Source organism: Neolamprologus brichardi, chromosome 22 (assembly GCF_056152115.1).
Source record: "Neolamprologus brichardi isolate AB-2024 chromosome 22, ASM5615211v1, whole genome shotgun sequence".
NCBI lineage: Eukaryota > Metazoa > Chordata > Actinopteri > Cichliformes > Cichlidae > Neolamprologus > Neolamprologus brichardi.
In genome coordinates this window covers 8,093,711-8,163,794 of record NC_142124.1, presented here as the reverse complement: position 1 = coordinate 8,163,794, position 70,084 = coordinate 8,093,711, and the positions used below count along the sequence as shown (strand labels likewise).

Genomic DNA, 70,084 nt, shown 5'->3' with positions numbered 1-70,084 from the left:
CAGTATAAGTAGTAAGTGTATATTTTTGTTATGCGCTTTGTATACAGGAAGTAAAAGCACAGAGGGAGAAGAACGCTGAATCATCCAGACCTAAACCAAAGCATGAGGATGCTGCTATCCGCCCTGCTCAGGTCTTTACACTTAACCTTTCATGACGTTTACAGGTCACCCGCTTCATTGATTTAAAATAATTAAATCTCATATCTTATTTTCACAAAATGGAGCAAAGAAAAAAGTCTGTTTCAGGTATAGCTCATTTTCTGGTTCTGAGAATGAGCATTTTAATGCATGTAATGAATTTCAGCTTAATTTGGAGTTTGTGGCTTAGAAAGCATCTCTGAAATTAGTTTTAATAGTAGATAAATCCTGACATTCAGGGGCCCAATAACATAAATGAAGAAGATGAATGAAAATATATAAGATGAGATTAGATGTACTTTATTATTGCCAAACTTGGGAAACTCCTTTATTACATTAGTTAAATGGAGCAAACTAACACATAGCCTCTCTAATAACTTCAGTAGATCTTAACTCTGCACTAATAATGCACAAAGCACAAAATGATCATGAAGTCAGCTTAAATACGCAGGGGGTAAGAACAAATGGTGGTGAGGAATTGGTGTAGTTATTATGCAAACTTTTAATATTTTAAGGTGATAACCAAATATAAATCTGAAGTTTTGGTGAAATGTGATGCCCTTTAGAATATGCTCTGTTAAGAGTTGTTAGTTGTTAGTTTCTTTATCTTTAATTCAGTTCTTTTCCTGTTGTTTGTGAACAATGATCAAAATTTTAAAAATTGAGGAGCAACTCGCTGTAGTCTTGACGTTCTGTTTCGGTGTGTTTCAGCATTTCATCGGACACGTCGTTGGAGTGGAGAGCACGGACGCTCAGGGTCCGGCAGGAGTGAAGGTGACGCTGGTCAGAACGCCGGTCAGAGCCCCAAGTGAGGACAAAGGAGAACCAACAACACCAAACCCAAACTACTTCAGCACGGCGTCTTCTGCAGACTGACGTTACCAAAGTCACTCTTAATACAAGGCACACATTCTTCATGTAACAGCATTTATTGTGCTGTACTCTCATAAAATTAAACTGCATTAATGTAAAGACTGCATTAAGGTGTTTTACAGGAATTGTCAAGATACATGAGTAGAGCAGAGGGGTCAGAAAGTTCATTACAACTTAAAGTGAACTTTAATGGTAAATGGCCTGTATTTGTATAGCGCTTTACTAGTCCCTAAGGACCCCAAAGTGCTTTACACATCCAGTCATCCACCCATTCACACACACATTCACACACTGGTGATGGCAAGCTACATTGTAGCCACAGCCACCCTGGGGCGCACTGACAGAGGCGAGGCTGCCGGACACTGGCGCCACCGGGCCCTCTGACCACCACCAGTAGGCAACGGGTGAAGTGTCTTGCCCAAGGACACAACGACCGAGACTGTCCAAGCCGGGGCTCGAACCGGCAACCTTCCGATTACAAGGCGAACTCCCAACTCTTGAGCCACGATCGCGAGTTAAACGATAGTTTAAAGCAGTCCAAAATAACTGAGTCCAATCGGCAAGAAGATACATACGTTTTGTTTTGTTTTTAAAACGGGGGGAAAAAGGGCAGTGAAGGAGTGACTCAGTGCAAACAACCCACACTAAAAAAAATATATTATTATACCCAAAAATGCAGACTTTAAGTAAGTTAATTATGCAAGGTTTTTGTAATTTTGTTACCAAAGTGAAATGTTAAACATTAAACTTAATGGTTAAATGAAATTTACTTAATTGGTGTGCATTCAGTTTATACCAAGCATGTTTACCTTATTGATTAATAATTTGAATAATTTGCATTTTACGCACAGTTATTGCTTCATATTTATGAGGACAAGTACCATTGCTTTGAGTGCAAGGTGTAATTCTAGACAGAGTGACGATTAGGGATTAGACACAGGTGGAGACTCATACAGGACAAAACTCCAGAGCAAAACAGAAAGGAAAATGAGGAGAAAACAACCTAAAGGTATTAGAGGTGGGAATCACCATACATCCCACGATACGATATTATCACAATACTTAACGCACGATACGATATTATTGCAATTTTTAAAAATATTTTGCGATATTCAGATTCTGTACATAAAGGTAAACTATTATCAATATTCATTTTATCTAATGTCAAAGTCTCGCACTCAGTCTTTCTCTCATTTCAGTTTTATTGTTGACAAACTGAACAGTTTGTATTACAGTCTAGTCCAACTTAACTGAATGCAACCATCTGGTACAATTATAGCTATTCTAAACTATGAAATTTGTGAAAACTATGCAGCCCATTCAGCAACTGAAGAATTTGAAAGTAAATTAAAACAAAATATAATTTTACATTATATAAAAATGTTTTAAACTTAATTAAAATAAAACATGTCTTAAATTTAGTTTATTGCTGCCAAAAAAAAAGTTAAACACATTTGGACAGTGAAGGAATGTCAGGATTCTTGCTCAGAAAAAGGATCAAGATGCTCTGAAGTCAGAGCATGTTCCAGTCCACAAAAACCTTTTTTGTAACAAAATATCGATTTCTGCTGTCCCTGTATCGATACATTATTAGCAAACAAAATATCACGATACTACTCAGTATCGATTTTTCCCCCCACCCCTAAAAGGTATGGAAGTTTGTATCCACCATCTAAAAAACACAATTTGGGGTTGTTAACTCAAAAAGAAAATAGCTTAAAATTTTACCTTTGCTCTGCCTGGCAAATTTTTTTTCTTTTTCTGTGGCAGAAACAAGCTTGCATAAAAAAGACACGTACTAAACACAGAGACAAGAAAACTCACATTAAACATGAACCCAACAGCATTAACACAGAGATGAGAACAGATTGGGACAATCTAAACTCAAAATAGGAACCGAAGCAAAATACAGACCAAGATCTAAAAACTAAGGCTAGAACAAGAAAACCAACTTATCAGGAAGAGAAAACAAGAAAGATAAAAGAAGAATAATTCAAGAAAGCCGCTTATAGTGTTTATATTTCTGGTTCCTGTGGCTCTAGAGGGATGCAGCAGATGCAGACGTGAGGTCACTCCATGTGTACAATCAACACCTTGTAGTCTAGCCCACCACCCCAGCCCTTTATACAGGCACACACACACAGTCTCTGTCCTTTCAGACAACGTTACACTGGCTTACTTTAATTTCCTGAAGACTTATCTGAGCCATAACCAGACTATTATATTTTTATTTATTTACATATTTTTCAAGTCCTCTCAGCGTGGCTGTCAGAAGCAGTAACTTGGCTTTCCTCTGGAGCTAACATGACTTATTTCAGTGCACAGAGCATTCATGTACAATCTGTTTTAAATTCAAATTGTTTTGTTTTCAAATAATTATGGTTTTTGCATCAAAACCAATAAAGTAAATAGATTTAACAATAATCTTTAAATCGTTAAAAATAAAATTCTAATGTTTTCATCCTGCATTTATGTAACCACTCCTGCACCACGAACAAAGAGAGCCTGAACAATCAATGTGGCCTCATAGACTCGGCTGCATTATGTAACATCACTGTACCTTCAAACATAATAAGCCCACAGTGTAATTACATCCACTCGAGGTTAACGCTCTCGTTAAATGCTGCAGCTTGCAGTTTTTTTGGCTGTAAAAATTAAACTTTTTACTGCCGGGTTGTTAAAAAGTATTTTCTCTTTTATGGGTTACATAAGTGACTGCAGTGCATTAACACACATGTTCCTTCAAGCGTGCAACATGCTGCACAGAGCGACCTCTTCTTCTTCTCCTCCTCTCTCCGCTCTCACCCGTCTCACTGGCTGGATGGCCAAATCACCCCTGACAGGCCGGAGCTTTTCATGCGGCGCTGCGAGTGTTTGTGTGGCACACTGTACAAAAGAGCAGGGACACACAGGACCCTCTTCAGCACGTCAGGCTGCCCGCTGTTTGGACTGCCGAGGGGCTTCACGGGGCCGGAGGTCCGTCTGCCGTCGATGAAGGCACGTCTGGATCCCAACTGGATGCTCATCAACTCCACGAGGACCTCCTAACTTCAAACTGTGAGGCTGATATGTTTTACCTGAAGGCTGATGACGCTGTGGAGACACCAACAATAAATGGTTTATAACACATTATAATGAAGCTCTTAAAGTGATAAAGTAAAAGTTTATATAATTACAGCTTTTAAAGTCATCAGTTAGCTTCTGCTTAAGGCAAATACGTCCAAAAACATTTTAAAATGTGTTATAAACTGTTTATTAAAGGGTCACACAGTGTAAGCCTTAGAAATACTAAACAAGAAGACTTAAAATAAGGTATTGATATTAATAAAACTTAATATCCTCAAACATTTCCTTACTTTAGTGGCTTTGAAACTGAGATTTATGTGACAAAACATATGTAAGGCTGTGATATCAGTTTGAATTACCTCAATAAGACTAAACTAGTTGGGTTAAAGACAGTTTTATGTTGTCTGCGACGTATTAGGTTTGTTACAATGAATAGCTCAAAATAAAATTAAAAAGTGTTCATTTCTCCACAGAGATTTACTTCTCTTGAGTATGGTTTAAATATGTATCTATTAAAAACATCCTCAAATAAACCAGGCAGTTCAAAGTGAGGCAGAAATCTGTTTTTAAAGTCGATTTCCATCAAGAAGATTAAGTTCTCCTTGAGATAAATCAGAGGGTGTCACAGCAGGATAAATGAGATGTGGAAGAACAAATGTGTCTTTTTCCTTTATTTTTTCTGTAAAATGCATCTAATTATATCTTTTTGGGCTTTTCCCGTCAAACAGTGAAGGCATCCAAAGCAACCATAATATATTCAGCCAGTTTGACAGACACTGAGTGAGCCTAGTCCTAAATTAAAAGAAAATTTCACTGAAGATCTCCTCTGAAAATTGTTTTAAATCTAAGTCCATGTCTGGGAAACTGAGCCATACTGTCTGCATGAATCTCATCTAACAATGCTCACTTAATGAAAACAGTAAGAGGGATGGGAGTTTTCCTCTCCTGCAGGAAGCTCCTCTCCCGTCTGAGAAACGGAGGCAGCAGGAATGATGATCAGACTGGGAAGACTGACACCGGGATACTTCCGCCTCCTCCAGGTTTGTGACTCTTAATTCCTGATTACATCCATGTTTCATCATTAAGGGGTTCTTCATCAGTAAACGTGTGTGCACAGAAAAATCTTCTAGCTGTCGTTATCATAAAGCAAATCTGAGTCTGAATGAATATTTTATGGTTTCTATACATTTTTAATAGCGATACTTTAGACTATGACAAACAGCAGCAGTGGGCAGGATGTTCAGAAAGCTCCATCTCAGGAGGGTTTATGTTATATAAGCTGTTCAGACTCCAGCAACAGAAAAATAACGGATGCTGTCGTCCTGCTCAGTTCTCAAAAGTACCAAAAATGGTGGTGAGGTAGGTGAGTAGATTTAATGTTTACCTTCATAAAAAATGAGTGACTTCTTCTTTAGCCTTTACTTTATATCAATTTGATCTTTAATCGCTCACAGATCAAAGACACATCAGTGGTTTTAGAACTTTTTCCTTCCATTGGCCCATTGGGCGATTAAATCACACTTTTTGTGTCTAATTTAATTCCTTCATATACTGTTAATTTAAGCTATATTAAAGTAGTTGAAAAAAAACTGCAGTGAAGCAGGTTGTGTCTGGTGGTAAGGAGGTAGGTCTGTCACGCCTAAAGGGTGGAGTTATGCGGACTCCTGGGCGTGTCCAACAGATGCACAGATGACAGGTTATGATGTTTGCTACTGTAGTGGAAGTTGGAAAGGGTTTAAAACTTGTTACTTTATTAATCCACTCTGAAAATAAGCAGCAGTGAAAAACAAGAAGTAGGTGCAGACAATCAGCACAATCACAGGGGAGGACGTAAAACTGATTACGAGTCACGGAAGATGACTTATAAAGTAGAACAGGAAGTAAGCAACCATAACCAAATATTGAACACAAACGTAAACTTAACATGGGGAAAAAATCTGAGCAAACTAATAAACTCTGATATATACAGTAACTCGAACAAAGACCTCAAGACTGAAAAGACTAAAGAAATACAGAATGACAATGTAAAGAAACAAACTAAGACCCAGTTAGAGGGTATTTATTAATAATAAACGAGAAATAGTGCTGGTCCACGGGGAGATGGAGTCAGTTATGGAGGGTGTGTGAGGACTGATTTGATATCACGATTTGGTCATTTGTGTTGGTTATTTTTACATTAGTGAAATGTTACCAGGAAAATAAAGGGATCAGGATTCCTTTGTGTTCTTTATGCCCACACATTTTTATTACTGTTATTAGTGCTGTTTTGTCAAAGCAAGCATTTGTGCCCTGACACACATAGATGAGACGAATCTGTCGCTTCCAACTCATCATCATCATCAGTGGTAAAAGGGTTAATTTTACCCCAAACCACGACCCTTCCTAAACCCAACCAGAGAAGTTATATATGATGTAAGCATCACATATTTTGTCCCAGTTATCAGTCTCATTTAAGGTGTGGAAATTAAAGCACCTTCTGGGGCCTTTTCCTTTGTTTTATTGAATTTAACTTTATTGGACAGCGTGAACATTTAAAGCTGCCATCAGCCAGATGAATTATTACCCAAGTGGAGCATTCACTGAAACGTCATTAGTGTCTCACTATAGCAGCCCCTAGGTGACTGAAAGGAAAACACTCAGTGAGGAGTAAGAATATTTTAACAGCCTTTCTTCACCTGTGTGTCCACCTCGTCCACAGAGGCAGATGTCGGGTGAGGTCCAGATTCAGCCGCAGAGCAGCCTCATCGATCCTATCGCCATGACGATGGCCGCGGTTGGGATGGGAGTGTCTCTGTACAGCGCCAGGCGGATGTCAGAGAGAGTCCAGCTGAAGCGGCCAAACGCCTGAGAGATCTCACCTGTTCACCGGTTCAGTTTCTGCTGCGCGGGCGGTTCATGCGATGTGTGTTTGTGAACGTCAGAGAAAGTCAGCGGAGGAGTGTGTTCATGTGTGTGGGTGTGTCTGTGTGGTGCTAGAAGGAAAGTCTAAGTGTCCCCGAAGGAAAATGTGAGTCGGTCATCAGCATGTCACATGTGTGAAGCTGTAGTTTGATAACCCTACGTGTTGTGTGCAGAATGTCAGAGATTTGTACTTTAATTCAGTTAATCATCAATTAACAAACAGCATTAGAGTTTAGTTTTAATTTAAAAATGTGTATAATACAGATGTAATTCAGTTCAATTTTATTTATATAGAACCAAATCACAACAAGTCGCCTCAAGGTGCTTTTTATTGTCAGCTAAAAATCCTACAATAATACAAGGAAAACAGAAAAAAGCCCAACAATGATTAGACCCCCTATGAACAAGTGCTTTGATGACAGTGGGAAGGAAAAACTCCTTTTTAACAGGAAGAAACATCCAGCAGAACTAATGTAAGTTGAAAATCTTACAAAGTTATTTTATTCATTAATATTAGTCACAAACGCACCTTTCCAGGCATTTCTGGTAGTTTTTATATAAATTATCTGAGTATTTCTTCACTAATCACACTAAGCATCTTCGAACGACTTACTGAAGAAAATGTCTGTAAATGTAAGATGCTAACTCAGAGATATCTACACTGCTTTGTGCGTCTAATAAAAATGTTCACATTTTCTGAGCTCTGTGTGCAGACTATTGTTTTCAAACAGCAGACTGCAGTCCATTCGGGTGCTTCTCGGCTCAAGGACAACAAGCCTTTAAAGCACAACAGGATCACACCAGTCTGTCCTGTAAAAGCAGACAGGACGGACACATCAGTCAGAATGTTTTCAAAGCGCTCTCTGGTTCTCAGGCTTCATCCATGTGGAAACGGTCTGAGGGGAAACGGATGCTGTCAGGCGACTGCACAGTCTGTATGGGGTGATTAATGTGACTGAAGCTCCAGCAGAGGAAGTGATTTTACTGCAAGGCGTGAATCGTGACATGAGTTTATTTTCAAATCGACCGATTCTTCGGTCTCACGTGAGTTTGTCAAATGGTCCGGGATGTTGGGATGAACAGACTCCCTTTTCTGGTTCTCGCTTTGGGTCATGCTTTGAATCGGTTCTTTCCAATCAGGCCTGGGAGTGACTCAGAGCTGTAAAGGATGATACCCAGTAATAAATAGGGGACTTACAATATCACTGCTGATCTAGATGACCGAGCCCTCCTGTGGGTCATTTCATGGGACTTGTTTCTGTATCATATCAGCACATCTGCCTCCAGATGGACACCGAATAACACCCTGTCCTTTTCTGTGTCTCATTCCTGAACATGAAGGCATACAAAACCATAAAATTGATGCGTCTAATAAAGATCGAGATTATATTGAAAGAGCTTCTAGGAAATTTAGTTAGTGCCTGTTAACTACATGGTGATCATGTTCATCTTAGAATTAACATTTCAACATCTCTGGTGTTCATAATGTTATTGTTTGACTGTCATTTGTGAGCACAGAGTGTAAATAAAAGTCGATCTTTAGCCACCGAGGCTGTTTGTTTGTGAGGAAGAGAAAACACAACTCTCGTGGTGTAAATCACAGAGCAGCTGTGCCCTGTTGTTTCCTTCTGATTGACTCTAATGGGACCACAAATTACAGAATGAACCACATGCTGTACTCAATAAGATAACTGAAGAGCAAACTGAGACCATGATCTCTTTATATTAACTGTGGTCATAAATCTTATGTTTGTTTGTGAGCAGGGCAAACGTCTGAGTCTGCAGACCCGCAGAATCTGAAATAATTAGGATGATATGTTTAGCCTTCACTCAGATTATAAGATTCCTGTTTATTTACCTGTTCCCTCACTGACTTTACCTCGCTCTTGTCCTCCTTTACTCATCGTTGATTCTCTCATCTTCTTATTTTGAGTTAGTTTAACTTTATTTAATTTAACTTTATTGATCCTAAAATAAGTGGGAAATGTAATCACTTATATTAATAGTCATAATTAATAATCCAGGTCCTGAAAGGTGTACGTAAGATGTGCATACTAACAACTCTACTGTCTGTAAGGTTCTGGGATTTCCCTGTGCTACATCTCTCTGAAACTACTCGCCTTGCAGTGCCAGTGCAAGTCTCTGGGTGTTGCCACTGCTTAATTGCCAATTGTTTACACCTGTTGTGGTGTGGAAAAAGGCATGCCTGAGGTCGGCCACCCTACCTGGATTGTTGGGAATGCATGATGATATTTTGCCTCAACTGTGTAAGAACTGCCTAAAACTGATACGTGAGTATGAGCAAATGTCACTGGACATGGCAGACTACAGGAACTACCCGAGTTTCAGCTTCAGATGCAGACAAACAAACGCAATCGATGTGTAAAATAAGGTCCAGGTGGTGGCTGCAGGAAAAGGGTGACACGATCTGAAGCAGATGGAGCAGGACGCCACTACTGACTGGACCTCATGCAACAGATTATACCCAGGGAAACTACAGCTATGGCTTACCACAAAGCCACAAACTAGGGGTGACTTTAAGGCCCATTGTCAACATGATCAACACACAACTTCAGTTTCTGGTTTCAGTGGTCAGCTTGCTGTTACTCCAAACACGTTCAAAACACTTTAGATTTTGTGGAAGGTAAGATGAAACAATGGTCTGATATTTCATTTACTGAAACAGTGGAGGTCGTTTGTAAGAAATTACAGGATGACCCTACTGCTAGCCTTCCCAACAACACAACCCTTCACCAACTAGATCTGCTCTTGGCACCAGTAGCGGTTTTTGATACGGGCGAAACGGGCGGTTACCCGGGGCGGCATCGTGGTGGGGGGCGGCATCACGGACATCGACAAAAAAAACCAAACAAATATAAAATGCTCGTACTCGCGCTGCCCCGACGTCATGCCAGCGCATAGTGGGAGTGGGAATGGCATAGGCACCGATCGGTTTTCTATCGCCCATTTGCTGGGAGTAAGGGAGCCCTCCGTTTGCGAGGTGCGCCTGCTGCTTGTGGGAGAAACGTTTCGTCACTCATCCAAGTGACTTGTAAAGTCTTTGCACCGATGTTTTTTCGAAATCCTATACGCGAAAAGTGAGCGCGAGAGCCCTCGGTGCGCCTGCTCGCTGAAGTCAAAGTAAACTTTCTTGTCATCTCCGCTACATACAGTAGATATAAGAAGAGTAAGAAAATAAACATACACTTTTGGACTCGGGGTAAAGGAATCAATAACAATTGAAAATTTATAATTTACAGTTTGATGATTTAAAGTCTCACACACAACCGTCGAAATGGGAGGGGGCCGGCTGCTTCCAAATCGAGCACATTTCATTCATAATGTTGTTAATCCAAACCCATTATGTATTCATGATTTGAATCCCGGGTTGTGTGAAATCCCAGAAATAAACCCTAAACAAAGTAAATCCGTGAACTAAGCGTATAGGTCTAATAGGTTGAGTTGGCGGATGGGTGTTCATACTGGAGTGCAAAATTAAAACCAAGATGGACAAGAAAAGTTCAAAGCCATCAGGTCCTCAGTTTAGAAAAAAAAAGATCGAAAGATACATGTAAGCAGATGTGTGATTGGATAAAGGCAGGTCATCCTGAAACAATCAGAATACTTTATTAATCTCTAAGGAAATGATGTGGGTTACAGTTGCTCCAAGAAGAAATGGTAAAAATAGTAACAGTAACAGACTAAACTCCAAACAATACATTATGTTACAGATTTTAATATTAATTAGTCATTGTCAATTGTTGATTTGTCCTGTTCTCATTGTATGACGAATTATGATGGCTGTTTGGTAGCCGTGTGTGTGTGGTGAAATTCAGTATGGTTTCGACAACAGTTTTATGTTAATGTACAATCCTTAATATGTTTTATGTGTGTGTCTGAGAGGGGCGCCAGAGGGAGTGTTCGCCCAGGGCACCAAACAGGCTAGGACCGCCACTGCTGGGCACTGTCTTCAATCTCCATATTTCATATACAAGGACCAGCAATGCATGAAGAGAGGTTTGATCCTGGAGCAGCACCTGGCCAGTGGTTCAGGTATGTGGATGACACCTGGGAGAAAATGTTTACCTGGTCCAGATGAACAGAATAAACTTTCTAGCACATTAAGTCTTTTGCTTAGTGGACAGCCTGTTAATTCAAACTGCATTCATTTAAAGTTGAACCTAAACATGGAAAGAGAGTGTTCATATTTGTATGTGGATGAATTCTTTAGCCTTCTGATCAAGTGCCCAAAACAAATCCTTTTCTCTGGAACCCGTACTTAATAAATCCATTTGTCTTCATCTCTCTGCAGCTAACAGCTCTGAGACTGATTAACAGCAAACAGCCTGCAGGCAGCTGCTTCCATCCGCCAGAAGAGGAAAGCTGGCACAGTGGGAACAGGCCGTGTTTGGAAATAAATGGTGTGTCTAATGAGTTTGGATGTTGGTTTTTACTCATTCCTCTGTGCTGGGGACAGATGGAGACACAGATGTGTGAGCCAGTTTAACTCTGATTTAATTTATGTTTAAATTAATAAACCTAAGAATTTAATTTTAATTTTTGTTGTACAAACTGTTTTACCTTGAATACAGTGTTTACAGCCATTTCTTTGTTTTTCCTAGCAAGGTGTAAAGAAATGAGGGGTGTGCCAAAACTTGTGGGCAGTACTGTGTTCCTCTGCTGATGGTAGAATACAAGTTTTAGCAACAAGGAACCACGTGGGATTCATTTTGATCCTATACCTATGTAATGTTTAGTTTACAGGTTGTTAAATTTCTTCAAAGAATATAAATGAACACTGCTGACACACAAACTGAATCTCAAAAGGAACAAAGCCTTTACTTTCGTTTTGCAAGTAGGGAACAGCTAAAAGACCCTCTGATGGGCTGCTTCTGAGCCCTGTGCTGCATGTGTAACACCCCTGATTTACCTATTATTAAAATTATATACCTTATTTAATTTGGAACCTAATCTAAGAAGTAAAACTACAGAACAAAAAGTCAGAAGTGCAATGTAACATCGTACTCTTCCTGGTGGCCGGTTTTGGTCTTCCACTCCAGCAGGTGGCACTTCGCTTCGAGCAGCCCGCGAAGGAAGAGAGGAGCGGGTGTGATCAAGATAGAAATCCATCTGATGAATCTAACTTCTTAGAGTTACACTAAAGGGGAGGAAAGAAAACCGAGATCAACTGAAGACTCAGGTGGGTTTAAACCACCTGTAAAACCTCCAGCTGATGGCAAGAAGACAGCGTTATGCGTGATTTTAACATGCCTGGAGAGTTTGTGCGTAAACGTGCGCCCCAAGCTCTCTTCCCATCCTATCCTCACCCTCATCTTCCTCGGATCTGAGCAGCAGCAACAGCAGCCGCGGCGGTCCATCCTTCAGACCGGCTGAAAATGGCTCCACTCCGGAGGAGCTCCACTCTGCGACTGACGGGGTTATTGTGCCTTTTATTTCTCGTTTTCTTCTCTCGTGGCTTCGCGAGTCATGATGTTGTTTCAGAAAAATCATCCGGAACGATACAAGAGGATTCCCGTAGCCAGGCAAACTCCACGGCTCATGAAAAGACTTTCCCCGTCCTCTCCTTCAACTACGAACATGTTAGGACGCCCTTTGAGATCTCTCTGTGGATCCTCCTGGCCCTGTTCATGAAACTTGGTGAGTGTCGCTCTAACGAAGCAACGCAACATGAATAAGTACGTCCTTCTAAGCTGACTTCTCAGGCAGCTTTCAGAAATTATTTAAAGTCCAAGTTTATTTTGTTGTTTATTTGTGCAAGTTCTATTGAAGATGCAAATATAAAGGTGCAGAATGCTCCGATACAAACAAGCTGACCGATTTCCAAAGCGGGAAGCCTCAGAGCTGCAGGTCTGCACCAATGAAGACGAGCATCACCTTTTAGGGTTCCACTGTCTTCACATTCTTTAAAGTTTCAGTCATTTATTTACATTCTTTTATATCTGTTTATTTTCTTTGTGTTGAAAGTGATTCAAGAAGTTTGTCCTTGATGATGTTGTGTGTCCTTTTCCTGACCCGAGTGCTGTAAATGTCCTGTAGTGGTACTCCACAGATGAGTTGTGCTGGAGAGCCTTCCTGTCCTGAGTGGTGTAGTTTCCATACCACACCACACTGTGATGGAGTTTGTCAGGATACTCTCCACTGTGCATATGTAAAACTTGCTGAGAAGTTTGGAGGTTAATCCAAATTTTCTCAGCTTCCTTAGGAAAAAGAGTCGTTGTTGAGCCTTCTTCATGATCTGCCGTGTGTTATGGGTCCAGGTGAGATCCTCACTAATGTGGGTGCCGATGAATTTGACAATCTTCACCTTCTCCACCTGAATCCCGTTGATGTATAGTGGAGCCTGCTGGTCTCTCCTCATCCTCGGGTCAATAGTAGGTCACATCTGGCCTTTTTGTAGCCCTCTGCGTCACCAGAGGTAAATGCAATGGAGCGTGCATGTAGCATGGAACGTACCTCACAGTTCAACCATGGCTTCTGATTTGGATATGTTTCATAGCACTTGGTGGGGACAATATTGTCGATGCATGTGCTGATGTAGCTGGTGACCACTGATGCATATTCCTCTAAATCCACAGAACTGTCCTCTGTCATGGGAGCGGTCTTAAACACCCCAGTTTGTAGCACCAAAGCAGTCCTGAAGCGACGAATTAGTCTCTTCACTCCAAACTTTAGTAATTTTACTTACTCACGGGGCTCGTTTGAGGAGCTGCCTGTATGCTGGATAGAGGAACACAGAAATGTGGTCGGACTGTCCAAAATGTGGGCGAGGCATTGCCTTGTATGCGCCCCTTACATTGCTGTAGACGTGGTCCAGGATGTTGTTATTCCTTGTTGGAAAGCTCACGTATTGATGGAAAACACAGAAAACACGCAGTAAGCTCGTGTTAATCCATCATAAACAACTGCAAAGCGAAAAACTGTTTCAGTATAAACGACAGCTGCTTTCGTTAAAGAGGACATATTCTACTCATCTTCTATATCATTTTATTATTGGACTCTATTAGAGTAGCTTTGCATGATTCACGGGTCAAAACAAGCCGTGTCTCCCTTCATGCTCAGTTTAAACCAGCTTCTTCTGATTTCTCTCTCTGAGGAAGGGTTTGGACACCAGGTGGGTTTGGCTGACCTCATCACTTGAACCTTAATATGAGCATCCACCACAGGGTCAGTGTATATATATGATGGAATAATGCAGAAAAACACAAGTCAGCTTTACTGTCTGGTAGTTGCACAAAATAAAGCTTAAAAATGCTTTGCATTTAACATTATTTTATTTAATCACTGAATCTTTTAATTATTTTGTAATATTTAAATGCTAATTCTTTGCAAGTTAAACATAATAAAATGTTTGTTATTGTCTTTGTAACAGTGAAAACCTAAAAACTGTTGAGTTTGCTGTTACAGAAGCTTAAAAAAACGTAAAAATGCTCATATGTGAAGCTACTAAAAGCTGTTAAATGACTCATTGTTTATCTAAACTGTTAGCAACTGTGTATTTGTCTTTGGAGTTTTTGTTGTTTGTAGCCAGCACTTTGTAGCAAGCAGAAATTTCAGGAACCTGACAGTTGTTACTTTTGAAATTCATCGGCAGAAATAACAAAACATTCAAATGAGCTAAAAGAAGCGTTGACATTCAGTCTCCCCGACATGTGACCGCGGTCCAGGCTGCTGTAAAGAACGTTTATGCAGTCACTGGTTTTGCTTGAAGCCTCCCTCGCCCCCACATCCCCTCCCTGACTCTGCACACTGAGATCTTTGTTATCAAGCAGTGCATTAGGACAGGAAGACGGACAGGCCCTCGGTCACAACAGCTGGACAAACAGATAAGACGCTAAAGAACCTCGCTGTCCCCGCTCAGCCAATGGAAACCCACAGGAGAGACTGAGAAAGCCAATCAGAGTCGCCGCAAAACACCACATGTTTTAGACATTTAACATGGTGGATAATATAGCAGCAGAATGGATCTTTTTCTGTGTTGAAAATGTCCTAAGAAAGAGCTACAGTAGTTGCAGGGAGGCCTGCAGCATCACCGAGCAGAAGAACAATTTGTACACTCACTGCTTGTGTTCAGCTTTGTTTTTTAAAAATCTTAAAGTAGATAACTTACAGGTTTTATAAATCAAAAGCAGACACAAACAGAAACTGATACACATTTTATGGTATTAAATGGATTTATTTATTTATGCTTTAAAAAGCCAACAAAATATACTAAAATGGTAATAACAGAGTCACTGGGTTGCCAGATTGTGAGAAAATCATCCACCGGGATTATTATTTTGTTTTGTTTTCTTCTTAGTTATCTGCATCTGGACCATTAGCTGCAACAGCGGAACATCTGTCTTTAATAAATGTCTAAAATATCCCCATAATAACAATAATAATAATAATAATATTAAATAACTTAATTCTCCAATAAAATTCAACATAGTCTCCCGCATTAAAATTTGCAGCAATTTAGAGCTAAACTGACATATGAATGATATAATTAGTAAAATAGGGAGTCCAAAGTAGGAGGGGTCCAGCTGTGTCAAACCTGAAGGCTATTTGAAGAGTTTGAGTACAACAAATCTCCACAGAGATCCCTTTCATAGGTCTGAATCCAGCGTTTGCTTTGGAAACAGGAAATAATGTTCTGTCCAGCTTTGTCCTAAAATAACTGAAGCACTCTGTGTATAATTGTGTGCAGTGGGAATATCCTTTACTATCATGTTCTCACAGAGACATTTCTAAGCTCGAGTGACTCTGAACTCTGACATCATGACGGCATTTTTAACCAGAGATCTGCCGCTCACTGGATATTTTCTCTTTTTCTGTCCGTTCTCTGTAAACCCTGGAGATCACAGCCTCACTTAAACCTCCTTTCCTCCCCTTTCCAACGCTTCAGTGTATTTAGCCATCTCCACATGCATAAATACATTGAGTTGCTACCATGTGATTGGCTGAATGAATCAGTGGGCTGATTGTATTATTGAGAAGCTGAATCTAATAAAGTGGCCAGTGAGTGCAGGTCCCATTTAACCCTAATGATACTTTCTCCCATGATCCTTCAGGGAGAAAGTCAAATTGTTAATTCAGATTGGTAATCGGTTCAGTTTGATCTCTCAGGCTCTCCCAGGTGCTTTCTATCCAAGTTTCTTCTAAGCCAGCATTTATGAGCCATATATAATGTTTTGATAAATGGTTTATTCATATATTTGTCAACCATTATGAAACCCTTTAAGTGGAGGCCGGTGCATGAAACGATAAATTTGTTCTTCAGGAAACTGTGCTTTCAAATGTGTTCACCTGACATGTTTCAAAGGTGCAACACATGGAGACGAGTGCATGTCTGCTCTTAAGCTTTTAGCTAAAATGTGATTTACATGTTTTCATGCACAAAAAAATCAAAAAATTAAAAGGAGGGCGGTGAGTGTGTGTCTGTGTCAGTGTACATGAGATTTGCGTGTGTGTGTGTGTGTATCCCGTGTTCAACTTGAGAGTGTTCTTTCACCCGGTTAATCAAAAGTCAACAGCTGATGCACGTGACCTTGAAGGAGCAGAGCACAGTCCTCTTATCAAGGAGAATTGTCTGGCCAGTCTTGGCTTTGGGTATCCGCATGAAGGAGATGGTTGTTTGGGTTCAAACGAACAACTGCATTCCAGTTTCGCAGTTGGTCTAAATGTCCGTCGCTGGTCATCAGGTCTCTCAATTCCCATTCTTATCAATATTGCATTCAATAAACACAGTCTGAGTACTCACGGCTTGCCCGTCGTCAATCATGTCAGCCAGCCTTGTGGGGTTTTGAACAGCTGTAACCACTTTCTTTGTTCTTCGATAAGCCAGGTCCAGTCAGCCAGAACTCTGTTATCATTGTTCCGAATAGGCAAATCTTGTTCAATGCCCTCCATCAACAGTTGCGAATGACCATCCAGTATCCGGCAGCAAACGTCTCTGCAGGACAATCGGACTCTCCCGAGCCCAGGCTTCTCGTTTAGAATAGGGTGTCGTGTTTTTTAGGAACCAGTTGATCAAATCCATAATTCTTTAGAAACAAGCCTTAATTGATTGATTGATAATACTTTATTTATCCCAAGGGAAAGCATCAACTGAAAGTGATGTCGATGGGCTCTAGACTTCATGCAGGCATTGACTGCTAATTATTTTCAGTATTAAGAACATTCGACATATTGAAAAGTAATTTAGTCGTGTCAAAAATCATATTTTAACAACAAAACAGAGAAGAGTGGACAACTCCACATTTCAAACGTTCAGTCCAAGGAGTCTTTGGTATTTTTTCTTAATGATTGTACTAAATTTGCTTATGGTGTGTCTGCAGGATTTCACATCATCCCCACTGTGTCTCACATCGTGCCGGAGAGTTGTCTGCTAATCTTTGTTGGCCTGCTGGTGGGTGGCATCATCAAAGCGACTGGAGAACAACCCCCCGTCCTTGACTCCAATCTGTTCTTCCTGTACCTGCTGCCTCCTATCATCCTGGATGCGGGCTACTTCCTGCCCATGCGCCCCTTCACTGAGAACATTGGCACCATCCTGATGTTTGCAGTGGTGGGGACACTGTGGAACGTCTTTTTCATCGGTGGGATGATGTATGCTGTCTGTCAGATTGATGCGGCCAAGCTGGGTCACGTGGACCTGCTGTCCTGCCTGCTGTTTGGCTCCATCATCTCGGCCGTGGACCCCGTGTCCGTCCTGGCCGTGTTCGAGGAGATCCACATTAATGAGCTGCTGCACATCCTCGTGTTCGGGGAGTCGCTCCTCAATGATGCCGTCACTGTGGTGAGCAACGTTCGCATTCTCAAATAGTAAATATATTATAATTAAACTCATTCTTTTTAATGTGAATTAATTACTTTTCTATAAAATGTTAAAATATAGTAAAAAACAAACAAACTTTGAGGTGTTGTTATATCCAGTTAACACTAAAAATAGTCAATAGATACAGAAAAGTAGTGAAAGAAAAATAAAGACTGAGCAGGAAATCTCTCAATTTAGGAGGAAAGGAAATTTTTTTTATGTATAAATTTTCACTTGAGAAAGTTTCTGAACTATAAATTTTCTGCTGAAATAAATAATGAAATTATCAAGATAAAATCAATTTTTTAGGTCCATGAAACAATCATGAACAAAAGCAAACACAAACACTCCTGTTTCTGCTCCAGGTCCTGTATCACTTGTTTAAGGAATTTGCTCACGAGCAGGCGATTACCGTGACCGGCGCCGTCCTCGGTGTCATCTCTTTCTTCGTGGTTTCCCTGGGAGGTGTCATGGTGGGCGTGATCTACGGCATCGTGGGAGCTTTTACGTCCCGCTTCACCTCATACTCGCGCGTCATCGAGCCGCTGTTCGTCTTCCTCTACAGCTACATGGCTTACCTCTCAGCGGAGATCTTTCACCTGTCGGGGATCATGTCGTAAGTAGACGAGCCCTCGGTCTCTGAGCTTTATGATAAAAAGGTTTGAGTCTCAAACTCACAAAAACTCTGTATCAGATATAATACACTAGTGTTAATATTTCCTAATGAGAAAGTGAAAACATTTTTGCAAATTTATTAAAAATGTAACTAAATTAAATGTATCTTAATTAAAATCTCTCCCCTTATATTGTAAACTTGATAAAACATTAATTATCAAACTATTTTTTTATATTTATTTAACAAATATCAGTTAGCAGTTAGGTAAAAATGTCATTTTTATTTATTACAAAACATACCAGCCATTAACAGCATAGTCACATATTTGCACTAATAACTGGGAATTTACCCACAAACCAGGGGCTGCTGGGAAGTGGTGTTAACCTTAGACTGTGTATAAAGAAGGATAATATAACAGTTCCCCTGGATTTAAGTCGAATTATTTCAACTGTGGGTTATAGCCCTGTTGTTCTCATCAAATCAAATTTGTGGCACCGTGGGTGGATATTTGATACTGAGATCCTGTCGCCTATGCTGTTCTTGACACTAAGCCAACAGAACCACCCAGCTGTCTGTTTTCTTGACTACATGTGCAGCTTAAAGATGGTGGCCCTTTTACTCGTCTATGTCTGGTGGCTTTGATGCGAAAGGAAAAGAAGACGCTTTATCCTTCTTTATATTAGGGCTGCCACAAACGATTATTTTGATAGTGGACTAGTCACCGATTATTTTTGCGATTAGTCGACTAATCAGATCATGCATCCATTGGACATAAAACGTACAGCTTATTGCACCAGCATGCATCTGCTCTTATATAACTATTATTAGCTTACAGCTTTAAGTGTTTTAGATATGTGCTAACTAAAAATAAAGACAAGATGATAGTTTATTAAATTTTAATGAAATTTGCAGATTGTTTCAGTGAAGTTTAATAAACTCCTTGCTATCTAAAATATAACAGGACACCGGAGTATATTCTCAAGCATCTCACACTTCTGATAATCAGCTGTCTGCTTGACGTTTATTCAGCTGTATAAAAACTATAACTTTAATCTCAGCCAAACCGATTTACTCAGGAACAAATAAAATACAAAAAAAAGCCGAACAATAACATTTTAAAGTTATCTAAGTGACTTATATATGTTTAACCTGAGTAGCGAAAGATGGCGGTGGGTTTGAAAAGGATTTGCCGGGAGTCCGGTGTTCTCACCGGCTCTAGTGAGCCATGCCCCCGCCTAGCTATCGAGCTAGTGGGTAACAGACGTCTCTGAAAACGTCGGAGCGCTTTTGAAAATATGTGGTGTCTTGATAAACTGAGCAGACATTTGAGGTTTACACAGCTATATTCTCGCTTGAAAATATGTTAAACGTTTATTTTGTGACCCAGAAAGAATAATAACAGTAATATTAAAATTAACTAGCTGCCGCCATTGTTGGAAACTGCGCTGGGCTGCGCTATGAATTCTGGGACACAGCTTCTTCTTCTTCGGGGTTTAACGGCAGCTGGCATCCTTGTACATGCAGTGCTGCCATCTTCTGTTTCAATCCGTTATTACACTCTTAAATCCTACTACTTATTCCTGCGTCTTTTGGGATCTTACAAAGCTTCAAACGACGCGTCGACTATTAAATCAGTCGTCGACGATTTTGATAGTCGACGTAATCGTGACTAGTCGACTAATCGTGGCAGCCCTACTTTATATACAGTTTGTGTCAATAAAACCACGACAGACTCTAGGCTTTTGTCTTGGTTACAGTGGCACAGCTGAAATCATACATTAAATAATCCAATAATCCTAACTTTAGAGAAACCTCTATCAAACCTCATCATGTTGACTGCTTCTTTCCTTCTTTTCCTTGCCAAACAGTTTGATTGCTTGTGGCGTGATTATGCGGCCATATGTTGAGGCCAACATCTCCCACAAGTCTTACACTACCGTCAAATACTTCCTGAAGATGTGGAGCAGTGTGAGCGACACACTCATCTTCATTTTCCTCGGGGTTTCCACAGTGGCTGGTCCTCACACCTGGAACTGGATCTTTGTCATCTTCACGGTGATCTTCTGTCTGGTCTCCAGAGTGCTGGGTCAGTACAATAAAACACAATAAACCAGGAAGTTCTCTGTTTCTTGCCTATTAGTAACACAATAAACATTGTATAGTAATATATGCTAATCTGAAAGTGCAGCGAAAGCGGAGCAGCTTGTCTAGCACGCTGGTTTCCCATCAGTTTCCTGTAAAATACCAGTGGTTTATCCACAATATGCAGACATCTAGAAAAGGCTGTTGCCTTCACCATTTGACGAGTTATACTCTATGTTAATGGGACCCAGAGGCTCCCATGTAATTGAAATGCAGTACAGATTACAGCGTGATCTAAACCAAGCAAGGTCAGTTCTGCTTCATGACAGAGCGCTGTTAGAGATGCAGGGAAAGAGGTTGCTTTGGTTTTAGTTGATGTTGCTTTTTAGATTTCACTGGTCAAGCGCTGCCTGCCTTGCTTACTCTGACCTGGTTTAATCAGGTCTACAGTCATGAGCAAAGGGTTTTGGCAGTGGTCCTAATGTTTATTTTTATTTAAATTATTCTTCTTTATGTTTTTCATGATATAGTGGAGAACAATCACAAGCATTTAATAAGTTCCAAACTTTTTTATAGGTGAGTAAATCAAAGTTTAGTTTTGGCAGTGCTTCCACAGCCTTTGGCCATGACTGTAAAACAGGGGTCCCCAATCCCAGTCCACGAGGGCCGGTGTCCCTGCAGGTTTTAGATCTCACCCTGGGTCAACACTCCTGAATCACATGATTAAGTCATTACCAAGCCTCTGGAGAACTTTAAGACATGTTGAAAAGGTAATTTATCCATTCAAATCAGCTGTGATGGATCAATGACACATCTAAAACCTGCAGGGACACCGGCCCTCGTGGACTGGGATTGGGGACCCCTGCTGTAAAACTTCACCCTTTCATTCAAGTAGGGTCTCTTCTGGCTCAAAAGAAATAACATGAAGAGACCAAAACACTAACTTTGAGGCTTTAACACTCAAATCAGTGGGTGGTGGCTTTGATCGCTACTGTTTTTTAGCCATGATGGCATTGCTGCCTGAGCAAAACAGAATCTTGCTCCTCTACTTTTTTCCTCGTGGGGAAAATTCAATGGTGAAATTCAATAACCAGTTCAGTGTAGAGACCCAATAAAGGGAAACTGATGATCATATTGATAATGAATTCATGACATGAATTAATCAATTCTTGTTTTTTTCTGTGTGTTTCAGGAGTCATCGGGCTCACAGCCTTCATCAATAAATTCCGTATTGTGAAGCTGACCAAAAAGGACCAGTTCATTATTGCCTACGGTGGCCTGCGAGGTGCCATAGCCTTCTCACTGGGGTTCCTGCTGAAGAATAATAAAATCAAGAACTTGTTCCTCACTGCCATCATCACCGTCGTCTTCTTCACTGTCTTCGTGCAGGTGGGAATAACACGAGTACTTGGGATTTAGGCGTATGACAAAAACAACATGGCAAAGGAAAAGGCTTGCATGTGAGGCTGGACGTGTATCAGTTGTCTCTTTTATGTTTAATGTTTTTCCCGCACACATTTTTTCCTCTTGACTGGCCTCTAGTTGTAAGTTGCTGTGGCTTCCACCCGGCTGTATCAACATCAGTAATTATAGTAATCAGTATTTTTATTGGGTATTGTTATGTGAGTGTGTTTATATGTCTAAAATAAATGTGCAGTATGTTTTTTAAAACTTAATTTCTCTTTTTTTCTTCAGGGGATGACGATCAGGCCCCTGGTGGAGCTCCTAGCTGTGAAGAAAAAGAAAGAGAGCAAAGAATCAATTAATGAGGAGATCCACACACAGGTGACAATTTCATTCACTTCATGTAAAAGAAAACACATCAGTCCTTGTTAATATACGAGAGGAATGGGGCTACAGATCAAACAGTGTATAAGACGTATAAATAACACCCTCTGTAAACTAATTTTGCCATCAGTTCCTGGATCATCTCCTCACAGGAATTGAAGACATCTGTGGTCATTATGGGCATCATCATTGGAAGGACAAGTATGTATTTTCTTTCTTAATGTATCCTCTCTGTCACCTCCATCTTTGTAGTTCAGAAGAAGCCCTCAAGTTGTTATGCAGCCATGTGAAAAAGAAATGTTTCACTGGTCTTTGTGCAGTCCCGTAAAAAACATGAAGATGACTCAGTAGATTGTAGATCAACAAGTAACTCTAACTGCCAAAACCTCTGCTTTGAAGGAAGTGCTCAAACTTCAAGCACATCTGATTAAACAGTAAGGGTGCACTTAGTTTTTCTCAGGACTGCAAAGTCAGATTACTGTATCCCCCTTTTACAAAACAGAAAAAATAACTTTCTCTTCTGTATACAGGCTGAATCGCTTCAATAAGACCTATGTGAAGAGATGGCTGATCGCAGGAGAACGCTCCACCGAGCCTCAGCTCATCTCCTTTTACAATAAGATGGAGCTGAAACAGGCGATGATGATGGTGGAGAGCGGGAGCGCCGCCAAGCCGCCCACGATTGTGTCGACCGTCTCCATCCGGTAAATGTCAGAAGCAAGTCCTGCAAGAACTGCTTTCTGTGCAGATATTCCCCAAAAACAGCATTGAAGTGAATTACTGAGTAACCCGGACATACCGGTATTTTTTGGGTGAACTAACCCTTAATCCAAATTGATTTTGTGGAGGATGGAGGTCTTTTTGTTCCCCAGCATAAAGCTAAGGTTAAAAAACACATCTCAGGAAGTTTTTTTTTATTATAAGTAAAGTTATCAATTCTTCCCCTCAGCGGATACACTTTGTGCTTGTTTTCTGTGTTAGGCACATTAAAATCTAACTGAATGGCTTTTAAAAGTATAAGCTGTGAGTAATATCACACTAATGCAGGTTCTGGACTTTAAATTTGTTCACTGTTTCCAAACAGAAACGTTCAGCCCAAAAGTTCGCCCAAACCGAGCCGAGCCATCTCAAAGAGTCGTGAGGAGGAGATCAGAAGAGTCCTGCGAGCCAACCTGCAGAAAACCCGACAGAGGGTGAGGAAGACATCGACGGCTTGTTCAAAATGGATTGGACTAATCTGAATGTTTGCATGCATGTTCACGAGTTGCAAACAAGGCCCATCCTTTTTAAAATAAATGTGCATTTAATACTTTCTTCCTCCTCTGCAGCTTCGCTCGTACAGCAGATATGAGCTGCTAAACGACGCGCTCGAGGACGATATAAGCGAGGCTCGCTTCAGGAAGCAGAAGGAGATGGAGAGAAGGGTGAGTTTAAACAACTCTAAACTCTAAAGCTGTCGACTTAAACAAATTAGAAACATTAGAACATTTCAGATCTGTCCAACCTTTTGTGCATCTAGTTTGAAGCTTTATTTTTTTGTTCCCTGAGTACCACGTTTTTAATGTCAAAGAGTTAAAATCAGAAAACTCGCAGAGTTAAAAAGGTCATTTGGGCTAATAAAAAATACATATTTACAGAAATGTGTGAAGATTTTAGGCAGTAAAAGTAAAATGAGGATACTTTCAGATACATTTATTTTTTTATCAAATAGAGTACCAGATGCAAGCTTTCCTTTAAAGATACTCGATGGATGTGTCTTGATGCAATCTAAGTAATACAGATAATGAAATCTCAGGAAGTTCATCTGTTCATGTGGACGCAGAGTTTTAGGAGGGAGAAATGTTTCAGACTGAAGTCCCTGATATGAGTGACAAATATTTCTTCCTCCTAGAACTCTGCGTCCAGATGAACAGAATCAAGTTGTTACAAAGAAACAACATTAAATATGAAGGAGAAGTGTAAAAACTCCTCAGCTGGCAGAGCTGAAGGCAGAGAGGAGACACAGAGACAGCCAGTGGGGGAAAAACTATTTTTGTCAATGTCAGTTTTATTTTACAGCACATTTAAAACAATAAGGGAGGTTTTAACCAGCTCCAAAGGAAAGCTCGGCAGTGACCAAACATTATTCAAATAGAATTTTTTATCTTTTCCAGCCAATTTTGTAAATTGTGGTTTTATTTAATCATAACTGGTACTTCTTTTTTTTTTTTTTTTATCAAATGCTCAAATGCACAGCCAAACCCTGCAGAAAGGGATCTTTGCATTGAGAGAAACTTCAGAGAGCTTCTTTAAAATGTCCTGGTGCTGAGTTTAAAAGTGATTGAACCTCTTCAAAGTGTAACAAAGGTGTTTAACAGACGGTCAGAGGACTCTCCATCCGGCACCAGAATCATTTCAGGACCCATTAGATCCCTCCATCCTTGTGTTTTCCTGTGGATAAGAATCAATACTAAAGTGCTTTGTTCCGTTGTTGGGTGTGACTTCCTGTAAAGTCCTTCTTTAAACTCTGTTATGCTTCTCTTACAGATGAGCCACTACCTCACGGTCCCTGCAAAGCGCCAGGAGACGCCCCCTGTGAGAAAAGTATTTTTTCAACCAGGTCAGTCTAAGAGCCAGTTTAAAGCACGGTTTTAAAATGCTTTATGAGAATGAAAATAATGTTCAGGCCTTTAAAGTCACTCATTGTTTTGAGTTTTGTGCTGCTGGATTCTTTTGGAGCATTTGAGCGGCTGTGTCCTGCTGTGGGGTGCAGACCTGGAAGTCTGTGCATCAATACAATACTTTTCTTTTCCACACGGGATATGTCCTGTTCAATGATGCAAATATTTTGCATTAAACAGAATGAGTCTTATGGGGATCGATAAAAGGATACCTTTTGTCTTCCACTGTGTCTGCCCTGGATCTATTCTAATCATATTATCTTGTGTTGGGTTTCATATTTAGCTACAAGAATGGTTTAGGATTTTAAAATGGAATAACCAGATTATTATAAACATTTACACCTAGAGGAAAATTAGATTAAGTGGATGAGGTTGCACATTTTTAATAACTGTACAAATGTGCGATATTTACCTGTGATTTCTGTTTAATTCTGTTTAATAATGAAGTTATTTTTCCAAAATTAATTTAAATAATATTTCCACCCACATCAGTAAAAGCCTAAAAGTGTCCATAAATAATATTTTAACATTTTCATTAATAGTAAATATTAATAAGTGTGTCATTTATAAATAGAAGCAAAGAACGGTATAAACTATTAAAAGTAAAAATCTTTTTTTTGTTATTTTCACTGCAATAATTTTTCTTTTGAATCCTTTCCTATCCTAAAACAATAATTTCTATGTGTAAGTGAATATGCATGCTCTAAATTATTTTAAAGTATAACTGGTGCTGGTGTTCCTAATTAACCAAATCTAAAGGTGTTAAACTGTTAATGAGCCCCTGCCTTTATTCTCCAGAGCACAAAGTGTACACCTACGATGACAGCGAGAGTCCCCGAGGCCGGGCTTCTCCCAGCTGTGCTGATGATGTCAGCGAGCTGGATGAGACCCCTGAGAAGCCCGATCAGAGCAGCACGCCGAGGGCCAACAGGGACGCCGAGCTGAAGCCAAAAGAGCAGGACGACCAGGGGGATCAGCTGAAAGTATCACGCTGCCTCAGTGACCCCGGTCCAAACCCGGAGGATGATGAGGACAGCACCTTCCTGCCATGAGTGAAGCACGTTTTACAGGAGAGGCCTGAAGACAAGAGAGCTTTAGCAAAGCTTGATATTTATCATTTAAATTGTTGTATGTTTGTGATGTAGGATTATGCAATCTTCGTTCCATACGTTCATAACACGTTTTTTTTATCATGCAACATGCAGAATTGCCAAAGCGTGCTGCAGAGGACATTTCTTATTTGAAGTTTTTATACCCGCCTGAAGTTTCAGCATTTTGAATTTTAACATGCGCCTCAAGCCAAAGCATTTGTTTCAATGAGCTTGAAGCACCAGGCGGGTGGAGTCTCCTGCCCTGAAAGCACAGATAAGAAACATAATGAGGTAAAGCCCGGCTGATAAACGCTGTTGGCTGCCAGTGTTTGTCTGTCTGTGGTATTTATCACAGACTGAAACATCTAAACAACCTTTAGATGGGTTGCCATGACGTTTTGTTCATCTATGGTGCCCAGAGGATGAATCCTCACAACTTAAAGACGTCATAGACTCCTCTGGCACCACCATGAGGTTGACTTTTTTTATTATAGTTGTTTTAACTAAAATATCTCTTCAGCTATTGGATGGATTACCATGAAGTAATGACAGGGGAACTAGAGCTCACATTTTTCCTATATCGACTTCCCTTCATGGGCTCCCTGTTGAATCCAGAACTGGATTTAAAATAGAGCTCATTGCTCTCAAGCTGCAGGGTTACTTGTGGTTTCTAAAAGTAGAATCCGAAGCTTAGATTGGATTAGACTCAACTTTCCTAATAGAGCTTATAGTTTGGGTTGGATCAGGTGAGGCTGAACCATCTCTTAGATATGCTGCTATAGAGTCAGGCTGCTGGGGGTCTTCCCATGATGCACTGAGCACTTCTTTTTCACTCACCTCATGTCACTCCACATGTGTTTAGAAACCATTGTTGCATGTCATTTTCTCTTCCACAGTTTGTGTTTTGTCCAGTCTCACCGTGCACATAGCTGCTCCTCCCTGAACCTGGTTCACGTGGAGCTTCTCCTCCGGACTGCTGGTCAATGTGAGAGCAGCACTTATTATAAAAACAAGCTATATCCAAACATGAGACTGAAGTAAAACATCCAAAACTAATGTTTTCATGACTTCGTCAGTATTTTCAGTGTACATTCAAACTCAGACATATAGACTGTTTTGATTTCAATCAAACAGGACGATTAAACATGCTCCATAATAATCATAATAAGACCCACATTCACCTCTCTTTAAGTCTAAAGGAAGTATTCTGAAAATGTTTAGCTGAGCTATAGCTTTGAGTTTTAATAAGCCTAAGCCAAAAGTCCAAAAAAAGATACCCCTCGTGATCACTTTGCTAAAACATAATTGCCAGGCTACAGAGGTTGAAAACTGCACGATCAGCCAGATCTGTTCTGCTCTACACGCATCAACCTAGGCGCTATAATCAGGTTTATTATGTGGCACAGTGTGTGGCCTTAAAAGTTCCGCTTTGACATATCTTGGCTAAATTTCTCTAATTGAGAAAAACTGCTATCAAAACAGATTCTTTTGCTTTAAAAAAAAAACAATCTGTATTGTTCCCGAGTCACACTCACATCAGCCTTTACAGAATTCCCGCATCAGATGCATAAATGTTGTATCGTAAATATGTTCGCACTGCTTGAAGTTTCATGTTGGTAACGAAAAGACCGATCTGATGATCGAAGGCCACTGACGAGCTTAAAATTAAAAAAATGAGCTGCAGATATTTGTGGACAAGCTTAGCACTGTGTTTATCTCCACAGCTGTCGCTGCATGTCTGATCAGTGTTTTCTCAGGGAATTCAACAGACGGTGTGTTTGTATGACTAATACGTGCTCCACAGTTTATAATGTGCCTGTTTTTGTACGCTAAAGTGTTTTCAGCTCTTGTCAAACCGAACAAGGTGTTGGTGATGTTTCCACGTTTTGTAAACAAAGCTCTTTGTGTGTGTGTGTGTTCCTGTTAACTGAGCATGCTCCAAGACCTGTCAGTGTTTAAGAGACTGGATTGCCTGAGCTTTTGCTGCCTGCACACATTTGCCTTAAAAGTGTTTTTGCTTTTTATGCTTTTACCAGTTGTAATGTTCTTTATATTACATATTGTTATATGTTTATTTTGCAAAAATAAAAGAATTGTTGAAATCATAAGGAAAGCTTTAATTCCTGTCTTAAATAAAAGTTTCTTACTGCTGATTTTGTTTGATTCAAACTGTGCAGGTAGTAGAAGGAGTCAAAAAAGGTGGAGCAGACTCTACCTGTGTAGCTGCCTGGCTGCGGGAATACTTTAAAGATGTCAGGATTAAAAAGGAGATACTGTGAATGAGGACTAATGAATGAGTTCAGGCTACTGAGGTCCCTCAGTGGAAAGACAATTAAAGAAATAACAGGGAGTTTGAAATCCCCAGCGTGCCAACCAGCAGCGTGTGATGAGACTGTGACAACATCGTCTGCAGCAAACATGAACTTCAACGGCACCTGGAAAGTTTATTCTGAGGAAAACCTTGAGGAGTTTCTCAAATCCATAGGTAAGATATTTTAAAACCTAAAGGATTATTTATTTTCTGAATATATTAAATGGGGTTTTCTTGTATTTATACTTTCCAGGTGCACCTCAAATGATTATTAAAATGCGTAAGGAAGTGAAACCGGTGATCATCATAGAGCAGAACGGCAAAGACTTCACCTGCACCGTGAAGACTCCAGTCTGCACCAAAGTCCACTCGTTCAGCCTGGGAAAAGAGGCAGAAATAACAACTGTGGATGGAAGGAAGTTTAAGGTAGTTCAGGGACCTCATGCTCAACACATTTGAGTTTTTAGAGTTTTGTGAATTTTAAATTAATATTGGAAGGAGCAGTGCAGAAATGAATGATGTGATTTATGCAGGCACAGTAAGCAGGAGACGTATCTCTGCTATTTATTTACCTTTTAATATTTAATTGTTATTGACTACAACAATGATTTTTTTTCCTGGTTAGTGCATTGTCAGAGAGGAGAACGGGAAGCTGATAGCTGAAAATGACAAGTTCACCTCAGTCAGAGAGATTCAAGGGGATGAAATGATCGAGGTGGGTGGCTCTAATTCTTCTTAAAACTGCTATGAATGTGAATCATCCACGTTCTCCTAATGTGTCTGCTTACTGTTTATATCTAGACTATCACTGCTGGCTCTATAACCTTCACCAGCAGGAGCAAACGAGTCTGACCGGCCAGCTCATGGATCCCTCTCAGAATTCCTCATCTGAAGATGAACGGAGTTAACTTATAACTAAATAAATAAAGCTGAAGTTAATAAAAAAAAAAAAAGTGCAAACATTATAAAACTCTTATCGTTATTTACTGTAAGGCAGTATTTTGATTGTAGAGAGCGCTGTGGGGATTTTTAAGCGCACTCTTTCATGTGAACGAAGAAGAAGCAGGAAGGCGCCTTCTGAGTGCGCATGCGTTGCTAATTTTTCCCCCTTCGCAGCCTTTCGTTTTCCCTCTAAAAGAAAACATCCTTCTGCTACGTGAGTGTAACTTTATGGCCAGATACATGAGGCCTCCAAATACGTCTTTGTTTGTCAGGAACATCTCTGATGAGTCCAGGTGAGTCCTCGTAAAGAAGCCGCTACTCGTCTACGAGTTAACTCGTGTTAATTGTAGCTAGTTAAGTTAGCCTGGTAGGTAAGGTAGGCCTCAACGTGCAAACTGAAAGGGTAACGCTGACCGGGAGCAGCGCCGCATTTCAAATCTACGTTACATTATTTTTGGCCATATATGTCTTTGTTGTGGTTTTATAAACATTATTAACGTCTGTGTTGCTCTTTAGACGCGAACTTTTTCATGTTTACAGTCAAGCTATCAAAGCTAACTGGCTAACGAAAGCTCGTAAACAGCTCCGTGAAACTTTGAGAGATTTTAAAGGAGGCAAGAAACCCTACAATGTGGATTTAATACGAAGGGGCAAAAATGAATGGCCTCGGCTAACGTTAACCTGATGTTTGTTGGTCGTTATCAATTTTAAACACGCGTGGTTAATTGATTAGTTACAATCTGAGAGGTCAGTTTGCTGATTTAAGTTTGTATATTTAAATGTAATTAGCACAGGAATTCTCATTTAAACTGCCAAAATACTGACCTCAGAATACACGATCGCAAATGAAAGCTCGTTTTAATGTTGTATGTGTAGCTTGTGAATTAATCTGTACCTGTAATGGTTTGTCATGTATTTGTTATTATCATATTTCATTGTTGTTGTTATATCTAGGTTTAGTCTCAGTGTTAATCTAATCTGACCACATAGGGTTGGTTTAACTTGGTTTTAAAAATACTAAACTTGCTAGATGTGTTAAAACTTTTAAATAGTTAAAGTTTTGCACTAGTATTTAAAAGCAGAGTGAAATGGGTAAATCGATCAAAAATCATCAACATTTTGTTCTCAATCATCTTAGAATTGCCTAAAAAAATGTATGGTCCAAAGTTTGGGCATATGCAATGATTGCTGTGATGTTTTAACTCATATATTGAAAATTAAAGGTCAGTCCAACCACTTTCAGGCTTTTTAAACACATTGCAATCTGAGGCAATATTTAAACACAAACATCTCCAAAACTATTAACAACACAAACCAAAAAAAGTATCACTGACCTCTTTCACAACTGATTAACTCTGTTTGACATGGATGTTGAAGCTGATTTTAATCTCACTGACACTGTGACCTGAACTTAATTTCCTTAATTTCTTCAATTTTACATTTGCATTTGTGGACGGCCTTGTAACTGTTTATAATGTGTCAGTGCTACACCAATGACATTAACATGAATTGCATGTTAATATTAAAAAGTGTGGATATTTTAAAGGGATAGTTCACCTGAAGAGTGTGGCAAACTGTGAGGAGCTTTTTTGCCTCTATTTTCTAAAAATTTCCCAGATTATTTTACTAAAGATTTTTTTTATTTGTTTAAACAGAAAAAAAAACAATGGACTACTGGGAAATTAAACTTCTAAAAATTACAAACCCATGAACCATGTTGTGGTTCCCCTCTTGTCCTTGAAGCCTTTTCTCTTTTTTGAAATGGAACTGAAGGCAAAGGAAGGAGGGCGGGAAAAAGAAAAGGCTTCAAGGACAAGAGGGGAGGAGTGGGGGCAGAATGAGACAAGTTAGTTAAGGAAACTATGGTTGGTTTATGGTTCATGTTTAAATTATTCTTTATAAAGTTATAAACCCATGAGCCTTGGTGGCTTTTGCCTTGGAGAAAAGACCAGTCGACTAAAAATGCTTTACATACAAGGACAAAATCTTACCTGGACACAAAATAAAAGATTGTTTCTTAACCAAATTACCGTTTTTAAGCTTTATGTGCACAAGTTGAGTGTTTTTCATTTTTGCAATGACTGTGCACATATATAGGCCACAAGAAGAGAAAACCAGTTTCCTGTTAATTGAGGTCACTTGATAGAACAGAGGGTATTTTATACTTGAGTAAATGACATCCACAACATGGTTCAAATGCTTTATATTTTAATGACAGTTTTGGTATATTTTTCTTTCTTTGAAGGCGAGAAGCTCTCTGAGTGACATTAAAAGCATTTGTATGAAGGGAAAACCCTTAAGTTGTATTTGATATATGATCAGGAAGTCTTATGTTCAAAGGGGATGGATGGAAAATGGGCTGATTATGTGACCACAATTGAATCATGAGCAAAAAACACAGGCTGTTGATTTCACTGCTCTCTAATATCGAACGTAATGTACTGTGGGGCAGGTTAGTTACCATCAGCTGGGTTAAGAGACACCTTCGTAATACGGAAGTTACCCAAATCCTGCTTTGTCATCCAGGCCTCTCGTTTCTTGGTTGATTAATAAATAAATAAATTTTAAAAATGCCTAAAAGAGCTCCTCAGTGTTTGCCACCTGCTCTGTTTAAAAACAGCCCTGCTGGGATACAAATTGTCTTTGAGCTCTTTTAACAGGTGGATCACCCTCCAGGTAAGAGGAAACAAAATGTACTCTGAGGTGAACTGTCCCTTTATTCAGCAGCTGCTCTTCCAGCTGTTGCCACTGGTTGATGATGTAGGTAGAGATGCCCGTGATGGTCAGTTGAGTTATACTTGTATTTACGGTGTTCAGGCCTGAGGATTTGCGGCGTGAGTTTGGCCGCTATGGGCCGATAGTAGATGTCTACATCCCACTTGACTTCTATACACGTCAGCCAAGAGGATTTGCATACATTCAATATCCTTTCCCAATGACTTTTAACTGTTTGCTGCTGCTAACAAATTATTTAAATTTCCTTTTGGCAGAGAAGATTTTTATTAATTTATTTTTTGTGATGCATTTTCTTTTTGCACATAATCTGATTGAATATCTAACACACATATTTCTCTGTTATTGCTTCAGAAAATGTAAACGCGTCCAGTTGTGGAAACCGGCCACAAAGAGTTACAAAGACCCATATAGAGTAGCTGTAAAGACACACAGACCTGCAGGATCAGAGGGAGGGAAAAGGTTGAAAAGAGAAAGTAAAGCATGAAGAGGAAAAAGGGAACGGAGACAAAGCTTGGATTTGGATATGGCGGCAAAGAATGGGGAAAAGAAAAAGAGGTTTAAGAGGAGAAAGCAAGCAGGAAACCCCCGAGTCTCTGTGGGAGTCGGTTAAAGAGTGTAAAGATCAAGATGAAGTTCAAAGTCAAGCATGGGCAAAGGTAACAAGTCTGAATTATTTTGTATCCTCCCATCCACAAATTTGACATGACACCAAAAACAGCTTTCCCTGTGACACTGATGAAACGATTTAATCCAGTCTTATTGTGTTTGATTTTTATTTTTTTATATACAGTCACTGTCCTGATCCCTCAGACAGTTAGATGATGTGTTTGAAAAGAGCTTGCTTCATCTTTTATCTCTTAAAAAAAAAAAAGCAGTCAGCTGAGCGTGTTTGTGTTGTTTTCTCACCTGTCTTACAGTAATGTAAACGGTGTCTTTTTATAAATGTTTTTACATGGTAAACTGGGCCTCACAAATTTAACTAAAGTAAAAGTTTATGAAGTGCATGGTTCTTTTTCTTGGGAAGACTTTTATTTGTTTAGGAGAAAAAACATTTCTTTAAATTTGTGAGGCCTTAAAAAAAGAGAAAGAAACAGAAACCTTAACCACTCAGCATATTTGAGGACGTGCGTGATGCCGAAGATGCTCTTCACAGCCTGGACAGGAAGTGGGTCTGTGGTCGGCAGATTGAAATCCAGTTTGCACAGGGCGACAGGAAGAGTAAGTGTCTGGTTTTTGTGTCTGAATTAGATTGAAACACTTTGAAATATTTCTGCTGTTGGTTTAAATATTAATCTGTGACTTCCAATGATAGAAAAATGTGTGACCAGCTCAGTTTCATCTTTTTAAAAGGAACCCTGATTATTTATTAATATTTAGGTGGTGGTCTTCTCCCCATGAAACATGCCGTTTAAAATTAGACCCATTTCCAACAACATGCTGGTACTCTTTTTCAACATCTGCAGACACTGAATTTATCTGATACCAGTTTAGTATTAGGAAGCTTTCCTCAGTGTGATGAAGACTTTTATTTATAAGGAGACATCAGAATCGACTCTTAACATTGTCCTGTTAAATTTCAAAATATAGAAAACAAGCAGATTCACTGAGTAAATTGGTGAGAATGCATAAGTGTTATTCATGCAATTTATCTGCACTGGTTACACAGTTACGCTGCTTTGGTTGTTGCATGAGCCAACGTTTACATCACCACCCTGGCTTAAGCTGCTGAGGTGTGCTGCAGTCTCATCTGGAATGATAAATGTCGCCACTCAGGCAAAAATAAATAACCTGCATCAGTTCTGTGGCTCCACACATTTATTTAACATGCAAAAGATTCAGGGTTTGATGCCAGGAGGAGGCAGAAATCCATTTGTGGTTGCATCAGGACAAATGGTATAAAAATCTGCTGAATTAAATATGTGGAGTCAGTGTAGTAAAAGCTTCCCAATGAGCCTTACATTAGTACATTCTTGTTCAAGCTGTTAGGCATCATTACCCAGACTGCATTGTGACATAAACAACAGTCACGAACTGAGACTGAAAGGATTCCCCCTCCCCCCCCCAACTTTTTAACAACCAAGAAATCTGCAGTATGTGTCGTTATAGTCGGGGTTCCTTTTAAATCACGTTTTCAGATTTTTTAAGTGTTTTAAAATTAAGCATCAACCATCATGGTTTTAACTGTTTTCTGCTTTAACCACTTCTTCCTCTTCTTCTTTTTCACCAGCACCAAATCAGATGAAATCAAAGGAGCGGCGTTCCCCAGGAAGATCCTCCCGGTATGACGACTACGATCGAGACAGCCGGCGCCGGCGGTCACGCAGCCGCAGTTACGAAAGATACAGGTCGCGCAGCCCGTCTTACGATCGCCGCCGCAGACGTTCGGAGAGTCCTCGAGAGTGAGTTAATCTCTCAGAAGAGAGTCGTCGGTCCCAGGTGTTCTTTGTGAGAAGGAAAATAACGTTTTCATTTTTCCTTAGGTCTCGTGGACGGGTGTATGGAAGAGGAAGAAGCAGGAGCCGCGAGGATGACAGGTACAACTACTCTTCTAGACTAAGACCACATTTACACAGATGTAGCCTGTCTGTTGTTTTGCTTCCTAAAATCCATCTTTGTAATGTGCTACTGCAACCAGAAGGTGGAAGTAATGTAGATTTTCTTTGCCAACAACCATTAAATGACAAATAGAATAATGTGCGACTAAATGCCCTGGAATACCCACGTCACAATACAATACAACACTTGTGTCCTCAGTTCAGCTGCAGCGGTACAACACACCAGGTTGGAAAAGTCGAGAGGTGCAGAAACAGCAGCTTGTTAATTTGACGTCAGCTTTGTCATACAGCGGCGACTCCAGATGGTAGAAGGACTCGAAGGAAATAAATGAAATGAGTTCAATGAAGAAAGTGTTTCTCTGCAGTTGACAGCTGCTCATTTCCATAAAAGCAGTTAACACGAGTCCTTTATTTACTTATTTTTTTCATCGACTGCCATTTGTTTTAGAGACAGCTGCAGAATGAAGACTGTCGTGTGCAGATGAACTGAAAGATGCAGGTTGGGTGTAAAGCAAAGTGTGACGCGTTTATTTATTTATTTTAGGGGCCAGTTAAAATACAGAAGGAACCAGGTGGTCCAGTGGGCCATCGTGGCTCTATGTTGTGTGTGTCAGCATCAAATTGTTGGACAGTGTCAGTCTTAAACCATTTGGCGCACACAGCAGCACAGCTGGGTGAAAACTGGTAGCTTCATGAACTGGTTTTTAAGCTCTTTTGTACTAATGTGGTGATGTTATTGAACCCTACAGTCTTTTTACATACATTACTGTTCATGTTATCCATGTTCTGCCAGTTATTGTTAGATGTAATATGCGTCATTTCATCTGTAACGGTGCCCACAAGTTAGAAATTCATGGGATATCATCAGATTTGACTCCTGGGGAGTAACCCTAATGATCCTTATGCTCCGAGGAGGAAATTCCACATTTAACACTCATCAGTTTTCTGTTTTAATGAGAGAAGAGGCGGAAAAAATAAGGACCAGACAGTCAATCATGTCACCCCACAGCCAGTTGAAAGTAAAATCTGATCTGCACTGCATGTAAAAGTGTGACGTATCATTCTTTTACTTTGTGTGATTCAGATACAAGCAGAGACCCCGGAGAGTCTCCAGAGAGCGATCCCGCTCCAGATCCGCATCTCCACGAGAGAACGTCAAACCGCCGTCCACGTCCCGCTACGTCGAGGAAGAAGTCCGACAGACGCATTCCCCGTCCCGCTCCAGGTCCCGGTCTGCGTCGAGATCACACTCTCGCTCACGTTCTCGGTCCCGGTCCTGGGCCGGGCGCAAGACAGGAGGACGCTAAAGCAGAACCCACTCCCCACCCCGTTCCCCCGGTTCTGTCAGACAGAGCAGAGCTGGTCGTTTTGTTAAGTAAAGGTGTTTGTTTGCCATGAATGTAACGTCCATTTGTAGAAAGCTCGTTTTCGCTATTCCATTTTAAGAACAGCGCTGCAGCTCCTCGGCTTGGTTTTATAAAGTTGTTCGGTGATATTTCTCTTTAGGAGCAAGATTCAGCGGTTTCTGTGCTCAGCCTGACGGGAAGAATATCCAGTCTTTTTATATATACAACCAGTTACTGATGATTTTTGTTTTCTAAACCCTATGCACCCACTTTTGCTAAACAATCCCTGACATTCAGTATTCTAAGGAAGTATTGAGTCTGTTGGTGAACCAAATGCATCTTTGTGTGTTTTATAACTAATCATGTACTAGGTACTTTACTGTCAGCCAGTTTCACCGCTGTTTTTTAAATTTACATTTGTTTGACAGCGATAACCCATCACCATGAGATAAATGTGTTCAAGATTTTTTTAAAGATGTGTTTTATGGAAGGAACCGAGAAATTCTTGAAAGAAAAGGCATTAAAGCTGATGGCGTGTGTCTGCAGTTTAGTCAAGTACATGAGCACGAGTGCTAAAACGCACAGAGGTGATGCTGTGGTCCCTAAAGTGTTAAAGACGTCAACAACAAACTGACCTATACGGTCATTTGTTTTCTCTTTGTGGTGTTTTCTGTAAGAGTTAAACCTTTTTTTTTGTTTTTTTCCCCCCAAGTTATTGTTTCTTTGAGGAGAAGCAGGTTTACTTGACGGTGTTTCTCAGAACAACTCGTGTCGCTGCATGTTTTATTCTTATCTTCTATCTTTAGTAGGGAAAAAAAACTGTTATTTTGATTAATAAATGGTTAACTTTCGGTTAAAGAAAACATTGCGTGGCTTGTTTTTGTACTTGCTTGACCAAAGTTCATTATTGAACACAATTCAGAGTTTTCTCCTCCTCGGAGACCTCGGTGTCCTGTGGATCCCCAGCGTCTGCCTGGAAAACGGAGCAGAGCAGTCTGTGAGCACGGCCCCGTCCATCGATTTCCTTTTAATGGAACAACTGAAATTAGATTCTCAGCAAAGAGGCAGCCATGGATGAAATCGGACGTGTCTCATTGATCGCCGTACTGGAAAAATGCATCAGTCAGATGAATAAAGCTGCAGATGGTGGAAGTCCTTAACCATGCAGTCACCAGTATGAGCATAATCACAAAAACAAGAGGCTGCACCACGATGATGCTGTAATCAGACGGGTTTCTGGGTTTCTCTCAGTCCCTGCCACTCCTGGTCAGTTTAATCCAGCTGTACTCCACCCTGTAAAGATTGTAGTGTCACATCTATGATGTCAGTTATCCTTAAACTTCTGTTTGGACTTTTTGTACCTGCCACCTTCTAAAAAAACACACAAAATGTACAGAGATGAGCTGTAACAGCTGAAGATCGAGCTTCATTTATTGTTTCTACTGCTTTTCTGAGCAGAACTGAACAGCTACATCACCAGTATCATTTAAGGTGAACTATGAGGGAGGTTTAATACTCAAGATCAGGTTTATTTTCAGTGTAAGGCTGAAGATTTGGTAAACAGACTGATTCCTATAACACATTTCTATTTGAATACTTTAAACATGTCTCAATCACACAAGCACTTTCTCTTTGTTTACACTGCAGTGAACAGGTTGGGAGCATAAACACATACTCGGGGTTCAGTGTCTTGCCCAAACATACTTTGACATGCAGACTAGAGCAGCTGGGGTTCAAACCACCAACCTTCCGATTCAAAGATGACCTGAGCCACAGCCATCTATGTTTAATAATTAATGTGTTAAGAAATTAGTTGTGAGGCGGGGCTCCTGGAAGCAGCTTAATATTAGTCTTGTGTGTGAATGTAGGGGAAAATATTCCAGCCTGCAGGGTTGGAAACGTAGATGATCATTACCAGGACATGACCCCAGGCTCACATTGTTGTGATTTACACCACCACCAACCTGCCTATTCAGTGTACTGTTTCACTGGTTCAATATAACAGCCTGATGTTTGAACACCCTTATTTTTATAAGAATTATTTGCTTGCTGTAGCAGAAATAGGAAACAAAGATAAAACAGACAAACACTGGTTGTACATTTTACTCTACATAAATCAAATAAATCTTTTTTTTTTCTGGTTAATTGATAGATAAGCACATTAGACAATTTATGATTGGCAGGTTGACAGATGAGGTCAGGCAGGAGTCTGTTAGAGAACCTGGAGAGTTGGAGGTATGAGCAGTCAGTAGAAGCAAGACTTACCAGATGGCAGCAAGACCTGTTGTGAGGAGGAGATGATCCATGAGTGTAGTGGAGGAGGGTTGGAGTGACAGAGGACGATACCAGGGATAGGGTGAGAGGGAGGCAGGGACTGTGGGGTCCCATAAAGGGAGCAGATGAAATCCATTATGCAAGAAAAACTGCAAATTACAAAGTTCCTTCATGGAGGAAGATAAAATGAATAGATATGCATCTATGAAGGTGCATTAAGAAAAAAAATAGGACTTTTCTTTGAATTCCTCATTAATTTGTGCAATTTTAAAAACATATTCTGGTAAATAGTCAAACAAATATTCATTAAAATAATTAGCCTGAAAAAACAAACATGGAGCCGCATGTAATAAAGCTCTCTATTGTCTATTGTGACATCTGTTGTTGGAATAAAGTAGAATTGAGGTTCTGTAAAATTAATATCTCTAGTTTTGGGAGTACCGGTCTTCAATTCATTTGTTTGTTTGTTTGTTTGTTTAGAAAATGAGAGCGCCATCTCAGAACCTATATTCCCACCAAGGCCCAGCCCAGTGCACCCAGTTCTGTGCTGCTTTCATCTAAATTTAGAGGCTCAAACCAGTCCAGGCTCCTCTGGGTTCAACCAGAAATAGGCGACAGACAACCAAATATTTTGGAGCACATTTCACCCCTGATGACTCGCAGGAACTGGCAGGTCGTCCATTCATACTGCTGCGAGGTAAATGGCAGCAGACCATTGCCACGGAATTGATTGATGGTGTTTCACACCCTATAAGTCGAGAAGAGTTAGTGCCAGCTCGCCTCATTTGTTTTTGCCCAGTTCGTGACCAACAGCAGGGAGTTAAATGTCTACCAGTGGGAAGATTTTACCTTCGATAAGAGATGAAAAATAAAGAAAAAATGCTTTCATAGGTCAGAAATCGGCAGCGTTACATCAAAAAGGCCTTTATGGTTACATTTTCATATGGAAGATAAAAGGTGAGTTAATGCTAAGTTATTGATTTGTATTTAAAATGATCGGTTGTGTCTGGTTTTACTCATTTATCTGGAAGTTTTTATAATGATGACACAAAATAGTGGTGAATAGAGTCCTGTCTCAAATGGTGTCTGCTGGGCTGTGGTTTAGTTGTAACGCAGTAAGCTGGGGCTTTTATTCTGAAGGAATGATGATTACATTTAAAAGCATCAGCAGTGAAATGTAACCTAACAGTGTTGTATTTTTTCTTGAATCACACTATAAAATAATTACTGCTGTATCAGCATGTAAGAAGCATTTTAAAGCCATTTTTCTTATGTTTCAGCTCATTTTGAAAACTAATTTTGCCGTGTAATTAAAAAAATAAGCAATTGAAGCTTTCTCTGGGATTAGGTTATTCTCAGATATTACCTGGTATATGCTTCTTTGCATCCTTTTTTTTTTTAAAAAAAACTTGTTCGCTAATTAACAACTACACAATGTAAATACATCACACATTAAAAAGATGATAAGTGAAGTTTTTCTAACCTTAAAGAAAGTGACTTATTTTCATGCTCAAAATGAAAAGCAGCAGACAAATGTTCAGGTTCACACTGAAATAAGCATCTAACTGATGTGAATGAATTTTATTCCTTCTAAATTACACTGTGCTGTTCTGTTCCTTTGATATAATATAAAATATCAATAAACCATTTTAAAGATAGTCTTAGTCAGTAGTCTTCGTCTCTATCCATAAAAACATGCAAAACCTTTAAATACACCCGCGTTCCCCTTCACAGTTTTCTCCTTTGGTTCTATGAGGAGGAGAAGATTCATGAGTGTAGTGGAGGAGGGTTGGAGTGACAGAGGACGATACCAGGGATAGGGTGAGAGGGAGGCGGGGACTGTGGGGTCCCATAAAGGGAGCAGATGAAATCCATTATGCAAGAAAAACTCTGCAAATTACAAAGTTCCTTCATGGAGGAAAACAAAATGAATAGATATGCATCTATGAAGGTGCATTAAGAACATTCTATGAAAATCCTGTTCTGACCACTGGCACACGTGCATCTGTGATTTCACCACACGTGAAAAGCAAACATCAGCTTCTGTTTCCAATGGGCTACATGGACTTGTACTTTTCAGGATTGTAACACTGCATCCTAATGCATGTGAGGGCAATCTTCAAACTTGTTAATGGATTAGCTGTAGCTCAGGAGGTAAAGCAGGTCACCTACTGATCGGAAGGTTAGTGGTTCGATTAGTTAGCAGTAGTCCCTGGCTCCTCCAATCTGCATGTCAAGTATCCTTGGGCAAGATACTAACCCCAAATTGCTCTCCGATGCATCCGTCGGAGTGTGAATGTAGTTATAAAGCACTCGGTTTAGAGGGAGTGCTTGTGAGAATGGGTACCGGAGCTTTATACAACATGCCCTTCACTCATTCATTCATTCAGCTATTAATCCAAGCATGTTCGCACACATTTAGACTCTGATATTTACTTGGGGTTCATTATCTTGCTGAAGGATATTTGACCTCCATCTACCTCCTAAGCTGCAGCTGCCCCATATGTGGTGTGTGTCTCGTTTTAACTGTGGCTTACTACCCACCTTAAATGACAAGGAGCCAGATTTATTGTAATTATTTTAAAGTGGTCTTGAGCAGTAATTTTCCAGACTTTCTAAAGAGCTTTCAAAGTTTGTCTTTGTCACTTATCATCAGAGAGCTACAACAATGAAGGTCTACTGGCATCTGTAAAATACGGTGGGGGCTGTCAGTGCGTGGGGCTTAATTTCATGTGATGTTGTTAAGGATCTGCTGAAAAGTACCTTCACATTTTGATCTATCATGCAACACCATCTGGGATGAATCTGATTGGCTTCATTTTTTGTTTCACTGCCAATGCAGTAAAAGCATCCCTAGATAGAAAAACACACAGTGGAACTCTGTGAGTCATAGATTGGCCTCCCCAGAGCTTTGACATCAACATTACTGAAGCAGTGTGGGATCATGTTTATTGAGTACATAAAAAAGGCAGCCAAGATCCAAAGAAGAGCTTTGAATGTCCTTTAGGAAGGTTGAAAGGTTCTCATTCTGACAGAGAGAAGGTGAGATCACAGGTGCACAGTGCAAGTGGTTAGAAGAAACACTGAACTCCTAGTATATAAATGAGTTTCTCTCTCCTTTTTTGTTACAGAGCTGCTAAAGTAGAAAATGGGAGACTGGAACTTCCTTGGTGGGATCTTGGAGGAGGTGCATATCCACTCCACCATGGTTGGCAAGATCTGGCTGACCATCCTGTTCATATTCCGAATGCTGGTCCTGGGCGTCGCCGCAGAAGACGTTTGGAATGACGAGCAGTCCGACTTCATCTGCAACACCGAGCAGCCGGGGTGCCGGAATGTATGCTATGACCAGGCCTTCCCTATTTCCCTCATCCGCTACTGGGTGCTCCAGGTGATATTTGTGTCCTCACCCTCCCTGGTGTACATGGGTCATGCCATCTACCAGCTGCGGGCTCTGGAGAAGGAACGCCACTGCAAGAAAGTGGCTCTCCGGCGGGAGCTGGAGGCGGTGGATGCAGAGCTGACGGAGGTGAAGAAGAGGATTGAAAAGGAGATGAGGCAGCTGGAGCAGGGGAAGCTCAACAAAGCACCACTGAGGGGCTCTCTGCTGTGCACCTACGTGGCCCACATTGTTACGCGCTCAGTGGTGGAGGTCAGCTTTATGACGGTTCAATACATCCTGTATGGAAACCGCCTGAGCACCATTTACAAGTGCGAGAGGGAGCCGTGTCCTAACGTGGTGGACTGCTTCGTCTCGAGACCAACAGAGAAAACTGTTTTCATGATGTTCATGCAAGCTATCGCCTGCATCTCTCTCTTCCTCAGTCTGCTGGAGATCATGCACCTGGGCTTCAAGAGGATTAAGAAGGGCATTCTGGACTACTACCCACACCTGAAGGATGACCTGGACGATTATTATGTCAGCAAGTCGAAAAAGGACTCAGTGATGCATCAGGTTTGCATGGGAACGACTGTGGGACGCAAGAGTACGATCCCCACAGCACCAAGCGGGTACACGTTACTGCTGGAGAAACAGGGCAACGGACCCAACTACCCTCTCCTCAACGCCTCCTCCGCCTTCGTCCCAATTCAAGGGGACCCTGGTGGAAAGCCGGACAGTCAAAAGGAGGGCAAGGAAGGAGTCCCGAGTCCCACGGAGCACAACAACAACTCCAACAATACCAGCAGTGAGACGCGGTCCCCTCCTTCAGACAAACAGGAGCAACGAGAAGATCAATCCCCACCACATCACGAGGACCTGGAGCGTGCAAGATCTGAGTACCCCACCCTGCCTGTTTCAGATGCCTCCTCCAGCACAGCGCTGTCAGGCTTCACGAGGAAGACACGAAGGATCACCCCACCGTGGAACTGCTCCACAGTCGTGGAGGGAAATGGCTCAGACAGTGGAGACTCCTACAACGGGAACAACAGCATGAAGCTACGAAGCGGCGGCGGCCCCAGAGCAAGGATCCTCTCCAAGTCAGACATTAAGAGACAGAGCAGACCCCAGAGCCCGGACTCTGCGGGGGAGCTGAGCTCTATATCTCGACACAGCCGGGAGAGCAATAGTCCCGCCGCCTCCCCACCAAACCGGCGAGTGTCAGCTGGCAGCAGCGCCAGCAGCAGACGAGCCCCGACTGATTTACAGATATGAGGACTGCTTAGAAGAAGCCATTAAAACACTGTATTACTGCACCTTTTACACAGTTTAGACTTCTTTAAGAGACAATCACAAAAAGCCTGCAGAGATTATGCGTGTGCATTCTCCAGTCTTAGAAAGAGCATGTGACAAACAAGCAGTCTAACATCTACTCTTCCTTTTAGAGGGACTCATGCTAGGATGCACAGCCTTGTTTTCTCAGATTTCCAGGTCAGTTTCAGGCTTTCAGAATGAACTTCAACCCTCAAACAATCAAGCTATAGTAGCAACTGACATGACTGAGTGGGGCCTCGTGATGTTTGATGATAAGTCATGATAAGTTATTCTGAAATGTTTTAATGGTCAAATGAAGGCTGAAGGGTCACACACACTGAACTGTTTAACTGAAACATGCACTGAATTATTGCTAGAGAGCTGCTTCTCCATTGACTTCTTTGAGACCCAGGTTGTTTTTGAAATCACAGGAATCACCCCGTGGTGGACATTAGTAAGAATGCAGGTTTAAAACGTTTCTGCATTGGCTTCACTTTTCAGACCTCGAACCTGCGCCTATGTTTTATACTGTCTGAGAGTTCATAGCAAGTGTTGTTTTCTCTCTTTTGACCTCGACTTAAATAACAGTACTGACTAGGATCATTTACCTCATTAACATAATGCCTTTTATAGATTTCTTTCTTTTCTTTTGATAAGGGGGGATTTTAGTTTGCCTTTTAACTTGTGAGGGGTGAGACTGAGTGGGCCCACTGGCTGGTGGAGACTGATTTTGCACCTCTGTATCATAAATATGATTTCAATCATTTTTATGCAACAAAGGAGTCAACTTGACTCATCTGTTTTCTTCGATACTTTTGACATGAAATATCTTCAAGACTTTTCCAGCAGTAAATTTCACTTGCAGCAAAACATGACAGTGGTTAGAAAATAACATACATATAAGCCACAATGATGTTTCCATGACTGTTGCCACACAAGTGAGCAAATTCCTGCCAACAAGTGAGTAAATCTGTAGGATTTACAAAGAATGGTCTGAAAAACAGAAAATACCCAATAAGCAGCTGTTCTCTGGGTAATATGTTGACTGGGAGTAGCCAGACTTCCCTGAGCTTTAAGGACAACAGTAATTGAAATAACAAATCATTACAACAAAGTACATCTCTGAACGCACCAAACCTTGAAGCAAATGTGCTACAGCAGCAGAAGACTACATCGCGCACCGCTCCTGTCCACGAAGAGCAGGAAACTGAAGGTACAGTTCACACTTACTCACCAAAATCAGACAACTGAATACGGGAACAAAATTGCCTGGTCTGATAAGTAAAAATTACTACAATGCCATTTGGATGGTAGGGTTAGAATTTGGTGTAGAAAAACTTAAAAGGATGGATCCAACATGCCTCAAGTCATGGTTCAGACTGGGAGTGGTGGTGTAGATCAAAGTGTGATTTTCTTGCCACACTTTGGGCCTGTTATTAGCAAGTATATGTACTAAGAAATAACCAGAGTGCACACGTTCTGGTTACTACTTCCTGCAGGATCCTTTGTAGTCAGACACACTTCAGTCAGTCGCAGCGTCTGAATTCATCCATGATGAAGCTTTAATAACAAATGAATTTCCATCAGCAAAATCAAGGACCTTCAGGACAGAGAAAGGCTGATGCTGAAATGTCATTTTTAATTTAGAAAGCTTCTTGTTATACAACAAAAAAATAACAGTGAGTTTGCATTCACTGTACATCCATTGTTTAATAAACATTTACATACTCTACAAACAAGACTATAGTAACATTTTTCTTTTTATCCCTCCACAAAAGCAAAGAAAACCTCTACTCTGCTGCTTCCCCATCAGGCGATGGTTCATACTGCATCAGCTGGAAGATGAAGAGGAAAACGGGAAGGTTAAAGGTCACAAAATCTGGACCAAATACAGACATGCGATTATTTGTAAACGCTCACCCTGCTCCTCAGCTCTTTGTTCTCCTCCATGAGCTCGCTGCACTTCTGTTGTAGATCAGCCAGCTCCGTACGAAGAGCCTCCGTGTCTGCTGGCTCTGGACCAGCTGCCCCGAGATGAAGCTTTATGAAACTGTTGCCATGGTTAAGATTAACGAGCGCATGGAAATTTTAGTCATCAAAACTATCTAATTTTATTAGAGCAGAACAAGGTCCAACTCGGTTCTGCATGTTAATTCGGGAGAATGATGATCCAGTTTGTAGGTTGGAGAGACTGGTGCAGGAGAATGACTCCTTCGCTTAAGAACTGTTGGCCTGTGACAGACTCACCCACTGCAAGTATCCTGCAGTATTTAAACATGTGAAGAACAACACAGAATCAATCAAAGCCCATGAACAGATTTAAAAAAAAAAACAACAACAACAAAAAAAAAACCTTAGATTTTAAATCTGCTGCCATAACAAGAAACTGGCTTTTCCACAATAAAACAGCTGAGTGATTTGGTCTAGCCTACATCCTTGCAGTCATACCGAGATCCACAGAACATCAACATATTGATGAATTTTGATGCAGTTGATTTCCCCTATCTACATAGCTGAATAATTGGAGATGTTAAGATTTTTATTGTGAATTAAAACTCAAAGTCTTAAAGGCTGCCATTCATCTCTAAATGGACCAGGAGTCACCTCATTGCCCATCTGAAGGTTTCAGGGGACGACTGTGCATTTAAATAATAGATTTGACTGCAATTGTCACATTTTAAGACTGATAATACCATAAATAAAAAATAATAAAATCTTTTATTTTAAATGCAGTGGTTTAAGCTCTAAACCAGTTTATATTGAGTGAAATTTAGTGAAAAAGTATTTGCCAACTTCCAGATCTTATTTTTACACATTTGCTGCATTTAAATATTCCACATGATCAAACAAATATTGGACAAATATAACCTGAATGTCCACTTCTTAATGACTCAAATAATAATGAAAGTTTTGGAAGGCTTTATCTAGTCAAAGTTTGGACTTAAACTGGCTATTTGAGCTAATAAACCCTCAAGTGTAGCTGAAGTAAAACAGTTTTGCAAAGAAGAGCGAGCCAAAATTCCTCCATAGTGATGTGAAAGACTTGTTACTGGTTATACCAAAGAGTTGCAGTTCTTTCTGGTGGCAAAACCAGTTATTAGGTTTAGGGGGAATCACTTTTTCCACATAAGGCCTGGTAATTCTGGATAACTTTCCCCTTCATAAATAAAATAATTTAAAACCTGCCTTTTCCAATATTAAAACACATTAGATCTGAAACATACAAGTGTGACATATCTTTTTTGCTTTGAAGATAGAGCCACATCAGGAACTAATTGTTACCACCTGAGGTTGTAGTAAGGCTGCAAAAATTAGAAAAGGATACTCCAGTGCATTGTTAGGTTTCTCAGGCTCCTCATAAAGAGCAACTAAAACTGCAAGAAAAAGGGGTGCACGGATATCAGTAAAAACAAATTAAAAGACTGTTTCACACAATGCATTATCGTTAACGTCACCAGGCTGAACAGGGGGTCTATTTACCGCTTGTTAAGGTGTCGAGGACTCCAGATTTTTCGAGATACCTTCTAAATTGCTCCCGCTTCGACTCAGAGGCCTGAAAAAGACAAATAGTTGGACGACACACAAGTTAGGAGCCCATTCATACACCGACATAAAGAGCGCTATAAAGACTCCTTGCACAAACAAGTGTTTTCAGCCCATGGTGCCTTCACTGCCTTCCACCGTGTTGACGAGCAGGGGTCACGTTGTTATGACGCTAGCTAGCTAGTTTTACAAACTTTAAATGTACCACGTAAAACATAACAGCTACAGAAAGTAAGGCCAAAAATACTTACTCTATATTGAGCCATGACTTCGATAATAGTCGTGTAACTCCGGGTCGTCTACAATGTGCGAAACGGAAAATAACTCTGGACTAGCTGCAGCTGTTTGAATGCTACGCAGGAGGTGACTCTGTTGCCATAACAACACATCAAATCACGCGGAAATGAAGTTCTTCCGATAAACAATCAGCTTGTAAAAGGAGAAGAAAGACTACAGAGTAGCTGTCAAAATAAGATACATTTAAACAATAAAGAAACGTAAGTCGTTCCGTTTACGAGTAAACTACTGAAACGCCTCAGACATCGAAACGAGACGACGAAGCTGTGTTGCCAGATTTGCGTCACGGGCATGCAGAACCTACCTACCATATTATGATTTTTCGTCAGTTAGGCAACAACCCGCTATAATTGGGAAATAAAGCAAGCCGAATTTTGTGTTAGGCGCTCCTGTTTGCCATGTACTACTGAGTGCTTTAAAATCGAGTAATGGATTGCTCTGATACCGAAGGTATCGTAAAAATGTCATAATTCATTGTCGAAGTCTTTTTTCCCGGGTTTCTACACTGGCATATTCACGGTACTCTTGAGAGATATTGTCACCCTCAGGAAGAAAAAGTCAAATTAAATTAACAAGTAAATACGTGCAACTTCTCTGCTTTTTTGTGTGTAATTTAGTTTCTATATTTAAATGGCTTGGCCTCACTGCTGCCACCCCTATCTGGCAACACGGAAAGGTGAACGCAAGCCTTCACGGAAGCGTGCTACTAGCGCAACGTCCGATTTATAAAACATATGAGTTGCAGTCATTGGATAGTCTAAAACTAGGCGTGGCTTATCCATCGATCGGCCCCTTCCCGAGGCTCATATGACTTGGGTGTAAAAACACCAGCACGGAAAGTTGTTTCTATTGTTTCACCGGCTTCAACATGACAAGTGTCAAGAGTTAAGCCTCCTGTGCTTCTACCTCCAATAAAACCTAATGAATTATAGTTTATAATCCTTCACAAGGTAAGCTGCTTTTGATCGATATCCGGTTAATCAGTGATACATTGTAGCTGAGCTGTTAACAAACATATCCTGGCTAGGACATTTAACAGCTAGTTCTAGCTTTAATTGGAAACGTTTAAGTATATTAACACTTATTTAATGTGTCTGAATGTTGATATAGAGTTACAGTTACGTTATTTAGACATATAATTACACCATGCTGTGGTGTGTCTTAGTGTGGGAAAAATGAGTTGATTTAGCTCCGTTTCCTGAAATATTTAATGATATTCATGTTACATCTACTGAAGGATGAACAGATGCTGTTTCTAAATATTATTTAGTTGGATTTATATTGATTTATTTATATATATATATATATATATATATATATATATATATATATATATATATATATATATATATATATATATATATATAAATATAACTCGTTAAAACGACAAGTTCTGTAGTAGGCGGTCCCTAAAAGTTTATGTAAATGTTTTAAGAGGTTTTATCTTTCTCTGCCAGTGCTGATAGTAAGACTTATTCAGCATTACATTGGACTACACAGTGTATCACACAATAACATAAAAACAAACTTTAACTTCCAGTTATGGATGGGAAGCTGGTGGAATATAATCTGCCAAACCTCGAAGCTGTGTTGATTTACATAAAGTTATGCATATGAACATTTGAGATCTGGTTATCCATCTTTACTTTTTCACCCCAGTTTCCTCCAAACTAAGCAGCAGAAAAAGTCAGTGTAATAATACGTTAACTATTCCTGAAGAGGTGAAATGTGCTCTGAGGATCATGATAGACTCTCACACACACATATTTGCACACACGCTCACTCGGAGGCACGAATCACATGGTAAAGGCAATAATATAAGTTTTGTTATACAAAACTCTTAAATGGATTAACAGAATACACATTGTGGGAGCCATCTGAGGATAACTGATAATAATCAGATTAAATTACCTGTTTAAAGGTCATATTAATTGTGGATATTTTCTAATATTCTTATCCTGATTGGGCTCACTTTCTCTCAGGGTTATTTTTTTTTATTTTGTTTTAGTTTTTTTTTGTGTGTGTGTGTGTGTGGTAACCATAAGTTTGAAAATACAAATCTGGAAAGTTCATGGTGCCTTACAACAAAGAGGTGAGCCTATAAAAAAGTACAGACTTTAAGTGTCATCACTCAGTGAGAGTGGTGCTTTTCCACACAGCTAGCTATTCAAGTTCGCATACTTCTCAGAGTGAAATTTGAAGTAAATCAAAGAGGAAAAAACTACTTGCAGATTTAATGACTGATTATTTGCATAAATTATTGTTATTAAAGAAACATGTCAGGCTGTAGCTGGATGAAAAGTTAATCTAAAAACACCCACAAGGTGCTGGGAAATCACAGCACACATGACAGCAAACACCAGAGCAAAACAGAAGAGAAAACCTGACACTATCAAAGTAAAACAGGAAACAACTGAGAGGCAGAAACAAAGCAGAGAGATGAGCAGACTCAGACTGGATGTAGAGACAGTGGAAAAAATGTGAGAGACTAAAATAAAAATGAAATAGAACCCAAAAAGTAATGACATTTCACCTGGATGTTCACAAAAAATGGGAACAGGATGCTCAAAGTCAAATGACCATGACATCAGAACCAAAACTGTAGGCAACAAGACTAAAAACTGAGGTCAACAATAAATACTTTTTATTTTTTCACTGTACATTTTTGCACCACAAACTGTAGATCTATTTTTAAAACACTGAGGGGATGACCTCAAGTAAAGGACAAATTAATGGCGATGTCTCCCTTTTTTCCCCAAAAAAGTGGATAATCAAAAAAACAACCTGGAGAAAGAAACCGCTGATGGAAAACCTCTCACAAACTTATACTCCATTAAAGTTCAGTCCAGCGTCTTTGAAGCTTTGAAATCTAGGACATGTTTGTCCGAGTCACAGTTTGGGACCAAAACACACAGACTGACTGACCAGGTGAACTCCTAATCATCTCAGCCAAGTGTGCCAGACAGCAGCTGTGGGTCAAAGGCTTATTCACAAAGCAGGAACTCCAGCAACACTTGAGGGAAGATGAACAACTTTAATAATAGACCAACGCGTTTCGGCTTGTGGCCTTCATCAGGGTCAAGCCGAAACGCGTTGGTCTATTATTAAAGTTGTTCATCTTCCCTCAAGTGTTGCTGGAGTTCCTGCTTTGTGAATTCTTTTATCCTCTCCATGCACCTTGGAAGCAGGTGAAGTTGTGCCAGAAATTTTTTTTTGGTTCAAAGCCTTATTCACAGTGATTACGAGCGTTCATTGATGAGATAAGAGAAGCCAGTGTCATGACACCAAGTTTCACTTCTTATGTGAGAACATCTTGACCTCTTTGTCTTATAAAACTCTGTAGTTAGCTTAACTACAGGGTTTCGATTGGGTCGTGTGGGCGTTTAAACACATTTAAAGTTCAGTCTCATGTGTCTAAAGGCTGCTGGATGAGCATCAGAGTCACAAAATATATGAACTTGAATCTACTGAGATGCAGAGATGATTAACTAAACTCATAATAAATGGCTCTTATTGCAGTCTACCAGATTTTCACTCTTCTACTCTGGATAATAAAAGCTTAAAGAAATCCCCCAGCCAAACTCCAACAGTCTAAAATTCAAGTAAATTAAGATTTACTATGATATGTCACGTAAATAATTAAAGTCATGATATTTAGGAAGCCGTTCCCCAGAAAGAGGATGTGAGGAAGTAACAGGAACTGTTTTGGAGTTTCACTGATAGAGATAAACTTTTATTTGTAACAAAAACAGTGAGAAGGAAAACAGCTAAATCTGTGTGTTGGTCAAAAGAAAGAAAAGCAAATGCTTCAGCTGTTAATTTAATTAATTATCTGTTGATCGGCCAGTTGGCACAGCTCCACGATCTTCTGCAGTTTTCCTCTTGTTTGAAACGTTTTCATCATTTGTCCCGATTTTATATTTTACCTCTTCATTATGTCTTTAAACTTAACAGACAGAAACAAAATGACTTCGAAAGAGATATAAAGACTTCCTGTAGTTAAAGAGTAGGTGTCATCTTTTCTGCAGAGCCTTTTAAAAACTTGCTGTAAGGAGCAGGATCGAAATGCAGGAACTAAGCAGGAACTAAAAGTCACTTCAGGTCATCTTCTCTCATAACAAACATACTCCAGCAAATAGATTTAGCTTACCACAAAGTCAACTGTCAGTGTTTTCCATCCTGCTTTAGATCTAATCTTTATGGTCTCATTTTGCAGCTTTTCTGTGTTGGATTATCCACGATGATCCACATTTATTTCACGTTTATTTCAGATAGACTGAAACATTGATTATTATTATAATTATTATATTTATCCATTGGTCCGGATTTTTGCAGCACATTTGAAGGATTCTTGATTAGATAGATTGTTAAAGTTCTTCAGCAGTTTTTGCAGCGTTGGATTACGAATTGTCCTCTCCCGTCCAACAGGGTGTTTGGAACAATATTGCAATGTCAAAGAAACCTCTGCATCTGTATTTCCCAGCAGAATATTATTGTATTTAAAAACTGTCGATCTATCACTTCAGCCTATTAGTGTTTTTAATGTTTTGGCTAATAGCTGTTGTGTTAATTTTCAGACATACACTGACTGTGGTAACCATGATTTAATGAAATCAATCAAACTTTATTTGTGGTTCAATTCAAAGTGCGTCACCGATGATGGACCAGCTGATAATTTAATAATATTTGTTTTGTAAAAGAGAAAGCTACAGAGAAATTAAATAAAATTATAAAGAAATAAAAACAAAATTTAAAATGGTGTATAAGCACAATCGGAAGATTTAGGGGAAAAAATGAAATACAATAAGAAAAATGAATTTGGAAAAAAATAAACAAATAAAATTTAACATTGTCAAGAGATTTATTCTAAAGACACTTCTTCAGCTAAGAATCTAAAGGTAGAAACACACAGACGCTGCAGTTTTTACTTGCAAGGGCGATCACAGAACGCTCACACCAGAGTGGGGGCCCTGTGATGTGCGCTTTGTACCTGCACTTGTCTTTATTTATATACAAAAGTAATACAACAGTGAATACGTCTATTCATTAACAGAGGAATGTTAGTGTGTAGGGAGTGAAGATAAAAGTGGTTCAGGTGTATGTGTGTGTGTGTGCGTTATTCTGAAGGACGTGGCCCCTCTTCTTGAAGATAAGAGCTTCCAGCTCTCCTCTTCCTGGCAGGAGTGAAATGATAACAGCTTGCTCAGCTATTATCACTGTGAGAAAGAATTTATAAAGCAAGTCTTGATTCCAACAACAGTCTAAGTCATAAAAGGGTCATCGCGCAGTATTCTATAATATGCAAACTTATATCACTAAAAGATTATACTGACTACTAAGTACAATTTTATATTGACAAACATAAATATAAAATTAGATAGATATTTAAATTTTTTTTAAAAAACTTATGAACAATTTGAAAATAATTCAGGAACAAATATAAAATGATCTATTATATTACATTAGAATAAATCCCTCCATTACATCCAACTAATATCAATTAAAGATAATTGATATTAATTATTAATTGTCTCTCTTAATATGTCTGTATTTTCTAACTTTTAATCTGATCTTTGGTCACACAAAACCTGGTTAAAACCACGTTTGTACCCGTGAAAACAGATGTGTGTCAGCCTGAGGTTGTGGGTTGTGTTCTCAGTTCCCAAAAAGCTTAAATTTATAACAAAGAGCAGCAACAATAACTGCTGTGTTAGTGTGAACGCTCTCTGAGCTTCATCGTCAGCATCATCATCTCCATCAGAGCCAATTCGGGCATCAGTAACTTAATGAGTTCAGACATGTGGAAGTATTTTGGAAGTGGAAGAGCCACTCTGTGTGTGTTTGTGTGTGTGTGTGGGTCAGCATGTTACCGTGTCCAAACCTGCTGCCTGTCAGCACGCCATGGCATTTGTCATGTGTTTGTAACACATCCTCTTTGTTGTGGTTTAATAAGTTGATCTTGCCTTTGCAGACGTCCCGGGCACCATGGTTCACTGACATCGACACAGACGGAATATTTTCCCGGATCCAGCCGCTCTGCCATGCCGCCACCCGATGGCTGCTCCATCAACTCAGCCGCTTCCGATGAGAGTGAGGACACCGAACCTCTCATCGGGGGTGATGAAAGTGAGGAAAACATTTTTTTACATGTTAATCTTTACCGGAAATATTGAATCTGCTTTGAAAAAATAAGCTGAACACGCAGCAGGTTGAGCTTTTGGTATCACTGAAGTGTTTGGATCTAATTTTGAACATGACTGCAAAAGTGAAGCTGTTACTTTTGTTGTTTTGTAGCGATGGTTTTCAGTTCTTCAGTGCACACATCAGCGTTAAAGATCACCTGTCATATAAGACCTCAATGAGGCAGCTGACATGGAATCACATGCCGCTGTAAAGATATAAACGATCTTAGTGATGCTTAGAGGCCAGTTTTCTGGCTTGTTACAGGAAAAATCTGCAATGCTTAAAGAGAAATGTTTGTAATAAGGTCAAGAAAATTATTTATCTATTCAGCTTATTTACAAAGTCTTCAAAGTTTACCCAAAATGCTCTTTGTGGATTTTTTTGTTATTTTTCCTCCAGTGAATGATCAAAGAACAGAAACTCCTGAGTACTTGTACTGATGATTGGAAGCAATATCATGCTTTCACATTGTGGTGCGAGTATGGAAGCAGCTCTTCTAGGGCGGTATCTGAAAGTAGTGCCTGTATTTGGAGCGGCTCAAACGTGCGTGGGAAAATTACCTAAAAGAGGAGATCTGCCAAATTTAAGGCTCTTTAAAAAATACACTATTTATTTCTCTGTGTGCGATCAGTTCCTCCTCGGTGCTGCTCGGCCCGCTTCAACCTCGCCTTCCTGATGTTCCTCGGCTTCACTGTGGTCTACGGTCTCCGTGTCAACCTCAGCGTCGCCATGGTAGCCATGGTGAACAGCACTGACCCAGATCCAGACGGAAACCACTCCGTCACCAACGCCTGTCCACCACCATCAGGACGCGAGAACACTAGCAATAACTTCCAGCAGCCTGCCGGGGTAACGCCGCTCGAGCATTGAAAGAGCCGCCATCATGATCTCTCCTCACGCTTTATTTTCTGTGACGCCTCCTCTCTGTGTCCTCTTGCCCCAGGTCCCTCACTACAACTGGGACTCTGAGACTCAGGGCTGGCTGCTCGGGGCTTTCTTCTTCGGCTACCTGTGCACGCAGATCCCGGGCGGCTACCTGGCCGGTCACTACGGGGGCAAGTTTTTCCTGGGTTTGGGTGTGCTGGGCACGGCTGCCCTCACTCTGCTCACCCCTCTCGCTGCCAAATGGGGGTCGTACTGGCTGTTTGCACTGCGAGCTCTGGAGGGCTTCGGAGAGGTATGACAGTGTTTTTCTTTATTTCTTTGACAGGTTCGTTTAAGCTCTGAACACCCATCTGTGGTTAAGGTTAAAAGTTTGGTTGACCATATGTAAACGTTATTAAGATAAGATAACCGTATTTATACTAAGATGGATTGATTAAATAAATAAATTATTGCTTGAACAAAAATCTTTGAAAGGTAAGAAAATAATAGGAAAACTCAAGATCTCAGAGAATAAAACTCCAAATTAGGGGTTTAATAAGTTGTGGTATGAGGAGTCCTGCGTCTGCTCCTATGGGTGATACAGGCCTCGCTCTGCCAGCGTGATCAGCTGTGAATGACCAAAAATGTAACGGGAAGAAAAACCATTGGTACACTTTTTGGTTTAACCTTTTTCCACCTACATCAAGAATGACTCCAGGTGTTTGTAGTTGCCAACGTAAAAAGCTTCTATAACAGCGGGCAGATTATTTTCTTTACATTGTCTCTGTGTGCATCTTTAGGGTGTGACGTTCCCGGCGATGATGGCGATGTGGGCTAGGTGGGCTCCTCCTCTGGAACGCTCTCGCCTGATAGCCATGTCGGCATCTGGGGGCAGCTTTGGCGCCTTTGTGGCCCTGCCGCTCACTGGCTACATCTGCCAGATGCTGGGCTGGCCCACTGTCTTCTACATCTGTGGTGAGGTGCCACCACAAGCCATTTTTTTTTTGCCTTGAAGACACTCACTGTTTAGCTCTTTGCTTTCACTGCCAAATCTGCTGATTCTTTTAATCATTCACCTCCTCTTCCAGGCAGTGCTGGTTGCCTCTGGGCAGTCTTTTGGTTTATCTTTGTGTCAGATGACCCTCGCACCCATCGCCGAATCAGCAAAGAGGAGCGAGATTACATCATTAAAACCGTCGGACCACAGGTACGAGTGAAACGTTAACAGATATTTATTTACATTGATCCTCGTGTGTGTCTCTGTCAGGGGACCCTGTTATAATCTGACCAAGCAAATCCTTCGTGTTTTTTATACTCCTTATATTTATCTGGAGCTATTTGTGTAAATCTATTTTATACATAAAGCTTCAGACTCCATGTGACAGTTGTTTTTGTTTGTTTTGTTGGTCCTCATCTGCTTTTTAATTATTTTGTGCTCTATATCAGCGGTCCCCAACCTTTTTTGCGCCACGGACCGGTTTATGCCCGACAATATTTTCACGGACCGGCCTTTAAGGTGTCGCGGATAAATACAATAAAATAAAACTAGTACCTGTACCGAAAAAAAGAAGATTTATTCATAACACACGTGAAAAGACCCGGGAAAACCGAGTAAACGATAAAAACGATAACAAAATAACGCTGAAAACCGATAAAAACCCTGAAAACTATACATTTCACACCTGAACCTCAACTCTCGCGGCCCGGTACCAAACGACTCACGGACCGGTACCGGTCCAAGGCCCGGGGGTTGGGGACCGCTGCTCTATATAGGGTCTTTGCTTTGAGAAGCACTGCTCTGTGACCCCGTATAAGGAAACTCCTGCAGATTCACGGGCAACACATGACCTCAGTCCTGCCTTTTAGTTGTTAGATTAACTGGGCATCTTTAGTAAATACCAACAGCAGCCTTTTTTTAACCCCAAAAAGAGATTTGCAAATGTTTTTTGTTGTTTTTTTAAGTGGAAAAAAGTGGTAGTGTTTATACAAATGACATTGTTTTCCATTGCTGTTCAAAATTGTCCCTCACCTGCTCCTATGTTGTGTATTCTTTTCTACTACCTGCAGTGAAGAGTGACTCATCACTTCCTTTATCTGACTTCCTGTTTCCATTTCTCTTACTGCTCTGCTTTTTCTTACTCCCTCTTCCCCGCAGCTGACCTTTTGTCTCAGTTGGTTTTATATCCAAATATATTTTCGATCCAAATATATTATAGTTTGATCTTCTTCAGTAGGTTTCGTTTCAGTTTAGATTTTATTGTTTGAAAAGGTTTCGGAGGAGGGGGAGGGGGAATCACACTGATGGACAAGTATTGTGGTAAACCTGGTTTTATGGGCTTAACAAGTTCAGATTTGGTTTTAAAGTACAAACAACTGCAGATAAACCGTCACATAGACATTCAGGTCTCAACGAAAAATAATTCCCTCTCAGCTTTGTTTGACCAAACTAATAAATAAAGATTAAAAAAGACATTTTCTGCATATTTTTATGCTGTTTTGTACAGTTTTTGGGCAGTGCAGAAGATCATTTTGTCTAGTTTTTGTTTTTAGTTTAGTTTTTTACCCTTCAGCCATAAAAGGCTCGTGGAGTATGGTCATCATTGTCCATGGGCAGGTGACATGGACACCCAGGTCTCCATGGGTGTATCTGCTAAGAATGTAGACCTCAAGGTTTGAGGTCAGAGGTCAGGTTTTCTGAAAATCGTCTGAGTGTGATAATTCTAGAAGGAAGTCACCTAGGATTTTGAAATTGATGACATAAGTCTATCTACTAGGAGGCTGAGGGGGACCACTATCTGTCACCAGTATGTTACTAGTTGTTTTTTTTTACCTATAATAACTTAAAACAGAACATCCTTCTTAACCCTACAGATGTTCTGTCTATGATTATGTTTTATTGCTGCAGAGTCGAATCCAGCATTAGTTATTTTGGCAGATGATAAATGAAAATTGAAAACGTAAGCAGAAACACTCTTTAGGCATGTTATGAGTGTTGATGTTGCATGGTTTGTCCACCAGAAGACACCCATTTGCAACAAATGGAACATCATAAATGCAGCCAGCTGATCCAACCTGAGCGTAAACAAGTAAACAAACATCTGCTCGGGTAAATCTGTTTGTGTTTCATATGTCTGAAATGAAAACGTATTGGCTGACATACTGGCTTTTAAATCGTCAAATATCTGCATCAGTATCGGTCTTAAAAACCCTATATAATAATAATAATGGATTGGATTTATATAGCGCTTTTCAAGGCACCCAAAGCGCTTTACAATGCCACTATTCATTCACTCTCGCATTCACACACTGCAGTCAGTACTGCACACTGCAGTATATCAGTCAGATTCTACTGCAAAGTTCTTAAATTGTATTATTTCAGTACATTGTTATGATTTTTCTCTAACCTGAACGATGCTTCAGGGTACAGGTCATGGCTGGTCCTTGCCTTTGCTGCAAATGGCGCTGTCTGTCCAACTGTGGGCCATCATCGTCACCCAGATGTGCTCGAACTGGGCCTACTACACCCTGCTCACATCCCTGCCCACCTACATGGACGTCATCCTGCATTTCGACCTGCAGTCGGTGAGATTTCCCTTCACTTGTTTCATGTTTACCGAAGCGCTTCAGATGTTTGAGATCAGAGTAGAGACACATGAGACTCACCCGAGTAAAACTTGGATGTGAAATTTCAGTTTTAATGTTATGATAGATTACAGGGACTTTGTTTTATCTTTGACCTCTGCTTCTTTTTTCTCTTAATTGTAAAAAAAAAAATAGAAGAATTGAAACAGTGTCGGATAGTAAACGTGTAGCTTTATCCAAAAATGTGGAGATGTCAGAGAGGAAATCAAGTGAAAGTCCCAAAATCTGAAACTACAGCATCAGCTCCACACTTTCCTGATGTCAGTGTTTATATTTTTGTATTTTTGTGTTGGGACAAAGTCTGAACATCTGTCTGTGTGTCTGTATCAGAACGGCTTCCTGTCCTCTCTGCCGTACCTGGGCAGCTGGTTGATGGCGTGGGCGTCTGGAGTCATGGCGGACGCCCTCATCGAGCGGCGAGTGTTCAGCGTCACTGTCGTTCGCAAAATCTTCACGCTTGTAGGTAAATAAAACTTGAGTGCTCATTTCATCTGTGTGCAGGCTTATATACATATAGGTGTTTGCATACTCAGAAGGTAAAACAGGAAGTTAGTCTCTCAGGTTAAAGTCTTGACTTTTAAGAGAGTTTTACATCCACTTGTAAAGAATTGTGTGAATTTTCTGGCCTTGCCGGGTTAGAAAGGCTGCTGGTTTAACATTGATATGAAAACACAGTCACAAAAGGTTGTCCACGTGTTTTTTGGGCAACATGTGAATCCTGCAAGATCTGTTTGGTGAAACCTGACTGAGGAAAGTTTATGACCGAATCGAGGGTAGAATCAAACATTAAAAAAATCCTGCAGAATTTCTTCTTTCATATAAGGGCTCTGTGGATTTAAGGTTCTGTGGATTTAAGGTTCTGAGAGGGTAAAAAAAAATATGCCTGCTTTTTTAAAGTGCAAATCTTACTGCATTTTAATTTTTTTTTAAACTTGCACAACAACGACAGTATAAGCCTGTCATGAGTCAAACCTAAATATCAAAGTTGTTCCTGATAACAATCTATTGTGAAGTCCATTCAACTTGATTACCTATTCATGCCTGACTCTGTCTTCATGCTGGATTCCTGCTATGATGACTCATGAAATCCTCCTAGAATACAGGATGCAGCTGAATTCACAAAGAGCAGAAAGCCTTAGAGTCAGCAGCAGCAGTCAGCTGATTTGTTGGAATTTGGGAGTTATTTTGAGACTAATAAGTTTGCTGGATCTCAGTGTTCCTCTGCCAGCAAAATCCCACTTTAAGCCAAGGCACTGGAATTACAAACATCCAGAAAGAATGAGAAACACGGCACAAACTAAACTCGGCTCATTTGCAACACTTCGACAAATGTTTTACTACAGAGATCATTTTATGTGATTTGTCTCTGGGTCCCTGCCCGAGATGAAAAACTGTGTTCATCAAAGCTTCGTCTGCAGATTTTACATGTGACACAGGAACAGTTGCTGTTCAACACAAACAAATGCAGATTAAAGTTTGAGTGACTTAATGAAGCAACGCTGCCCCCGTGTGGTTTAGTTTGCATTTGTTGTTGTGAAGCGATAGTATGAGGCCTGCAGGACTCCAGGTGACTGTGATTATAATATACTTGTTTTTTAATGCATGTGTGTGTGTGCTGTGGTTTTACTGGTCTGGGATGAATGTGGCCCATGCACTGAAGTGAATTTCCTCCCAGTAAAACCAACACTTCACTCAGAGTAACTACCGTCCTAAATATTAGTGTGGGTCTATTCTGCTTTTCCTGGTTTTGTTTTTATATACGATGTTTTTGAATTAGGTTGCATAGCTCAATAAAATAAATAATATATTTTTAAAAAAAAACAGAAGTACAGATCTAAAGAAAAGAAGTACACGAGGTAAGACAGATTTCTTTTCTCTTCCCTTATGGACTAATGAGGTTAGAATATGTGAAAGTAATCCTTGTGAAAAGCTCAGGTCTCACACTCCTCTAAACAAACAGTTTCTGTTTTGTTTTTTTATTTTGACTCTGTGTGATGTCATTGAGAGCTTACACACTCCCACCTGCTATTGAAACCTTCTGTTTGTGAGTGTCAGCCAATTGGAAGGAAGCAGCCTTTAAAGTGAGAGGAGCTTGTTTCCCGGAGGATGAACAGAGGTGTAGTATCAGGGCATCAGGTATAAGCTAAATAGGGATTATTTTGGACTTTGACTAATGCAAAGCCGCTCTAGTAGTGTCCAGGTATAAAGACACAGAGCTGGACATGAGTAGATCAGATTCTCTCTTAAAGAGATAAAGTGACCCAGTACTGTTTTATTTTTTTCCTGTTCCAACGGCCGTCTCTTCTCTCCTCAGGTCTGTTTCTGCCCTCGGTTTTCCTCGCGGCTGTGGTTTACACCGGCTGCGACCACATCCTCACCGTCACCTTCCTCACACTGTCAATGACAACGGGAGGGTTCAGCGCCGCCGGAGTCTTCATCAACCAGATAGACATCGCTCCTCGGTGGGTGTCGTCGTCCAAACAGCTGATTAAGTTTTTACTGCTTAACAGTTTAAACCCCGAAAACATGAAACACATAAAAGCTGCAAATCACTTAAGTGAACTAGACATTGATAATCAGAGTCCACAGATCTAATGAAGACTTGGATAAATGTGGCAAACAGGTACTTTGTTTCCTGCTCCTGCAGGTATGCAGGATTCCTGCTGGGAATCACCAACACCTTCGGGACTATCCCGGGGGTCGTGGCGCCGATCGTAACGGGATACTTTACTGAAGATGTGAGTATAAAGGCTAAATTCATCATCTCACCAGAGCACAAAGTCTTCTTGAGTAGGGTTAAGCTATTTTATGTCTTCCTAACGTGAGGAAACCTTTCATAGCAGAAGCTGATATGCCAAAGTTAATATATGAGGCTCGTTTTGAAAGCTGGAAATGTGACGTAAATAAAACACAACCCTAACCTAGTTTGACCCTGAACTACAAAGCGAGGTCACTATTTTATGCTATCTGGATTCATTTATCCAAACTATGGCAATCAGGATAAACGAAGGTGGTTATCATCTCGCTAAACCCAGGGTTTATCAACCTAGCTATGAAAACATTCACATTAAAGGGTTGGCGTTGCCGGCATCTGACCAATCACAAACATGGACAGTGATAATTTTACAAATAAGGATAAAACTTTATTACAGGAAAAACATGAAGGGGTTAAACATGTAAAACAGACTTGCATCACTAAAACGGATGCAGACATATCAGCAAAGTATTAAAAGTACAATATGAATCTCTGTGCAATACTGTATTAATAAAGTTCAGGGAAAGCTGGCAAAAATGCAGACTCTGTGAGGTAACATATCGAGCAGTATCACAGCTCTTTCTCAGACTGTTAACACCTGGTGGTGTAAACGTTCTGAGAGCAGTGAATAAATACAAAAGCATAGATTTCTTACAAATTAATATAAAGTCCAAATTTACAAATAGTTGCCCTTTTTATCTATCATATATAATATAAAATAATACAATTGTTATAAAGTTTAAAACCAATACACGGAGCTGTTTTAGTTCTCTCTTTCTAGTACCAGAGACGGGTACTAGAAAGGGAGAGAATATTACCCCGGTACTCGCATCTCTACATTGGCTACCAGTTAAACATAGAATCGATTTTAAGGTTTTATTATTTGTTTTTAAAGCCCTCCATGGTTTGGCTCCAGGTTACATTTCAGATCTTCTTAGCCTGCACTTACCCACTCGATCTCTGCGCTCCTCCAGTCAGATGGTTTTATCAGTTCCACGCTCCCAGCTCAAATCTAGAGGGGACAGGGCTTTTTCCATTGCCGCCCCGACACTCTGGAATAGTCTTCCCCCCTTCATAAAATTCTCTTCATCCTTGGAAGTCTTTAAATCGAATCTCAAGACCTACTTATTTTCCAAGGCTTTCGGATCTCTTTGATATTACATGTCTTACAATTCTTTTTTTTTTTTTAATGTTTTCTTTCTATTTTAATTCTTTTATTATATTATCCCTCTGTTCAGCACTTTGGCCGACACTTGATGTCTTTTAAATGTGCTATATAAATAAAGATGACTTGACTTGACTTGTTTTCTAAGGACTGGTTGATCTTTTTATCTCAAACATAACCTGCTCCAGGTCTACAGCATAAAAATCATGTACCTCTGTGTGACTAAAAACCCAGGTTTAATCATGAAGTTATCGAGATAAGCCCATAATCCTGCTTTAGTGCTCTGTCCTCTGGTGGATGTTAGGAGGGTTAAAGTCGGGCTGATGTTGCCGGACGTTTGAGTTCTCAGGTTAATGGCTGCAGCGTACGTGTGAAAAAACCTTAGACAGGAATAGGAATGATAATAAAATCATATCTTCATATTTTTATTTCTTCAAGGTGGAAAATACACAGAAAGCATCATAAAATAGTTGAAAGCAGCAATAATTCACTGTCAGATTCACAGTGTTTAACATTCATCGTCCTCTCCTCTGGTTGGCAGCACACTCTGGCCGGCTGGGCAAAAGTCTTCTGGGTTGCCGCCGGGATCAACGCGGGCGGTGTCGTCATTTACACGTTATTTGGCAGCGGCAAGCTCCAACCATGGGCCCTCACTGAGGAGGAGCGAGCTGAAGCTGAGAGGAAGAGGAACAGGTCCATATCACATTAAAGCAGAAATATGCATCAGCAGCAGAGCCTTTAAAGACACATATACAGTTAGCTAGTTTTACACAGTTTTCTGATTTTAGAGAAACATGTCTGGAGGTTTAATCTGTAAATTTAGGTATGACTTAAGGGACTTCATGCAGTATTCACACTTCATGAACCAATAATGACTTCAGAGGTACAATATGCTCTTCTTGTTTACGAGGTGAGCTGATAGACTTATTTTTACGGTAATTCCAGCAACTATATTACAGCTTATGGAGCATTTAAAATTTCCTGTTAGGCACATTTTTAACCCTTTAAATTCGCTGGGAGGTGAAATTTCAAGGGTTAGAATGTTATCACTACTTTTAAGAAAAGATTAGTTTTGGTGCAGATGACATATTCGAACACGTGCTGCCTTTTAATAATCAGGAAACACGTTTACTCTTGTTGATAAAGTTTTAATCGTTTGTATGTGAGTTTTGTTTAAAATTTTCCTGGTGATTTTGTTTCTTTGCACCTGTTTGATACTTACGACACTTCAGGTGAGACCAAAACATATCACTTTTTATAAAGTTATTTTGGTTTTTCTTTTAATTTTACCTTGAACAAGGTACAGTTAGGAACAAAATGCATATTTTGCACAACAGGAGGGTCACTCCACATAAAATATACATATCTGGGGGAAAAAACCCACCATCAGGTGATTTTTCTTTAAAGTAAAATAACTTTTATACATTTAATGAAGCTTTGAATCTTCATGCTGTGAATATTTTCTGGGTTACAGGCCATCAGAGTACACAGGGATGTGTTAAAATTTTGGGCTATTTTTTAAGTCACTTATTTTTTTTCCAGCATTTTTTAGCCTTTTTAACCTACACACAGGATATATCCACACAAACGTTTTTCAGGATCGGTGTCATGGGTTATATCATAGCTCAATAGGAAACAACAATTTAATATCTTTGATGTAGAGGAACAAGAATGATCACTGGTACCCTGGATGTTTGACCTGTTTTCTTATAATTCAATGGAGATATCTGCATTTTGGGTATACTTTCAAGCACCATATGACCATGTTTTACGGGAGGCTGATCTAAACAAATTACATCTCATGAAAGTTCTTATTTTTTCCTACATTTTGATACCAGCATCATCTTCTAGCTCAGATTTCTTCTGTGTTAAAAGAGAGAAACAACGTCTTGCTCTTTGTAATTGCTTTGACATGCGCAAGTTTGGATCCTGAAGAATGTTTTTAAAGGTAAAACTGAAAGCTTTACCTCCAGCTCAGCTCTCTCTTCACCACAACAGTCATGTTCAAAGTCCATCCCACCTAACCCTCCACCGTCCCATCACTCATGGATAAAATGCTCCCTCGCCTGGGGCGAGGGAGCATCCTCCGACTCAGAGTTAAAGATCCTCCGTTTTCAAGCAGGGAACCACAGCCTCAAACTCTCATCCTGGTTATTTCACATTTCCTGTTCAGTTTCTGTCAGTTTCCTTTGGGACGAAACGTCTTCAGACAGGAACATCCAGCTGCTGTGAAGCTGCCTTCAGTGTGGCTTCCTCATCATCTCAAAATCATCCAAATCTTAACCCACCCTGTGTACTTTGGGAGCCTGTAACTCAAGAAATACTCACAGTATTATAATAAAATTTTGCATGGTTTCATTAAAGATATGAAAGTTATTGGACGTAAAAATCAGCAGATTTTGAGGGGGTCAGGTGGGAGACACTGAGTAATTTTTCATGAAGTGATCTTTTTATTAGTTTTTCGCACAGCTTCGTCTTTGACTGCTTTGTTTGCAGTTTTCTGACCACTTCTACAGACTGTTTATTAGGACCAACAGAAGCACTTTTCAATGACATGAATACTCAGGATGTTTTATTCTGATAAGAGTGCCAAAGACACGTGAAACCTTACATTTTAGATTGGAGTTTCTTCACTTGTTTTTAAGACTTAAAGCACATGGGTTTGCTTCAACAGTAAGAAACTTCCTTTTATAAACTATAAACTTTTATAAACTACAGTAATTATTGTTTCTATATGATCTAAGAAATACCATCATGCAGTTCAAAGAGCACTGTGATTGTAAAGATGTGATGATTTATTCACCTCCTCTGTGCTTTAAAAATGTGTGATGTCATGAAAATGTGTGCTTTTATTTTGAAAATAATTTTGTTTTTACTTGGATTACCTGAAAATTAAAGTGATTGGCATGTAACCCTCGTAATGTCCTCCCATACTCCTTCTGTCCTCTGATTTGACTGTTATGTAAAACATGTGGTATAAATTGTCAATCAGTTCTGTGTTACAACTTCAGTCTTACTTCGGTCCAGTGCATTACAGCAACATTTTCTCTTAATTTTGGAATTTAGGGCCTAATTTCCATAAAAGTATATCATGTTTTTTGAGTGAAAATTAAATGAAACATTGAATTATTTTGACTATTTAAATTATCACAGAGTAGTATATATCAAAATTTAGTGAGGATGCTGTTTTTGAATCATTTGATAATCACATCTGTTGTCCTCTGGGGTCAAAATTTATCCTGTCTGGTTTGATTGTTACAAAAAGAATATAAAGTGGATACGTCATTCAATTCCAATTACAGCTTCATTCAAACACATTAACACAATTTCTTTATTCCATTTGAAGCTTAAGGCCAATAAGACCTCATTCACCATACTTGGTGCTTTATAAACAAAACTTTTCCCGTCCCCCAGATGGGAAAGGGCTCCTTCAAGTACGCCTGGGTGCTCAAAAAAACTGACTACTCTTCAAAAGACATGATGGACTTTTTTAAGTTTACTTTTTTTCCCAAGAAAAAAATCTTCAACTTTGTGTTTATTCGTGGTTGTCAAGGTCACGGTTATGGACAACAGCAAGTTGTTCATTACCGCCACCAACTGGCAAGGAGTGTGGACCTGAATGTCACTTAAGGATTAGAGCCTATAGCCTGATAACTTTTACTTCTTGAGTTATTTCTAAGTAAATCAGTTGAATCTAGTTCAGTTTAATTATATTTAGGTTTTGAATCAGTTGAATCAGAAACAGCAAATAAGATGCATTGTGTTTGACATGTGATGTGCATTATATATTGGTAACCATTGCAAAAGTGTTTTGTTTTTGTTTTTTTATCTCAGAAGTGAGTTCATGTGAGAAAATGGCTCAAGGCTATTGTGTGTTTATTTCTCCACAATTATCCTTGGTGCAGTCTGGCTATTCACGTTAGAAAATTCCTGCGCATTTTCACCTCTGTTAACAATCTCTCCTTCATTTTCTGTTTTAGTAGATTTTTTATTTCTGTTTTACTAAAGCTGATAATTAATTCAACTAATCTTTTCCCATTGGCCTGGTTTACTAGATATCTAGAGCACTTCACTCTCAGACTGCAGGTTTACTTGTTGTTCCTGGGGTATTTAAAAGTAGAATGGGAGGCAGAGCCTTCAGTTTTCAGGCCCCTCTTCTGTGGAACCAGCTTCCCCTTTGGATTCAGGAGACAGACACTATCTCTACTTTTAAGATTAGGCTTAAAACTTTCCTTTTTGCTAAAGCATATAGGACTGCATCAGGTGACCCTGAATCCTCCCTTAGTTATGTTGCAATAGGTGTAGGGTTTTAGTCTAAAGTACCACTCAGTAGTGAGCAGCATAACCTCTGAGGAATTTAAACAGGCAATTCAATTCAAATCAGTTTTATTTATATTGTACCAAGTTACAACAACAGTTGCTCATATTGCTTTATAATGTAAGGTAAAGACTACATAATATAGAGAAAACCCCAAAAACATACCTGATATAAAGATATTATTTTTAATGGTTTTAACTGGATTACCTAAAAATGAAAATGAGTGGCATGCAAAGGGACTCCTTTATCATATTTCTTTCATTTTATGGATTATAAACTGCTGTGATAAAAGAAGCATAAGCATACAAGATGCAACAAAATGAATGTCTCAACAGTCACATCACATGATCAAAAATTTAGAAATGTATAGACATAAAATTTTATTTCTTGTAACAAAAACTTCCTTCAACTATTTGTATACCAGTCAGGGTTACATGCCTCTAAGAAGCCAAGAAAGATTTATATGTAAGACTTCTAACCAGGGTTATTATAGTTAGCCTAAGTGTGGGTAAAAAAAATGTTTTAGCTAACTGAAATAAAAACTATGTTGTTTAAAAAAAAAATGAAAATAAAATAATATTATGTACTCAAAAAATGTAAAGTAAAAAAATATACATGAGACATCTTCAGTTTTATTCACTTTGGTTAACTACTTTATATTAATGCACCTACATCTAAGAGGCTTTGGGTAATCTATTGTTAAGTGTTGCATTATTTTACAGTTCTAAAGTTACAATATGACAGAGGCTATATGATAAAGAAACTTAAAGTAAAGAAACAATCTTTTTTAAATTAAAAAATAAAAACTATTTAAAAAATTAAAATCAGTATTAACTGTTTCTAAAGCTACATCTACAGGCGTTATTATGTTTTCAGTGAGATCTGAAACTCTTTTTTGAAAGAGACCTGTGTACAAATCCCCATACAAAATAGATTACAGTCACTTTTTTCTTTTGTTTTTTTTATTTAAAGAGACATTTATATATTCACATGATTTTACAGTAAGCAGTAAATGCCCTCGCACAGTCAGCTTTGCTGCACCCAGTTCGTCTCTACACCCACTAGATGGCACAAGAAAATACATTTAACGTTTGTGTCTGTTTTCTCCTTTTTGCTTTAGCTCTCTATATATTTACATAACAAAATATATTTTGTTGGGTTGATATATCACAGCCTTGCATGTTATGCAGTAAGTTGAGTTTTGGTGTTAGCATTTATCAGAATAGAAAAGAAACAAGTTAAGAAGTATTTTCTTAACTAAAACAAACCAATTTTGAAAAAAAAAACTTTTAGTTGACTGAAATAAATGTTAAAACTAACAACAAACAATGCCGTGAACTTACAAAAGTAACTCAAATAAGATAACGATATATATATATACTGGAAATGTGCTTGGTTTTGTAATTTTTGCGAATTTGGTTTAAACTACACAACCTAAGAAGGCTTTGACGTTTTTTATTATTAGTGAGACATTTTATTGATACTGAGATAGGGTTTCTACATTACTGGTTCATCAGTAATAAAACGCTTTTTTATGCTATCTCTGTATCTTCAGGCTGCTGTTGTAGCTCCGTGTGTGTGTGTTTCAGAGGGTGTGCCGCTGGTTTCAGCGCTCCGCTGGAACTTGCATCAGACAGACCGGGAATGACCCGGATGTTAATGGTGGAGTCAGTGTGGCGTTGGTGTAACGGGAATCATATTCGTGTACACACGTCCTCTTGCCGTCCTTTGCTATTTAACGGTTACTGATTCTACAAAAACGTTTCTCTTTCTCGGTATTTAATACAGGATGGTTACTGCTTTTTACGTGTAATCGTGTTTGTTGTACTGACTTTGATTTACGAACAAAAGAATATCTGGCGCTAGCTTGCAAGCTAACATAATTTTTAGTAAAAGGTCGTCTGTCTGTGCTTACACTGGCTCATTCAAACGTTTTCTTTTGTGTGTGTGTCGGTATTCACCTTATCGCTCTTTCACAACTATCGAACAAACCAACCCACCTGCATGTATTTATTCTTGGTGTAATTTAGCTTAGCAGTTAGCATTTTACAGCTAATGTGACCTAATTGATATTTTTGGGTATAATGTAGTTAGCAGGTATTCACCCCTTTGGTGTAGATAAATAAAGCACAAAGACACGCCTGCAGGAGATGACATCTATCCTGTTCATAAGTAATCAGTCAGTATTTTTGTGTTAACTATTCCTTCTTTTAAAATCCAGATTCATATTAAACATTTCAGTTTGCTCACTCACACAGCCCTGAAGTCAGAAATGCATATATATGTGAAACATTGCTGCAACTAACTGACTGAAATTGTTTCATGCTGATTATTTGGGAGACACTGGTTATATTTAATGATTTTGGGAATCATTTCACCTTTATATCTGAACCTAAATGAAGATGAACTAATGAGATCATACTAATATTAATTGATCAAAATCACACATTTTATTAGTGTTGAATGCTTTATTGAACATATTCAAAATACTACATTTGCAATCAGGAAAACACATTTTATTAGTGAGAGAAATAATGTTTATTTGTATTTTCTAATACAATATTTTAACTCGGTTACATATCAAAGAGTGGCATATGGGTCAGGAGATATCAAAGAGGCATTTCAATAACATGAATTGAGGCTCCAATGAAACAAAGTAGCAAAGGCTAGACATTATTTTACCCTGCAGACTGTTAAATGCATGCAGTCTTCTTCTTAACACTTGGAGTGTGAAAGAAATGCAGATGAGAGCCAGGAAACCTAAAGGGAATACTCTGAAAGCCTGAACATGAGTGTGTGGAGGGTAGCAGCCAAAAGGAAATGTGAGCCCAGCAATGTGTTGCAAATGTGCTTTATTTGCATTAACTGTCCCCATTCCTGCAGCTCATTCAGGGTGTATTTGCATACACTGTCTGTGCTGACTTTGCTGTTCAGATTCAGTTACCTTAAACTGACTGTATGCACATGAATGCCAATGACGTGGGATTTTCTGAATGTTAGCAGTGATTTTTTTTTACCCTGCACCCACTCAGACACACCAGTTATGTTTCTTAAAAACTGGCTCACAAAGAAAACTGATGTACCAGGACTGAGAGGATGCTGCTGCCGCCCACTTTTAAATCATCATCAGCATCTTTTCTGTGTGAGATCTCTGCTACACTCTATACCCAAGAGTATGTGGGCATGTTTGTTCTGGAGGCTACAACGCACAGTACGACATTAGATTAATACAAGGGTGCCAATTGTGTTGAAATGATATTTTTTCAGTAACATTCATAGCTCTTCCTGGTGGGGTGATGCTCGATCTATGTAAGGTTTTTTAAGGTTTCATCCACTTTTTTCTTAAGATCTATTTTGCAAATAGTTGGTTTTTGAATACTGACACCATGCCAGATGTGTTTCTTTCTTATAATAAATGCATAAGTCTGCAAATATAATCTAAATACTGAATTACTGCCCAAAGATACTCCTGAAACTACCACCATAAGACTATTAATACATCACAAAGCTGAAACATGTAGCTGCCATCTTGCTGAACAAACATATACAGCCATCTCTCTTCTCTCATATCGTGACGCCCCAGATGAACAGAGACAGACTGTGAGCGATACCAGAAACTGACTTCACTGTGAAACTCTTGTTAGTGAGAATAGTTATTTTCACAATTCAGTTCAAGTATATTTATTTATGTATCCAGCATCTTCTACAACAATCCAGAGGAAAAAATTCTATAAAGCTTTGGCTAATGGTGACATATTAAAAAAATGTTATATGACATTTAACATCAGCTATAACACATTTATGAAGTAGAATCTGTATAAAATACAATGATAAAGGAAAAAACAAAAAATAAAAGAAAACAAATGTCAAAGTAAAATATAATATACTACTATAAAATAAAAATATAACACTCTGACTCTACTATAAAGTGGCTCCGAAAAGTAGAATAGGTCAGCAAAATTATATTGCTTTATATAAACTATTACAATTAACTATTTTAGTCAAATATTTAATGGTCTAACCTGCATAAATGCAAAGTTTAGATTTTTTTTATTGTGAAATGTCATTTACTTAGCATATACAAGCTACTGGTTTAAGAAAACAATCAGTCTAATTGGACCTAAGCATGTAGATAAGAAGGACAGAAGCTACTTTCAGTTTTAATACTTTATTTAAAATACTAGCTACCATATACAAAACCTTCATTTAAAAAAACAGATAATGTGCTGACAAAATGACCTTTTTATTTATTTGTTTTTACAATAATGTTACCCAAGTCTGCACTCATAAAATTGTCATTCATTTCTCTCCAAATAAATAAAGCTGATCCCATATTGTTATTTTTCTAAACCCAGACTGGACTTTACCAGATATGTTAATGCCTTTAACTGCTTTTTAATACGTAGTTAGTGTTTTGAAAGGGTCCATC

At 39.6% G+C, this 70,084-nt stretch overlaps 7 protein-coding genes and 1 long non-coding RNA gene across 8 annotated transcripts in view; 7 read left to right on the top strand and 1 right to left on the bottom strand.

The window, feature by feature from the left end:
- Positions 1-1,093, top strand: part of LOC102797238 (cilia- and flagella-associated protein 69-like) — a 13,805-nt gene extending 12,712 nt beyond the window's left edge. Inside the window, exons 18-19 of the mRNA XM_087834775.1 lie at positions 48-131; positions 850-1,093. Coding sequence (XP_087690901.1) covers positions 48-131; positions 850-1,014 — 249 coding nt within the window. The 3' untranslated portion in view covers positions 1,015-1,093. The remainder of the gene's footprint in view (positions 1-47; positions 132-849) is intronic.
- Positions 1,094-3,637: 2,544 nt separating this feature from the next.
- Positions 3,638-7,678, top strand: LOC102795773 (uncharacterized). The gene is made up of 3 exons (XR_015717094.1): positions 3,638-4,068; positions 5,029-5,117; positions 6,776-7,678. It is a non-coding gene; the product is annotated as an uncharacterized LOC102795773 (long non-coding RNA).
- A 4,405-nt stretch (positions 7,679-12,083) lies between these two features.
- slc9a1b (solute carrier family 9 member A1b) lies at positions 12,084-26,665 on the top strand. The gene is made up of 12 exons (XM_087835283.1): positions 12,084-12,636; positions 17,316-17,776; positions 18,160-18,410; positions 20,279-20,496; positions 21,685-21,881; positions 22,188-22,277; positions 22,411-22,481; positions 22,811-22,984; positions 23,365-23,473; positions 23,609-23,704; positions 24,807-24,879; positions 25,739-26,665. The coding sequence occupies exons 1-12, from the start codon at positions 12,375-12,377 to the stop codon at positions 25,990-25,992; spliced, it is 2,256 nt and encodes a 751-aa protein (XP_087691409.1). The 5' UTR covers positions 12,084-12,374; the 3' UTR covers positions 25,993-26,665.
- Position 26,666: 1 nt separating this feature from the next.
- LOC102796278 (fatty acid-binding protein 10-A, liver basic-like) lies at positions 26,667-29,295 on the top strand. The gene is made up of 4 exons (XM_006794425.3): positions 26,667-28,516; positions 28,596-28,768; positions 28,968-29,057; positions 29,144-29,295. The coding sequence occupies exons 1-4, from the start codon at positions 28,321-28,323 to the stop codon at positions 29,192-29,194; spliced, it is 510 nt and encodes a 169-aa protein (XP_006794488.3). The 5' UTR covers positions 26,667-28,320; the 3' UTR covers positions 29,195-29,295.
- A 51-nt stretch (positions 29,296-29,346) lies between these two features.
- On the top strand, positions 29,347-36,784 carry LOC102795984 (uncharacterized). Its single transcript, XM_087835285.1, has 6 exons — positions 29,347-29,577; positions 32,102-32,208; positions 33,137-33,238; positions 34,248-34,419; positions 34,501-34,554; positions 35,660-36,784. Exons 1-6 carry the CDS (start codon positions 29,513-29,515, stop codon positions 35,880-35,882), a joined length of 723 nt encoding a protein of 240 aa, XP_087691411.1. The 5' UTR covers positions 29,347-29,512; the 3' UTR covers positions 35,883-36,784.
- Positions 36,785-39,123: 2,339 nt separating this feature from the next.
- On the top strand, positions 39,124-42,894 carry LOC102796581 (gap junction alpha-9 protein-like). Its single transcript, XM_006794426.2, has 2 exons — positions 39,124-39,152; positions 41,327-42,894. Exon 2 carries the CDS (start codon positions 41,344-41,346, stop codon positions 42,847-42,849), a length of 1,506 nt encoding a protein of 501 aa, XP_006794489.2. The 5' UTR covers positions 39,124-39,152; positions 41,327-41,343; the 3' UTR covers positions 42,850-42,894.
- A 1,613-nt stretch (positions 42,895-44,507) lies between these two features.
- mycbp (MYC binding protein) lies at positions 44,508-47,396 on the bottom strand. Its single transcript, XM_006794427.3, has 5 exons — positions 46,683-47,396; positions 46,369-46,441; positions 46,214-46,262; positions 44,809-44,938; positions 44,508-44,723 (listed from the first exon to the last, which is right to left on the bottom strand). The coding sequence occupies exons 1-5, from the start codon at positions 46,695-46,697 to the stop codon at positions 44,679-44,681; spliced, it is 312 nt and encodes a 103-aa protein (XP_006794490.1). The 5' UTR covers positions 46,698-47,396; the 3' UTR covers positions 44,508-44,678.
- Positions 47,397-47,531: 135 nt separating this feature from the next.
- Positions 47,532-64,249, top strand: LOC102799208 (sialin). Its single transcript, XM_087835409.1, has 11 exons — positions 47,532-47,678; positions 52,700-52,854; positions 53,543-53,760; positions 53,855-54,088; positions 54,576-54,750; positions 54,864-54,982; positions 57,196-57,357; positions 57,748-57,880; positions 59,732-59,879; positions 60,065-60,155; positions 61,879-64,249. The coding sequence occupies exons 2-11, from the start codon at positions 52,770-52,772 to the stop codon at positions 62,044-62,046; spliced, it is 1,533 nt and encodes a 510-aa protein (XP_087691535.1). The 5' UTR covers positions 47,532-47,678; positions 52,700-52,769; the 3' UTR covers positions 62,047-64,249.
- Positions 64,250-70,084: the final 5,835 nt, after the last annotated feature.

Excerpts from the sequence above, each read along its gene's own strand:
- LOC102795984 (XM_087835285.1), top strand. The coding sequence starts at position 29,513 with ATGGCCAGATACATGAGGCCTCCAAATACGTCTTTGTTTGTCAGGAAC. Across the intron at positions 34,420-34,500 it reads CGTTCGGAGAGTCCTCGAGA|GTCTCGTGGACGGGTGTATG; the intron begins GTGAGTTAATCT and ends ATTTTTCCTTAG. Across the intron at positions 34,555-35,659 it reads AGGAGCCGCGAGGATGACAG|ATACAAGCAGAGACCCCGGA; the intron begins GTACAACTACTC and ends TGTGTGATTCAG.
- slc9a1b (XM_087835283.1), top strand. The coding sequence starts at position 12,375 with ATGGCTCCACTCCGGAGGAGCTCCACTCTGCGACTGACGGGGTTATTG. Across the intron at positions 12,637-17,315 it reads GGCCCTGTTCATGAAACTTG|GATTTCACATCATCCCCACT; the intron begins GTGAGTGTCGCT and ends GTGTGTCTGCAG. Across the intron at positions 18,411-20,278 it reads CACCTGTCGGGGATCATGTC|TTTGATTGCTTGTGGCGTGA; the intron begins GTAAGTAGACGA and ends CTTGCCAAACAG.
- LOC102796581 (XM_006794426.2), top strand. The coding sequence starts at position 41,344 with ATGGGAGACTGGAACTTCCTTGGTGGGATCTTGGAGGAGGTGCATATC.
- LOC102796278 (XM_006794425.3), top strand. The coding sequence starts at position 28,321 with ATGAATGAGTTCAGGCTACTGAGGTCCCTCAGTGGAAAGACAATTAAA. Across the intron at positions 28,517-28,595 it reads GGAGTTTCTCAAATCCATAG|GTGCACCTCAAATGATTATT; the intron begins GTAAGATATTTT and ends TATACTTTCCAG. Across the intron at positions 29,058-29,143 it reads AAGGGGATGAAATGATCGAG|ACTATCACTGCTGGCTCTAT; the intron begins GTGGGTGGCTCT and ends GTTTATATCTAG.
- LOC102799208 (XM_087835409.1), top strand. The coding sequence starts at position 52,770 with ATGCCGCCACCCGATGGCTGCTCCATCAACTCAGCCGCTTCCGATGAG. Across the intron at positions 54,089-54,575 it reads CTCTGGAGGGCTTCGGAGAG|GGTGTGACGTTCCCGGCGAT; the intron begins GTATGACAGTGT and ends GTGCATCTTTAG. Across the intron at positions 54,751-54,863 it reads CACTGTCTTCTACATCTGTG|GCAGTGCTGGTTGCCTCTGG; the intron begins GTGAGGTGCCAC and ends CTCCTCTTCCAG.
- mycbp (XM_006794427.3), bottom strand. Across the intron at positions 46,263-46,368 it reads CCTCGACACCTTAACAAGCG|TTTTAGTTGCTCTTTATGAG; the intron begins GTAAATAGACCC and ends TTTTTCTTGCAG. Across the intron at positions 44,724-44,808 it reads ACAAAGAGCTGAGGAGCAGG|CTGATGCAGTATGAACCATC; the intron begins GTGAGCGTTTAC and ends TTCATCTTCCAG.